The sequence below is a fragment of the Canis lupus genome, chromosome 38 (assembly GCF_003254725.2).
Source record: "Canis lupus dingo isolate Sandy chromosome 38, ASM325472v2, whole genome shotgun sequence".
In the NCBI taxonomy this organism is placed as follows: domain Eukaryota; kingdom Metazoa; phylum Chordata; class Mammalia; order Carnivora; family Canidae; genus Canis; species Canis lupus.
Window position 1 is genome coordinate 20163303 of NC_064280.1, and position 72089 is coordinate 20235391.

A 72089-nucleotide genomic window follows, 5' to 3' on the forward strand; every position below is an offset into this window, starting at 1 on the left:
CAATAATTCTTTACATTACTCAGTGCTCATCACGATGAGAGTTCTCTTCATCCCCATTGCCTGTTCCCTCCATCCCCCCATCCTCCCCCCCTCTGGCAACCACCAGTTTGTCCTCTATTTAAGAGTCCATTTTTTCCCTCAAATTCTGCGTGAGTGTAATCCTATATCTAATTTCACTTAGCATTACATCCTCTAGGTCCATCCATCCATGTTGATGAAAATGGCAAGATTTCATTTTTTTTTTTGTGGCTGAATAATATTCTATTGTGTATATACGTACACCTCATCTTTATCCATTTATCTACCGAAGGATACTTGGGATGCTTACGTATCTCGACTAGTCCGAATAATTCTGCAATAAACATAGGGGTGAATTAGTCTTTTCATTTTCTTTGGGTAAATACCCGGTAATGGAATTACTGGATCATATGGTAATTCTATTTTTAATTTTTTCAAGAACCTCCATATTGTTTTCCACAGTGATGGCACCAATTTGCATTTCTCCTTTTTCTCCACATCCTCACCAACACTTCTTATTGTCTTTTTTATTTTAGCCTTTCTGACAGGAGTAAAGTGATTATCTAAGTTGTCAAAAAAAAAAAAAAATAGCAATAGCCGAAAGTGGAGATAGGTCTGGCGGGGGGGGGGGGGTGTCACAGTTTTAGATTTAAAAAGAGACAGACATGGTCATGTTTACACCTCTTACGTGGTCTCATCAACAGACTGTTTAAAGGCTTAAAATCCTAATAATTTAAAAAGAAGCAAGGAAGGGACAGGCCAGTAGCTCAATCTTGTACCCCAATTCTTCCTCCTTGGACACTTGTATTTTTCTACTCCTCCCATTGCAGGGCTTTTCCTCTCACTGAAAAGCTGTTCTCTACCTACACTAGTATTTTATAATCTCTGACAAAGAGACGAGTACTTGGACTTCCCATGACTCTAAATACTAATATTTAGTATCTACTGAGGTCTACCATGGCTCTGGTCTAAGCCCGAGGCACATTTTACCTCATTTTCCTCATAAAAATGCCATGGCATTGTGAATATTAATAAAGGCCAACCTGGCCACAGTAGAGTCTGGAGCTAGAAGCGGGGGCCCTTCCACTCAACAACAATTACTGGAAGAACTGCCAATTACAGATCCTTCTGTTAGGGTCATTACAGGCCAGCAGGGAGAGAGGAACATTGCATCTCCGACAAGAAACAGACCACGCCAGCAACTCCACCAATAAGAAACCATCCTCACCTTCAACTCTTGCTTCTCTCCAATGGACTTTCGTTCCAGCAACCCCTCCCAACTTCCTCGGTCTTCTCCATAAACTAATGTTCCTCTCCTTTGTTGGACTTGCCTCTGGTTTTCCCACAGCCCGCATGTCCTGAATTGCCATCTTCTGCTATTACTGAATAAACTCATTTTTGCTGGTAAAATCATGGACCATCTTAAGTTTACGAGCATCAGTGAAAAATGAGACCACTGCACTCAAACTTTCTCTTTCAAGTGATTACACTAGAAAGTGTGGTACAGGGGCGCCTGGGTGGCCCAGTGGTTGAGCGCCTGCCTTTGGCTCAGTGCGTGATCCCAGTCTGGAGATCGAGTTCCACATCGGGCTCCCTGCAGGGAGCCTGCTTCTCCCTCTGTCTGTATCTCTGCCTCTCTTTGTGTCTCTCAGGAATAAATAAATAAAATCTTAAAAAAAAAAAAATCAAGTGTGATACACCGCCAACATTATTAACAGCACACCACTCAAGTTCTGGCTCAGCTGTTTAATCTCAGGACCCTCGTGGTCACTTCACCCAGAAAGCAGTAATAAAAATATGCAGCCAGAGTTGCCCAAGTGAGGATCAAACGATATCTCAACCTCAATGTTCCTGATGTCCACAAAGCAAGCACCAACGGCCAGGATAACAATAGAAAAACTGCATCTTTCAAATCCATGTATTTTGGTTTTATTCCAACTACTTACAAGGGGCAAGGACATGAATAGCTACACAAGTTATTTTAATTATAAGTTAATAAAAGCCTACATCAAATGCATTATCTTACAAAATACCAAGCTATGAGAGTATATAGAGTAATGTGCTGCTTCTGATACTTCGTTGACTTCAATTTCACTACTCCTTCCAAAGGTGAGATGAAGGCAGTGAGCTATTTGCAGAAAGAAGTGACTGTGTCCATCAGGCTGACATTCTGAACATCCTCTTCCTCAGTTCAGCCATCTTCTGCTCCAGCTGAGCACCACAGTCCTCTGTGGCCTTTTCAATGCCTTCATGGTATTTCTCCAAAGCAGTTTTCAAACTTAGAAATATTTCCTAAGAGGAAAATGAAATGGACTAAGAATTATCCCATGTGTCAGCCTAAACTGATGAGTTACAAGAATTCTAATCATCTCATTAATATTTATTAATAACACTGTAAAGCCTAAATGATCTTCTGTGCGGGCACACACACGCACACACACACACGCGTGTGCTTACTCATTTTAAGAATCCTTCTGCAGGCTCAACAGACACACCGAAAAAGTCCACTGCTTAGAAAGAACAGAGCAGAGACCTGTGACAATGATTTGGATTCTAAGATGTGAAGAATGTATTTTTAATTGTCAAGGAAAAGCTTTTACTTTGGAGCTTTTCATCTCTACCAGGCAGGTGCCTGGGTTACTGCAGACAACTAGACCCTCTGCATCTGGCCCCAATCACCACTGAAAAGACAGGTCAACAGATTTAATAAGTAATCTGTAAGACTGAAAAATACACATTACAGACATTTTACTAAGCTCATCAGATAATTCTATAAGCTACGAGTTTTCATATAAACCTTATGTGGATGTGTTAAGAATTAAGAAAAAAAACAAGAACAATTTTTATAGATGGAATAAAAATAATGAAAGAAGCCAGTTGGCCTTTAAACACTTTCTTGTATCTCATACTCATCCAGTGCAATTTCAATCCTTGTAAGTTATTCATTTTTCTGGAAAAAAATAACTCTCAAATCTTGATACAAGGAGTGGTATTCTAACTTTACAGGTGTTTCATCACTGAAATAAAATAGCAGTCCTCTTCCAGTGGGAGAAGCAGGAATAAATAGGTATCACGTCCTCAATTTTAATCATCCCTCTCATTACATTTTTCTTAAACCTAGAGTTTGGCTGCTACTTACCTTAGTTTAAATTTTAGTGTAGATACTATCTGATTTCGAACAAATTATATAGATTATAATTTAATATAGTGCAATTCATAACGTTTCAAAAAAGAACAAAACTATTTCCAGACTCTGACATTTATGCAAGTTTGAGAACTATTGCTCAAGATTCAGCGAATATAAATAGATGCTTAAGGCTAAACACTTTCCCAAAATCCAAACACAGATAGTTATTAAATCCTAATACAAAAATAGAAGAGTCTATTTAGATTTCTAAGATCTAATTGGGCATCAAATTACTACTACTATGATGGAATGTGAATCATTAAGAAAATAAGTCAAACATTTTTGAAAGCTTTATTTCTTAAATCTTAAAGGAAAAACAAGGTGAATTAGTTGCTAGCTTGCGTAAACACTATTTAAAAAAAAATACTCAGCACATTCAGCAGCTATAGATCAATCTAACTTCCTAGTTCCATAGGAGTGTCTATTTATTCTTACTAAAAAGGAAGCTGAATAAATTTGGTAGAACGATAGTACTCGTAAGAAACTATTAAGACCAAGTATGGTTAAAGAAAGATACACAATCTAAACATCTGAACCAACCACCTTGACATGTCTAAGGAAACCATTTCCTACCAAGGACAAAGACACCCTCATGGAGGAACCAAACCCTGAAGGTAGAGCCCCATTAAATGAATGACATGTTAAAAGCCCATTCCAGGGGTGCTTGGGTGGCTCAGGGGGTTGAGCATCCAACTCTTGATCTCAGCTCAGGTCTTGATCTCAGAGTTCAAGCCCAATGTTGGGCTCCATGCTGGACATGGAGCCTACTTTAAAAAAAAAAAAAAGCCCATTCCAGGGCTTCTTTCAGCAGAAAGAAGCAAGAAGCAAGCACACGGTAGAAGTTACGAGGCAAACCTCACAGAATGTTAATGACACAAGCACAACCCTCTCAAATGCTATTTTAGCTTCCAACTGAATTCTGTATCCAAGTGGAACTTTATATTATTAATTCACATATAATTCACAAAATAAGTATATCTTACTATGATGACATCACTAAAGTTAAATATTTTTAAATTCAAAGTCTGGTTCTGTGGTGTGTGTGTGTGGTAACCACTAGGTGCCTGAGGCTAGAAAACTGACATTTAAATACCTACAGGCCCCTGAGCTGCCCTTTCCACACTTCAGCTGCTCAGCAGCCACAGCTACCTAGTGGCTACTGTACTGAAAAGGACAGAAGAGCATCCCCATCACTGCAGAAAGTTCTACTGAATGGCACTGGTCTAGGTAACTTTCTCACTTGCAAATTAGGTAAGTTTAAGATGACAGTTGACCCTTGAGCAACGTGGATTTGAACGGCGCAGGTCCACTTACACACGGATTTTTTCGTGGTATAGGATTATAAATGTATTTTCTCTCTCTCGTGATTTTCTTCATGACATCTTCTTTTCTCTGGTCTACATAATGTAAGAATATGGTACAAAATACATACAGCATACAAAATATGTGTTAATTGGCTGTTTATGTTATCAGTAGGCTAGTAGTCACAGCAGGCTATCTTTTCCTTTTTGTGGAAGGTAATTATGAAGGAAGCTAAAAGGAGCTCTTTGGCAAAATGCATCATGCACCACAGGGTTCAGACTCTCCCACACTGTTTAGGACACACTGATAGCACAGCGCAGACTGGGTAAAGTTATAACTTAACAACTTCAACAACTGCAGGAACTGTCCGGATCAGTGGCTCTGTGCCACTCGGAAGAAAAGAAAGATTTAATGTAGCAAAGGGCCCAATTCTACTTAGCATTTTTATTTTGGAGAAAAAGGCATGTTGATCAAGTGTGCAGGTGACGCTAAGCCATGAAAAAATCGTTAATGTGAATGATACAAAGAGTTGATATGACCTTGATACTTGGAAATTCACACTGAAGGAAGCAGATGAAGCCTTAAAGAAATAATAGTAAAATTCTGAATTAAAAGTCCCAAGAAATGGCTGCACTCAAGCATGGTGAAACATTTTAACTAGACAGAGCTACATGCGGAACCGACAGGGGTCATTTAATTGATCACCAGCTCAATATGAGCCAAGGCGAGAAGCTGCTGCTAAAAATCCAAGCCAGTAGTACACTTCATTAACAGAAGCACTGTGCTTTGGGACTGGCCATGGTATTATCTGGGAGGCTATGTTTAGTACTGGGTTCTACATTTTAAACAGAATAATGACAAGCAGGAAACAGAGGGGAGAAGACAGTAAACAGGATAGTAATGAATCTGAAAATTAAGCTATATAAAGAATGGCTGGAAAACTGGGGCTCATTAACCCAGATGAGATGGCTGGAGGAACCCATGATCATTATCCTCAGATGTCTGAAGTGATATTAGGCACACGACGATATAGATTTGTTCCAGAGAGATCTTGGTTCACTTGAGTACAGAAATTTTAAATTCGAAATAAGAAATAACATTTTAACCACTAAAGCTGTCCTAGTAGAAGAGCTTGGATGGTTATGAGCTCAATGATATTGAAAACAATGAAGCAGAACCTATCAATGGTTCTCAAAAGCCACAGGAAAAAAATGCCAATCATGAACCCTAAAGAAGCTGACGATTCCAATTCAGGACATTTGGGTGGGGTTGGTTTGTTCATTTTTTAGTTCCTCTTTGAATTCTAATGCACAGCCAGTTGTAAAAGAAACACCGTACTGGATGACCTTCCAAGTTTACAAATATTGATGAAAAACATCCTACATCTAAGGCACCATTCCAGGCACAGTTTGACAGGACATACTAAGGTAAGAAATACATGATCGCTATTGTCAAGAAACTTAGAATGTTACTGGTGAGACCTGGAGGCACCGACCCCAGTTACACAAGGCCGTAAGGCCCGCAGGGACTGCCAGCCAAGTGCTGACTTACCTAGTCACTGGTCCACTCATTGCGCCTGACCATGTAGTAACAAAGAAATATTAACTAACTGATTGCTTTAAGAAGTAGGACTGGGTTTCTCCTAAGATACTCACATTTGTAACCCACATTCTAAAGACAAAAAAGGGCTGGGCCTTGGTGAATATCCAGTTATGGGGCAGGAGAAGAGAAGTAGTTGAAATGTGTAAAGAAAGTCAGGATAGCAGGCCGGATGGACCGCGGCAGAGAAGACAGCCATTCTCTTTTCCTTTCCTTCGTTCCATCCTTCCCTCCTTCCTCCCTTTCCCGGCAGCCTGGAGACGACCCTCAGTGTATGTATGTGCACAGTTAGCGATGTTGTCTCTGGAGGGGTTAAAGTTCCTGAGAACCCATGCGGGACTGTCTGTGGCATCTCAGTACTAGGACCCCTTGCAAATTGGATGTGGGTGGTGGAGGGGAGAGACAGCAAGTATTTAAATATTTCTCAGGCATCAGGGTTTTAGGAAACCTGGATCCAATATGTCAATAGAGGCAAGGCGAAAAAGAATGAGGGGAGGGGGGCGGAAAGAGAGGCCATGGGCTTTCATAGGATAAAGGGCTGTTTTTAGTGATTTCTAGTACAGGTGTTCAGGGCAATCTGGAAGATATAGGTCAAACTTCAAAACTTAAGCGAAAATGAGCACTAGGACATGTATCAGGAAAAGACTATTTCTTTGAGACCCTGGCAGTTAAGAAAAGGACAGAAACAGGTAAATACTTGATGTGTGGCATATGACATTTCGGAAGGACAAAAATGTAGAAGATATGTGTCCTCATTAAACAGAACTGTTTATGAAATGCTAAAATAAATACTCTGAAACAAGCACGAATAAGAGCAGAAGTAACTTTAGGCAACTATGATAAGGATATCATTAAGTCTCATCACACAAGGGGCCACCCTCAGCTATTCTGTTTCAGCTAACAACTCAAGCACATTTAACACTGATGTTGAGAAGATAAAATATATTTTTTTAAGATTTTATTTATTTATTTATTTGAGAGAGAGAAACAGAGAGACAGAACATTAGCAGAGGGAGGGGCAGAGGGAGAAGCAAACTGCCTGTAGAGCAGGGAGCCTGATGTGGGGCTCAATCCCAGGACTCTGGGATCATGACCTGAGCCGAAGGCAGACGCCTCACCAACTGAGCCACCTAGATGCCCCAAGAAATACTTTTGAGATCCTTTTATCAGGACCAAAAAAAAAAAAAAAAAAAAAAAAAGGCAGCAACTTTTTAGAGGATATTACTTAACGTCACTATCCAACTTCACTTACCAAAAAAGTTCAGGACGTATATGGAGCACCACCCACTCCTACTGCAGAGCACGGTGCTTGGCTGGGTCAGGGGGAAAGGACAAGGGGAAAAAAAAGTATGAAGGAGGCATACCTCCAAACACGAGTAATAGAGAAGGGTCTGTAGATGGAATCAGAACCAGGGAACTGGGAGGTCAATCTCTATTTCAGAGAGCCAACAGAATCTTGAACGTGAGGGCAGCAGAACCGCCTCTGTGAGCTGGTGAGACCGCCAGAAAGGCACCTGTGGGCACCCACTCACCTGAGACTTCAGCTTCTCCCTCTCAGTGGCATCCTTCAGTTGCTGAATTCCAAATTTAATTTTCTGGATTTCTTGATTCATTGTGGTTACTCGCTCATAGACAGCTCCTCTTTTTTCTTGAACTTTATTGCAATCTCTAGAGGAAAACAGACAGCTAAATTTTAACTCTGCGCAAGCATCTGAAAAGGTAAACATTAACTTCTTCCTTTTGATTCCAAAGAGATCGTGTATATTTGTTTGACAAACCTAACCCCCTTCTCAGGACATAAAAGCAGAGAGCTGCAAACCCCCCCCCCCGGGGGGGGGGGGCTGCACCCAAGGGCTATAATTTACAATGGAGACTTTAAAGTGTGCACCCCCATGTGTCCCCCACTGGGGGGGATGTGGCTCAGGACTTTTCTGCAAGGCAGTTTGGCAGCAAATACAAAATCCGCCGGTTCCGCTTCATCTTCATCTGCATGACCCAGAACAAAGGAAATCTTTACCATGTGCAGGCTGAAACGCAGACATCTCAGAGATGGGGGGGGGGGGGGAGGCGGCGGGGGCATATTCTAATAATACATTCTCAGAACCAACGGGAAGAAGGCTCTCCCCAAGCAACACCCCAGCATCCTAACGACAGCCATAAACACTTAGGCAAGTATTCATTCTTACCTGGATAAGGTAGACAAGACTTTTTCTCAAAATGTGGATGCTATGATGCCACAGCCCGCCCGGACTATCACATGGCCAGTTGATTCATGTAAGGCAGCCCTGGCCCAGTCCTTTAAGTACACTGAGACAAGCTGTGGCACCAGAGCCCTTCACAGAGACAAGCTGTGGCACAGAGAGCCCTTAAGGGAACTGGAAGCAGGACATCCGGAATGGGAAAAATCTAGGACCTAAAACATCTCTAGATCTAGACACAGCATTATCCAATTCAAAACGAATTCATCCTTTTTTAGTCACCCACAGGTGGAATAACTTTTAGAAATCATAGGAGTTTGGGGATCTTGGGGAAAAAATAGACCAGCTTCTCCCAATTATTTTCCAACATGTCAAACAAAACAAGTTCTTACTCGATCACGGTGCGTTTGTACTGCTTGACATCCTCGTGCTTCTTATTTATTTTGAATTGTGCTGTGGCGAGTTTTTCCTTCTTGACGATCATCAGTCTTTTGAAGGAATTTTCTTCTGTCTTCAACTTCTTCAGCTCTGACTCGTCACTCTCAATTCGGTCCTCCAAGCTCAGGCTCTGTAGGTCACAGAAGGTATGTAAAGTTGACATATCCAATTAGGATTTATAAACACGAACACCTATTTCCTGGGGTGAGCTATGAGATGAGACAATCTGAAGGTGAAATAAAACTGCCTGAGCCTGGAAAGCCGAGCAGAAGAATGCAGAGTCAGGAGGAGGCCGCAGCAAGGTGCTGGGGATGTGAGGAAAGAACAGGACCCCAGTCCAGGCTGCACAGAGGGGTTTGGGTCTCAACTAAGGTAGGAGGAATGGAGAGAAAAAGGGGAAACCCTCGGGTAAAAGCAGCAACCTCAATCTTTTTTGTTAACTCCGGATGACAGATAAGGGAGTGCAGGACACCTCAGGCCACCTCGCCTTCCAACCCCTACTTCCCTCAAAAAAAAAAAAAAAAAAAAAAAAAAATCCTTTATCAAATGCAATGTTAGTGATCCTGGGGACGGTGTGGGTTACTGTGATAAAGTTAAGAAGTAAAAAAGGATTTTCAAGCTTCCAGCCTGAGAAACTTAAATAACATTGGCATTAGCTCTCTCCATCTTCAGGGCAGGTACATAAACTACAATCCCAGGTACAATGTGAGGCCGTCCATCGAGACTTTAGGCTTACTGGTGAGAGGATCATTTCCAACTGTTAGAATAAGTTTAAAATTCCATTACTTTCTCCCAAAATATACATGGCAATCTGCCATGTTAATTAATCATTCATTTCATCTGAAGGTTACCATAGGTCTTACCGCGGCTGTGTTTAAGAAGAAAAATGTTTTATTGCTCAGTGTACACTGCCACATTTATTATACTCTAGAATGATCCTGCCTTTCTTTAGGAAAATAGTAACAAAAAGTAAAAGCAAGTCCGAGGAACTATAGTAAATGATTGCATAATAAAAACATTAAAATTCCACACTATACAAACCTCTTTTAAGATGCTGGTTAATTTTTCCCTATTATCTGCAAGGTCCTGTATTTTCTTCTGATATAACTGTAATTCCATTTGACATGAAGGCAAGCAATCAACGGAGTCTCTATAGATTTCATACTTTTCCATCACTTCTTGCTTTGAAAAAAAGAAACACAAAAACCAGTTTGATCGTCTCCTTTATGAAACTGCAGTACTGTCAATTTGTTTGCTCTTAAATAATTTCTGCACTTAATACTGAAAGCTTAAGAGCAGAGAACAATTAAGTTTCTAGGTCAGTAAGAATGTGCTATTACTGACATGTGTCTAAGTACATATAATTACGCTTCTTAATTGCCAAATATCCTTACACAAAGGAAAACTGCCACAATTTTACTAAATCACTCACTGAAGTACCTTCCAAAAGTTATTCATGATGATTTTAAAAGAGTTCGTGTCTGCTAATATTCAAACTGCTCCTAATTACTCCTGGGCAATTGTATTACCAATTATAATCTTCCTATTCATCTGTATAATAACTATCACTACAGCTGATTCTTTTTAAAAGATTAATTCCTCTTCTAAAATTAGAAAATGAACATGTTCACTCCAACCACCGTAACAATACAGACCGACTTTTCTTCTCCCCACTAGCCTACCCCTCCACCCACCTTATCAACCAATTGGACTTTGTCATCAGTGAAATGCTTAATCATATTATTGCTCATTTTTGTTGTCTTTTTCTTACCAATCTGTAAACACTCTTTGCATGTCATGGATGTAATTCCTTTACCTCTCATAGGCACTATAAACATGTTCCATAGGTTTTTTTCTATAGCCTTTGGGTTTCCAATCTCAATTAAAAAAAAAAAAAAAATTCATCCCATTTTAAGATTATACAAATGTTCTCCTAAAATTTCTAAAATTGTTAAAGTTTTAATCCACAATTTGTTTTTGTAAATGGTGCAAGGTATAGACACAGTTCCCTTTTCTTCTAACTGAACAGCTAACTGAACCTTAATTAATTTTATTAAGTAAACTACACTTTTCTCCTAAATACTCAGACCTATTTTTGGCTCTCATTTCTGTTCTGGTGATCTTTGTCTATTCCTGTGTGATAATTCTTAATTATCAGGAATCACTAGAATAGGAAATTCAGAGATAAACCAGAAATGTTCTTTCAATTGATAATATAAAATCTCTGTCTCAAAAAAAAAAATTTAAAAAAAAAATCCCTGTCTCACAAAGGATGCTAACTTGTCTACCTGCTGCTACTTCTATCCCACTGTGTCTCCAGCCATCTCTCACAGTAATTCATCTTTTTAAACATAAATTATATCATGTTCCAATATCTGCCTTTTAAAGTAACCAGTGGTGTGCCCTTGTTCCTAAAGTAAAATCCAGTATCCTGAATAATCTGCCTATTGTTTATTTTTCTGTGGTCGCCTCATGCCACTCCCCCTCCTGTGCATTAGGCTGTGTTCCTTGAATATACCTTGCTTCCTTCTACCTCAAAGAATTTACACATGTTGCTCCCTCTGCCTCCAATGGTCTTCCATGTACAAATTTAGTAGAATAACCACTGTCTATTCTTCAGATGTCAGCATCAATTCCTACTTCCTTCCCCCCACTACCCCAGGTTTCCAAAACATTATATCAGGCTACCCTCATTATTTCAAAGAACCCTATACTATTTTTTGTTTCTCTTTTTGATGCTTTTTAAAAAATATTTTCAGAGCAGTTTTAGGTTCACAGCAAAACTAAGCAGAAGGTATAGGGACTTGCCATGTACTTCCATTATATAATTGATTATAAACTTAATACTTTTCTCTATCAGAAAAAATAACTAAATAAGTCTCCTGAGGACAGAATTTCTATTTTGATCACCCAGGACAAAAATCTCAAAAATGTGTTGCATAATTGAACAAATGTCTTAAAACTATACTTCTTTTCCCTACACCTACTTTAGAAGAGAATTACATATCAGGGACAAGAGCAAAAAGTTTAAGAGGAAAAGAAGTGTAGATAAACTTGGAAATCATAAAATTAACATACAACTAAACAAGAGTTGCTAAAAAGAAAAAAAAAATATATGGAAAAGTGTTAAAATTATAAAAGGAAATTCACCCTGGAATTTTTAAGTTTCTGGACTGTGTCTTTCATTTTTTCTTTATAATTCTTTAGCTTCTCTGGAGAATCCACAATTTTTGTTTTCAAACTCTCTTGAACTTCTTTCAAAGAAACTACTGACAATTTCAGCTCATTCTGTTGAGAAAACATATTTACATATTAGACAGAGTAATAAAATTGTTAGCTTACCATATAATGGAAAATAACAAAGAAATTGGGTCCATGCTTGTTGTTGTGGGGGTAAAATTAAATTATGATCACCTGCTTATTTGCTCCCATTTGTCTATGGGCTAAAGACTAAGCCTCTCAGCAAGACATTCGAGGTCCTTTACTGTACTCCTCCTGTCCTTGCCAATGTCCTCTTCGGCCAGTTCCAGTACATCAACAACCTGCTAATACCAGTCCTAGGTTTACAGATGCAAGTGATCTCTCTTTGAGCAGTACAGTCCTTCTGAATACCATCATCCCACTCCTGTAGAGCCTCTTGAGTTTCATTCAGCCTTGGAAATCCTGCTCCCACTTCCTCTACCTTCTTTCTATGAAAAGTACAATCACTGTACACACAATGGTTTAATTATGGACTTAATCTGTGTTACTGAATTTGACTGAATGATTTGGGGTTGTGAAGAGTTATCTTTGTTCTCCCAGAACACAGACAAAGCAACAGCACTGAGGAGGTGGTCAATACAGGCCTGTTGAATTATAACAAATTTCCTTGCTCTCCTGAATTTCAAACCATTTGGGGAACTGAAGTGAAGGGCATTGGAGAATTCTGTGAAAACTCTCTGCAAGTCTCAAATTATATAAAAAGATAAAAATATTCATATAAACTTCCTCCCCAAGAATTAGTTGATAAATTACGTTTACATTGTGAGAGACTCTATGTATCGATATGGAAAGATTTTCATGAATATTAAGTAAAAGAATCAATTATAGAGGGATCCCTGGGTGGCTCAGCAGTTTAGCGCCTGCATTCAGCCCAAGGCATGATCCTGGAGTCCCGGGATTGAGTCCTACATCAGGCTCCCTGCCTGGAGCCTGCTTCTCCCTCTGCCTGTGTCTCTGCCTCTCTCTCTCTCTGTCTTTGTCTCTCATGAATAAATAAATAAAATCTTAAAAAAAAAATCAATTATAGGTCAACGTATAACATAAACCCATTTCTAGGAACACAATAAGAAAGTAGCAACAGATAACTATACGCATCTATATAAAAAAATGCATGCAATGTCACTGGAAAAGGACAGGAGGGGAAGGAGGCCAGAGAAGAGGGCCTTCTGGTCTGACTCTCTGTCCCTCTCACTATACATATGTATGCATTGGAGTATTTTGTAACAGGAATATATTCCCCTACAGCTTGTGTAAATTGTCTACAAATTATTTTTTAACTAACAAATACCACAAATGATTTTACATTTTGACCAACTAACTCAGAGGCTAAAATTCAATGTTTGAAACAATATGTTATTTTAGCAACAGCCCCACTATGTTTGCTACTTTCACAAGCTTTACAAAACTAGAGGCCACCCTCCTTACAACTGACATTGACTTTTTTTTTTTTTTTTAAGATTTTATTTATTTATTCATGACAGACACAGGGAGACAGAGAGGCAGAGACACAGGCAGAGGGAGAAGCAGGCTCCACGCAGGGGGACTTGATCCCAGGTCTCCAGGATCACACCCTGGGCTGAAGGTGGCGCTAAACTGCTGAGCCACCCGGGGTGCCCTGACATTGACTTTCATCACATTTCTTCCCTTTATAAGAAGACTAAACTGGATATTCTAATTACAAAATGATGTTGTTTTAATGTAGATTTTAATGGGACAGAAAGAACTGCATAATAAAACTGAACCACAGTCAATACTACTCAGATCAAACCATTTGCTAATAAAAAAAAGTGAGAGAAAAATGAGGAATATTTTATACCAAAGTAAATTTCAGGTAGTTCTATAATATGTGTTAATAGGGAAGCCATAAAAGTACAATGAGACAATGTGGGATTAAAAACATGAGAAATGGGACAGGGTTTTTTATGTATAGAATTAAATCCACAAACCATAAAGGCCGTGTCTATAAATTTTACAGTAAAAACATAAGCCTTCTAATGGAAAAAAATCATGAATTTTAAAGATAGTTAATATCCCTAATTCATAGTTTAAGAAAAAAAAACAAAAAAACACCAAATAAGCCAAGAACCACAGGTAGTTTACAAAATAAGAAATAACAACAAACCATTGAATAGATGTCAAAATCACTAAGAATGAAAAAAGAAAATCAAAATTAAAATGAGGTGTTTTTTTTCCTATATAAGTGACAAAGCAAACTAAAAGCATCACATTTTGGCAACAATAGAAAAAAAGAACACTCTCAGATTCTCTTGGTAGGAATGTAAATTGATATCCTTTTAGAAGTCAGTTTGGCAAGGTGGGATAGTTTTAAACGTGTATTTCCTTGAACCCAGAAATCTTCCATGTAGGAAGATGAAAAGCAGCCCAGTACACAGACACCTGTGTGTGTATGCGGGTGGGTGTGCAGCACACACACGCAGCTGTCCAGCAGAAGAAACATTAGAAGCCAGCAAATGTCTGTCACTAGGGCACCAGAAGGACCTACATTAGTGCAATCACAGCCACATGCAGCTGTTAAGGTAATGAGGATCTACAGTGGAGTGCAAAGCATTTCTGCTCTTTTGTTCAGTGAAAAAAAAAAAAAAAAAAAGGCAGGTTTGAGGCATATAGAGTCTAATAGCTGATGTAAAATTACACATGCCTCTCTGCACAGAGAGGTGTCATATATGACACAAATCAGACTGTGTGCTGAGCTTTCAGGTGATTTTCACTCTCCTCATACATTTCTGCGTTTCCATTTAAAAAAAAAAACAGTAGTCAGCTATTATATTTAAATTGAAAACAGTTGAATTAGTTTCATTTTAAGGAAAAATGGAGAAACATTAGGCTATAATAACAGTTAAAATACTCCACACAAAACATTCAAACCTTAAATGCTGGTTATATGAAAAGACACTTACCAAACGCTTGGTTTTCTCTGAAATATCAGACTTCTTTTGGGAATTTCCATCCTGAAGCACCATCTAAGGAAAAAAGAAAACTGTTTTCTGTAATGATTCAAAATAGATTTAAATTTCGCCACTCCATGCTTTCTCATAAAATAAAAGGTAAGAAAGGAAAGGAGTTAAATGGATTAGATCAAATATTCTCAAATTTCTCTGTTCACAATGCCCCCAGGCCAGAAGAAATACCTAAGGGTTCCTTTAGTAAGTAGTGGAGGCCACATCACTGCATAAGTACTTATGTCCTAACAACTTAGTAGCCCTTTGAAAAAGTCATGCATACAAATCCAAAGAAAAAACAATGTTTCTTTCATTCTTAAATAACCACAACTACTCCCATTGGATGCATGACCTATTGGATGCCCTGTACAAATTCACACGCGTTGGAATCTGAGTGGACACACATTCTCATTTCCTGCTCTATGAGTTTTTTCTTGGAATACTGGTTTCTCACCACAGCAAATGCCAAAACCCAGGTTTGCAAAGATACAAAAGGAGGCAATGTCAGTTACTGGAACCCGGAGCCAGCGGTTCAAGCACAGCAAAACAGATGCTGAGCATCTCTGTTTCCCCTGAAATTTTAAAACACCCTGAAGCAGCCCCGCAGGTTTGTGTCAAGTCCAGGGTGCTCCCACACATCATGGGAACAGCAAGATTAGAACGCGGAAAATCCTAAAAAATTCTAGTCAACAAGACAGTGTAGAACTTTGACCACACAAATGAATAATCACGGTGGACAGAAGTACATTTCCATCACAAGGAGCACAAACGGGCACAGCAATAGACCCTATATCTTTAGTAACTGAAAGTAACGTGCCCTTACCCCCTCCACATCCGTTAATTTTTTTTTTTTTTTAATTTTAAGCTAACAATGGTGGAAATAAAATGAAACCTCATTCACTTGGGGCTGAGAGGCCAGGAGGGGGAGCTCTCACTCCGCACCACCAGCGTCAACCACAGGAAGCCTCATCAACAACCTCATCAACTGGGGGACCCAACAGGGCAAGACACCCACCCCATCTCCACGGGAAAGGCACTACCCCTGCCGCTCCACCAGTGAGGAACCATCACCACCCTCGACTCCTGCCTTTCCTCCCAGGACTTCCATTCACAACAACCCCTCCCAACGTCCCCCTTTCTCCATAAAATAACATTTCTCTCGTTTGTTTGTTGGGCTAGCCTATGGTTTTTGCCGCAGCCTACTTGTGCCAAACTGCAATTCTCTGCTATTCCCAAATAAGCTTATTTTTGCTGATAAGATAACTGTTTAATTTTTAAGGTCAACATAGCTGATACCGTTTTTTGACGAAATTCTTGATTCAGTGATTGCTGCAGCTCCTGAATATCATCGGAAAGCTGCTTGAACTCTGCTTGTTCTTCAACTGGAACAGAACTAAACATAGCAAAAGAGATGAAAACAATATGTATCAAGTTCTTAACTTTGCAAGGCCAAAACAGTCCCTGTCCTCAAATGACTCAAGTGAAAGCAACAACAAAAAACTATCTGCTTTCATGTTTCTGAGTTCTCATCCCTCCATGTGACAGAGATTTAAAATAGATGACCTGGCCTCTACAACACAGAAAATAAAGATCAGATGGGCTCCTTTGGCCTTCCACCACCGAATCTATGAATTCACCTATGGACTAGCCTGCATGCGGACCTGTCTTTTCTAATGCGGCTCCTAATTCGAGGAGTGAGATACTCCCTTTCCTGTCAGTGATGGCTCCTGCCGGACTCCTCTCCTCCCCTCTCTCCCAGATCAGCCATTCCCTTTGCTCGGTCCATCCTTCTTAACAGCACTTGCCCGTGTAAAAGTTTCTGCCATGGGCATGGTTCACAACTTCTGTTTTGAGACATGGTACAGAATTGTGGTTTTAATTATTATTTCCCCGACCACTGGTGAGTTTAATAATCTTTACATATTTTTAATTAGCTATTTGCATTTCTTCCTCTGTAAATCCCCTGTTCTTAGCCTCTGCCCATTTTTCTATTTTCCTTCTGCCCTTAGTTGGTAGGAACTTCATACATTAGGAATATTACACAGGCTTTCTTATGAGGGACAGTGCTCCTCTGCTGCATAGGCTGCAAATACCTGCTCCCAGTCTGTCACTTATCTCTTGACTTGGTTTATGCTAAACTTACCTGTGAAATTTTAGTATCTGCCTCCTATTCCCAGTCTCTGCAGTGTACTGCAGTCTCTAAAGACAATCTATATCAGGCCAGTTTAGGAAAGCTCCCCCGTGAAACAAAGAAACTCATAGCCATCAAGAAATTACAAGGGATGGGAAATCCTTCTGCTCAAAATCTATCTATCTACCTGACCAAGAAATCCTAATTCCTGAATGACTCTCCTAAGTGACTGGTGAGGCAAAACAAAACAAAGCTCTGTTGAAGGAGTAAAACTTTTAACAGAATTAACTGACCTTAAGGAAGAAGGAGAGGCCAGTTACTGCTCACCAACACACAATAAATACTTCCAGACAGAATTTAGGAGTTAAGTGAATCGCTTTAAAACAACTCAGGCTAATTCACTAACTATAAGAATATATTACATACTAAGAGAAAGAAGAAAGAGTTTTTCCTTTTTTGGGGACAGGTAAACTTAAATAGTCTGCTTTACTTGAAGTAGCCTACATGGTTGTAATATGCTACTCATGATTCATTTTACATCTTGAAATTATATTTATTTGTTAATCTACTTACTCAAGTCTCTCTAATTTCATTAACGCTTCCTGGTGTGCAGTATTTAACTGGTGCATTTTGTCCAGAGAAGATTTCTGTTAAAGCAACTTTCATATTAGTGCCTTTCAACACAAACAGTGATGTGCTTAAACAAAACAAAACAAAACAAAAAAACTCCCGGTACACACTGCAAAATGTTTACTCACCTCTCAGCTTTCACCATCAGAAATAAGACTTTAAGAGAGGACAGGAATTCGTGATGAGTGAATTAAGAATTCCTTATTCACACATAAATGCTGAGTTCTTACCATAGGCACTGTGCTAAGTGCCAAGAATAATACTCAAGAAGACAGAGTTACAGTTGGGATTTAAGTAGCTCATTTCCCTTGAAGGGTCAGATACATGCATGTTAGTCTACAAACCAGCTTGCTATGGGACTACATAGAACGACATCCAGCCAACCTGGGTAATGGCTGGGGAGGAACAGCAAAGAGTGCTTCATAAAAACAACAGATGTTTGAGCTGTGTCTTTAAAAATGAGGAGAAATTAGCCAAGCAAAGTTGTATGTTTCTGTGAGTGTGTTAGCAAATACACATGAGGCTTTGGGGAGTCTGTGATGTTTAAAAAGTATCAGCTTAACATGATTTGTGCAAGGAAGCATTTATCTATATACTCAATGTAGCTGGAGCTGAAGTTCTAATTGTCTGGTATAACTCTGGCACTTTTCTAAGAATATGGTAACCCAAAACTAAGGACAGATGGAAACAGATCACACGGGTGACCCATAATCTTTCCAAAGTCTCTAAATCGTTGATGAAATGAGTTTCCATCTGTTAAAGTGATTTACTTGGACTAATCTTACAATGCAACATTGGGCAAGCGTGATAGACAAAACATCATTTGAGGCCATTCTTTAGAAAGCAAACATAAATCTCAAATACCTCGATTAAATAAAGCACACTACTATTAAACTTCAAAGGAAAATAATGTGAATTTGTCACTTTTCCTCTTCCTTTATATTTCCTAATATAGGAAAAGGAGCCTCAACTATAGTTAAGATTAGAACAAAAAACCCAGCCTTTCCCTAATGTTATCCAATAGCAAAGAGAACCTCATTCTGATATACATTTTCCAGTAATGGAGATCTGCTACTTACATAAATATTAAAATAAAATTGATCCTAATAGCTATATGACAATTAGATATCTGTGACAATCATTTCAAAACAGATTAGTAGTTCATAAGTGATGCTACTGATCTGGTTATGTGACCCAAAAATATATTTACATCTTACATATTGCCAAAGAAATTCCATATACGTCTCACGGCATGCTTCTCTGAAGTGAATAAAGTTGATAATGCCACTTAAAAACCGACTTGTCCGTTTTGTCTCTAAAATAGAAAGCAAGACTCCTTAAGTAAATCTTTGAGATAATGTAAAAATAAAATTCATCCTCTCCCACCATATACTCTGCTTGTAGCATGTAAAATAAAACTGCGTGCATGCTATAATTAATCAAAGTGCAAAAACTGTGCTCTAATATAAGATCAGAATTATCTTTGCATTAATAACTTTTAAAAAAAAGTAAATCATTTTTGGCTGAGAGTAAATAATAGGAAATAAATTTACTCTCCTATCTTAAACAACTTGAAAACCAGATAAAATATAAAAAGCAACAATTTTAGACACCAGATAACAAGTCCCTGAGAGAAACAAATGAGGTGAACCCTATTATATGCGTCAGCCTACTTGGGGGTTTTCAGGCTCTACTGCAAGGAGAGAACACAAACAACTATCAGGATTTGCTGAGTCACAAAGATAAGTTTGGTGTTTGGAGAGGCCAAGGCAACTAGAATTTATGAGTTCTAGAGGCCTTGGCCTTTCTCAACTAAACTCTATCTTCCTGACAGCCTTTATAAATATATTCTATAAATATATTCTGTTTGTTAAGGAAGAAAGAGAAATGCATCAGCATTATAAGAAAAGAGGAAGATTTTAAGTCCCAAATCAAACTTTTATACTTAAAAAATGTCTGAAATAAAAAACACACCAGATGGGATTAATAGCAGATTGACCCGACAGATGAATGCATTAGTGACAATGAAGACACAACAATAAAAGCTATCTGAAAGGCCAGAGAGAAAATAATGAATATAGCACCTATGAGCTGAAGGACATCAAATAGCATAACAAATGTGTAATTGGATCCCACAGAAAGGACTGGCAGAAAAAAACCTTGTATAAAATGTCCAAATATTTTCCAAATTTGATAGACACTACAGACATAGCCAAGGAAGTGAGTAAATCTAAGTGGGAGTTGGAGAACAGTGGGGAGTGGGGGAGAGGAACATGACAACAAATAGAAAATCCCCCAAAAGCACATTATAATGCTAAAAACTTGTGATAAGGAGAAAGTCTTATAAGCAACTAGACAGGGGGAGGATGAAAAGAAAATAAGTCCCAGCTAAGTAAGCAAGTAAATAATTACTTTCATGTAGGAACGGTTGCTGATGCCTCGGGACTCGGTGCTGAGGTCCCTAGAAGATGTGGGACTCTAGGAAGACTACATCCTTAGTGAAAAGGTAGATAAGGAAAACAAAAATCTCACACCAGTGAAGGAAATGACAAAGCTACTACTGTCTCTTAGCCTTGTCTCTGGTGAGAAAATAATCTCAGAATTCTAAAGCTTGAACCCACCACCATAAGGATTTTGTTCGAGTTAAACTCTGTATGTGATCCGAGAACTACCACAATCAGGAATTAAAAAGTGATCATTAGCCGACATTAACCATGGAACAACTGCCAGAAGCAAAAAGCATCTCAGGAGGGATGTGGCCTCAACTCCAGGAGCAGAAGGCCACAGGACTATTCTGCTGAAGACAAGCTTAAATTTATAATCCAAAGGCTTATGTGCACATGTACGCACACACAGAAGAAACAATCTGTCATCGAGTTATGGGATATGGCTAAAGCGGGACAAAAGGGAAATGTATGGTACTAACACCTGTGTTAGGAAAGAAGACAGGTCTCAAATTCATGTCCTCAGCTTCTACCTTAAAAAAAAATAGGAGAAAAAAAACCAGCAAATCCAAACTACACATGAAAAAAAGAGGGAACAACAGTAAGTACAGAGACCAATAACATAGAAAACATGAATTCAGAAAAATCAATGAAACCAAAAGCTAATTCTTTGAAAAGATAAACAAAATTGATTAGCCTCTGGCCACACTGGTCTGGGAAAACTATAAGGGTGAAGAAATAAATTACCAGTGTCAGAATGAGAGAGGGACATCACTATGGACCCCAAAGACTGAAAAATGATAAAGGAAAGTTACCAACAACTTTATGTTAATAAATTTGCCAACTTATATGAAGTGGATAAGTTCCCTGAAAAGGGAAAACACCAAAGCTCACTCAGGAGCACTGGCAATAAACCATCAGCATTTGATATTATCAGTGTTCTGGACTTTTGCTATTCTAATAGGTGTGTGGTAGTTGGTCAGTTGATTGTTGACAAAAACTGCCAAGGTAATTCAATGGAAAAAGAACAAATCTTTTCAACAAGTAGTGCTGAAATAATTGGTGACTATATCCAAAAAAAGAAAAAAACATGAACTTTGGCCCTGACCTTACATCATATATAAAAATCCAAGCATTAAATAATAAAAGCTAAAACTATAATATGCTTGGGGTGTCTGGGTGCCTTAGTTGGTTAAGCATCCAACATTTGATTTTGGCTCAGGTCATGATCTCAGGGATCAGGGGATCAAGCCCAGCACCTGGCTCTGTACTGGGTGTGGGGCCTGCTTGAGATTCTCTCTCCCTCACCTGCTGCCCCATCCCCCACTCATGCACACTCTAGCACATTCTCTCTCCCTAAAATAAATAGATGATAGATAGATAGAACTATGATATACTTAGAATACACAAATAAAATCTTACATCTCTGAGGCCAAGATTTCTTACTACTACACACACAAAAAATGGTTTTATGAATCATTTTTATGAAAAAAGAAAAAACTGATCAATTAGAATCTTCAAATTGAAGTATATTTTGCTTTCAAAAGATATTGTTATATTAAAAAAGCAAGTAATAGACGGGGAGAAAATATTTGAGTAATATTTATCTGATAAACTATGTGTTTTTATAGTATCTGAAGAAGCCGTACAATAATAGACAAACAAACAAACAAAAGACAGGGGCATGTGGCTTGCACAGTTGGTAAAGCATGTGATTTTTTTTTTTTAAGATTTTATTTATTTATTCATGAGAGACACAGAGAGAGGCAGAGACACAGGCAGAGGGAGAAGCAGGCTCCATGCAGGGAGCCCAAAGTGGGACTCGATTCCGGGACTCCAGGATCATGCCCTGGGCCAAAGGTGGTGCTAAACCGCTGAGCCACCCAGGGATCCCCGCATCTGACTCTTGATCCGAGGTTGTGAGCTTAAGCCCCACATTGGGTACAAAGATTATTTAAAAAAATAAAATCTTAAAAGAATGATTCAAAAAGACACTTCGCCTAAGAAGATATATGGATGGCAAATAAGCATATGAACATATGATATGCTCTTAGTCCAGTGAAATGAAAATAAAAACCACTAAAAATCTCCAATATCAAGTCCAGGGAGGACATGGAGCAATTGAAAACTACCAGATATTGCTGATGGTATGATGCCACCACTTTGGAAAACAGTTCAGCAGTTTCTTAAAACACTGAGTATGCACCTAACACATGAGCCAGCATTTCTACTGCTAGGCATTTACCCAAAGAAATAAAAACACAGGTCCTTACGAAGACTCATAGCCTAGGTTCAGAGCAGCCTTGTTCATAATGGCCAAAAATGGAAACAATATACATGTGTATCAACTACAAAAATTGTAGTTTATATTTACAATAGAATACTATTCCAAAATAAAAAGAAACAAAGTACTAATAAATGCAACTAATCTCAAAAGCATTCTGCTAAGTTAAAGAAGCCAGACACAAAAGACTACAGACTATTATCTCATTTATATCAAATATTAGACAAGAAACTACAGTGTCAGAAAGTAGATCAGAGGTTGTCAGGGAAAAGGGGTGGTGGGAAGTGATCAACTGTAAGGGGACCCCAGGGAACTGTTGTAGGCTCAATTTCCATGCATGATTGTGGCAGCGGCAAGACAACTATATATCTTTGTTAAAATTAATTTAGTTATGTTTAAAATTGGTTAATTTTTATTTTGTGTAAATTATAGATCAATAAACAAAAAGGTAGATCAGGAAGAGGAAAAAACATTCTTTTGAAGATTATTTATTTATTCATGAGAGACACAGTAAGAGGCAGATACAGGCAGAGGGAGAAGCAGGCTCCTTGTGGAGAGCCTGATGCAGGCCTCGATCCCAGGACCCCAGGATCACCACCTGAGCAAAAGGCAGATGCTCAATCACTGAGACACCCAGGTGCCTGAAAAAAATTTTTTGAATAGCACACTGAATCTCTTGCAACATAGAACAGCTTGATGTACAAATATCAAGGAGTCAAAGGAATTAAGGACATTTAAATAAAGAGAAAGAGAAATTGACATTTTTTTTAAATTTTTTTTTTATTTTTATTTATGATAGTCACAGAGAGAGAGAGAGAGAGGCAGAGACACAGGCAGAGGGAGAAGCAGGCTCCATGCACCAGGAGCCCGACGTGGGATTCGATCCCAGGGCTCCAGGATCGCGCCCTGGCCAAAGGCAGGCGCTAAACCGCTGCACCACCCAGGGATCCCAAAATCGACATTTGAATAAATATCAAAACTATTCTTATCCAAGGTAAAATATATTTTCTTCAAGGTAAGAAGTAATTGTTCTACTTGAGAAAATTAGTATGATGAATCCACTATGCAATATCACAGCTTGCATATTCATGTTTTCAAATTCACAGAATAAATTTTAAGTGTAAGGAGTTAAGAAAAACGGATCAGAAAAACAGCCTTCCTATGGATCTACAAAGGAAAACAATTCCAGTAATACGATTAAAAATTTCATCTTAGGAATGGGATATATTTTCTAAAGCCAATTACCTGTAGTTGTTTTGTTTTGTTTTGTTTTGTCTTTTACATTTATTGATGGGGAAGTAAAATACTAAATTGAAGTCAGATATTAAAAATTATTTTAAATTCTCACTTACTTGGATATAGAATATCAGCAATCTCAAAGTCATTCACCCGACAGATGGGCATAAATGAGTCCCTTGAAGAATAAGTGGAGAAAGAATACTATGAGTTATATTTAAACTACAGGATATAAACATTTTATTTTCCAAGAGATTTCTGGATATGTTTCTCAATGTCAAAAGACCAAGCAGAAGTCTACTACCATGCATAATCCAGAAAATCTACATTTTCCGTACACTACACAAGTATTCAAACAATACCAAGGCATAAATCCTAATAAACAGCACACACTTTTGGAGGTACTAGGACTCTTTAAAAACCTCCAGACCATTTTAGATTCACAACCTTAAAACCTCCTTTGAAAGCAGAATTTTAAATGCCACAGAAGGAAGCAGTTAGTTCTATTTGAAGAAAGTCTACAATTTTGAATGTGCTGAAAGAGTGGAGGGGGAGATGATAGAAATTCTTTCTCCAAGAAAATCCTGTCATTAAGAGAGCTTAAAGTAATGAAAATATGAATGCATGTAGTCTAAGAAAATAAAATGACTTTACTCACAGATGAATAAATAAATTGCTGACTGGCAAGAAGCCTTCCATGATATGTGGATACAGGACTTCTGAGTTCACTGGCATCTAAATGTAAGATATCACAAAATCTAAGTTATACATTGATAGACAAAATGAGTAAAATTTTCAACCTCAAGATACTTTTTTGTTTTTTTAAGTAGGCTCCACACCCAATGTGGGGCTTGAACTCATGACCCTCAGCTTAAGAGTCACATGCTCTACTGAGCCAGCCTGGCACCCCTCCTTGATCATAAATTAATATCAAAATAATCTTATCATTACATTTTTAAAACTTAGCAAACAAAACTAGAATTGTTGCTAATAATGCTAGGTTCACAGCAGGTGCTCAGTAAAGATTTTTTAAATGAATGAAAGAATGAAGGGGTAAAGTCAGCATTTACCAAATATCAAGTACTATGCTAAGCATTTCATATGCATTCTTTCTTAATTTTCACAACAGTGTGCTATCCCTTTTTTGTACACAAAGAAACTAGGCCTTAGCAAGGTTCCATAGCAAATACGTGGCAAAGCCTTTGGTTTTTAAGCAATATGTAATCATATTGATGAGATTCTAACAATAGTACATTTTTAGTAAAACTTCAGATCATGCCCTGAGGGTTCAAAAACAAAATTAAGAAAAATGACTTTTCCTACTAGCAATACCTAATTTGCTAAAGCTCAGTTGCCTTATTTCAATTGTTTTAAACATTAATATACATCTTTCACTGTAATTTGGGAGTCCTTCCTCAGAAAAGAGAGTATGTGGGAAGGCTCTGCTGCTGCTCATTAGGCTCTGAAGACAAACCTGTAAATCTGTGAATAACTGCACAGTTATTTGTGTCATTTAAGTCTTTTACTACTGTTGTCTTACTAAAGCTATCAATATAAGCTATTATTATAAGATTCTTCTGCAAGGGACATTAATTTTATATAAGCCTTTAATTCTGTTAAAATTAAAGTCAAGAACTTCCTATCCTGAAGCCAGTATGCCATCTGAACAAGGGAAATGCAGCGAAAGAATGTAATTTTGCCTCATCTTAAACCCACCATGTAAAAATGCTCCAGTCGAATTCCATATACTATTTGTAAGGCTCTCATGTAGATCATGTGCAAGACTTCAGGCTACAAAAGAAAAACAACTTTTAATACTCTGATGCACGACTCTACAGCTGAATTGCTGTCATCATTACCATTGAAAATTGTAGTCAATGGATGCTAAGAGTAACAAAATTACTCTATTCCCCTTGAAATATTCAATTTTTTCCAAACTTTAAAACACCTATATACTTATCAGTTTGCTCAGATGTTATAAGTGGTCAATGAGATCAGCTGTTTTAAGCTTATAAACAGAATGAGAACAAGTATATGTAAATCCAATCCATCCACATTAGGGAAGACAGGTTAGTCTTTTAAAACAGATTGCAGGCATGTGGCAAACATAATGGCATACTGAGAGTGTATTAAAAAAAAAAAAAAAAAAAAAGACCATGGGTAAACTTATTTCATGCTTTAGATGTTAAGGTTTCCTGAGATATTAAAGTTTAAGTGAACACTATGATCCTAGAGGTATAAATTTATTAGAGTAGCATGGAATTTTAAAAAGTTTTGTCTTTTAATTCAGCAGCTGCCAAGTACTGGCCTGTAGAACCAGTTTTGTTCCATATATAAATTCATTTATTCTGAGATTATTCCTTCCATTTTAAAGATTAAAAAGGGACTGAGATCAAAAAGTTTGAGTTCTATATCATTAAACCAGGTTTTCTTCAAGACCAACACAGAAAGATGGACGGAGACTTTGGGATTTTCTGTGACACATAAGTAGTTCATTTTTGCATTTAATAACTAAAGAAATAAGAACGAAGCCTGTCAAAACAAGTCAATCCCCCCCTTGGGGCACAATGCAAGAAAATTAATCTGTAAGCTTCCAAAGAGAATTGTTTCTAGGCACTTTTTATTGTTGGAAACCACTTAGAAAAGGTTCCTCCAAGTCCTACCAATAAATGATATGCTCAGACCACTACAATAATAATAAAAAATTTAATATACTTTAATATGTCTATGATTTAGAAGTGGGTTTTTTTTCTTTCTTTTTTTTTTTTTTTTTTAAAGAAAACAACCATATTAAAGAACTGAATTCCTAATGGGAATGTAGATGTCACCTGACATATAAACTTAACAGTATTTTGAAATTACACTAGGTGAGAGACTGCTTCTGGATTAAAATGACTGGCCCACATCAAGTAATAGGGCACATCCTCTTCTGCAAACACTACAGAGGCAGAGTAGTTTCACTTGTTTTTTAAATGCCACCATCCACATGCAAACACAATCACACTGTACCTTTGGATTTGGATAAAGATCACTCTTGGAGAGGTTTTTACCATCAGTTCCTGTTAAGATTTTGTTGCGAATATGAATCACAATCTCGGCTACGTTATATCTGGGGAAAGACAAAGTTTCCATCTTGGGAATCTCCCGCTAGTCTGAAGGAAGAAAAGGCAAAGATCAGAAACATGGCACAACCTGCTGTTCTCTTTATCTGGAAGCTGATAAGTATAAGCAAATTTAACAAGCCATCATTGAACTATTCATAGAAGTGCTAACTACCATCAAACACCCTAGTAAGATAACACAATTACATACATATGGATATCCTAAATAATAAATGTGTGCATATATGTGTGTGTCCTAAAATACATTTTATTCTGAAATGGCTCAGTCATTCTCTAAATTTCCTAATGCTGTTGAAAGAGGACTTTGCTTGAATATACTTGAAAAACCATGTGTTTTCTTTGTTAAATCTGGGGGGACTTAGGGTTTAACAAGATTGGTCCTGAGAATCCTCAAAGCAAGATATGTAGGCGACACTCTCAGCAGAAGTTCGATATAAACAGTATCAATATAGGGAGATAATAAAATTGTACGGCGATCTTACATACTATTAAATGTACACATAATGAGATGGATCATAAGATTTAAGAAGCACACAGGAAGAGAGAGCTAAAACAAAAAATACAGTCAAAATAGAATGCTGTGATTGGTAGGAATTCCAATCACCAGAGAGATAACCTAAAAAAAAACAACAATAAAAATCACTCTCCCCTAATGTCCTTGGATGTGAGATATTCCCACCTGTGTCCCCGTGGAGCAGTCGTTCTGGCAATTAAGCACCCCCAACCCCAGGGGAGGGGGGACCTCCCGGTACGTGTGGAGACATCTTTGGCTGTCAGGACTGGAATGGGGGTGCCATGGAAACCTGGTGCGGAGAGGCCCAGCATGCTGCTAAAGAACCTACCATGCACAGGTCAGCCCCCCCGCAGCAAGTAATTATTCAGTCCAAGTGTCAGTGATGTTGAGGTTAAGAAATCATGTCCTAGAGCTCTGCATTTAACTGTTATGATGCCTGCCACAGTGCATTGTGGTTATGTTCCTAGAACTCCGACACTACACTTGGAGCCCCTGTAAGCTGACATCTTTTCATTTTCTTCTTATTTCCAGCTGTGCCCAACAGAGCAGCAGTAGTGACAGCAGGAGAAGCACGAGCCATAGCAGCCACTGCCTCTGCCTTGTTCACAACATTGGATTTATTACATTCAGATCCCCTACTCTGTGAGGAAGTAGCATACTTCAAGAGACCCAGTGTGAATAAACCCAGTTTTGCAAAAAAAAAATGGAAATGACCCATGATTCTGAAAAATCCGTTTCTTTGGGTGCCTAATGTTTCTTAGAATTCTATAGCTAAAAAGAAGCTTCTCCAACTTGCCTATAACCTCTGATAAATGTAGAAAGCCATTCTGAAAGATGGCTGGAAACATCTTTGCACTTCTATGTGAACACGTGCAAACATCACAAAATTCACTAATTCTCAAGGCAACTCTTTTCCACTTCAGTACGGCTCAGTAATTAGATTAGAAATCTGCTCATTGTGACCTTTACCCACTGGTCCTATTTCTAGTCAGTGCAACCACAAAGAATGCATTAATTTCTGTTTCCATGACATCACTTTTAAAAATGTGAAGAAAAAGAAATAAAAATGTGAAGAAAGCTATCCTATCTCTGCCTTGCTATCTCTTCTCCAAGGTTAAGTAAATATGATCTAAGTAGAGCCACTGCTTATATGACATCATTTTAGAAACTTTACCATTTTACTTACTCTCCTCTAAACCAATCTGGTCAATGTCTTCTCAAAATGCAATGCTCAAACTGAGCACAATACTCCAGATATGGTTTGCCTGGGGCAGAGTATCCATACAGTAGATATTGGCCACAGCTGGTCTAGTCGACAACTGTAGCCCTTACTGACTCTGTCTCTCTCTCTCTCTCTCACACACACACACACACACACACAAATCAACTAAAGCTCCGAGAACTTCTTCAGTGTGACCCATCGATAGCAAGCCAGGTCTTCTCCATGTTTTTCTTACATAATTATTTGAACCTTAAGCAGGGATCCTCACTTCCCATCACTGAATTTTATGACTTCACACTTTCATTCCACAGCCAGCGTCTTTCTGATTCCAGATCCTGACACCTCACATATTAAATGTCCTTTTCAGCATAAACACACATTCCACATTTTCATCTAAGTCACAGATTTAAAAACCATTGATAAAGACTTGGCTGGAGGATTGCAGAAAAAGTCAATTTTCGGAAACAAGCTACATCTGGATCAAAGAAATTCATGAGAGGGGGTCAGTGAAGAGTCGGACTCTTGCTTTTGGCTCTGGTGGTGACTTCTGGGTCATGGGATGGAGCCGCAGGTGGGGCTCTGAGCTCAGCATGGAGTCTCCTGGGGACTCTCTCCCTCTGCCCCTCCTGCTTGTGCTTGCTCCTGCTCTCTCTCTCAAATAAATAAACCTTTAAAGAAAAAAAGATTATCGGGACACCTGGGTGGCCCAGTGGTTGAGCGTCTGCCTTCAGCCCAGGGCATGACCCCGGGGTCCTGGGATCGAGTCCCACACTGGGCTCCCCGCAGGGAGCCTGCTTCTCCCTCTGCCTGTGTCTCTGCCTCTCTCTGTATCTCTCATGAATAAATAAATAAAATCTTTAAAAAAAAAAAAAAAGATCATTGTAAGAGAGAAAGAGTAGGTGTAAAATACCTTCATCATCATCATCATCATCACACATCCTTTTCTAACATGTCTTGCACACTATCAGAGCAGTCCTTACAAACACGAATGCATCATGTAACATCTTCACGAAAAAAATACTTCAATCACCCGACCCGCCACCTCGGTTTCAAATGTTTCTGTTGTTTTTTTTCTTTTTTCTTTTTTTTAAAGCATCCCAATATTTAATAAATCCATGAGTTTCCTGTGTCAAGTTAGTCTCCTCCCAGGCGTTCCCAATAACTCCCAGTGCTTCTTTCTTGAAATCATCCCCCATACCCAATTTCTACCTTTCTTTGATGGTAAACCTCAGTTCCAAGCACAGTACGAGCTCTCTAGGATATAAATGACCTGGTCACGTATGCACCGCGACCCCAGGACCGCCCAGCAAGTCAGCAGGTATCAACTGCTAAATCCTCCCTCCGGTTCCTCATTTATCTGCGACACCGAGAAGCTGAGCAGAGTGGACGCTGCCAGAACACCTGTTAGGATCGTACACGCTTCGCTTTGCTAAAACAAGCTGGTTTAGGAAATCCAAATTCCGGGAGGCAAAGGCTAAACAACAACAACAAAAAACCAAAAACCAAAAAACGTCCCCCCGTGCCCGCCCCCGCTCACTCACCGCGCCCGCCAGCCGCCCGCAGGACGCCGAGGAGCTGCGGGGCTGCCGGCACGCGAAGCCACAAGTCAAAAGTCAACAGACGCCAACCACCAACCGCTCGTCCCTTTTCAAACTTGCCGCCTCCCATCGGAAGCCCCGCCCACTTCCGCCCCGCCCACTTCCTGCGCGGCCGCCGCGCCGGGGGCCGAGGAGGCTCAAGAGACGCGACGCGGGAGGGGCTTGCGCTGCGAGAGAGGGCGCTGGGATGCGAGCGGAACCGTTTCTCGTGGCGTTGGCGTCCGGGCGGAACTGGATTCCGGGGGACGAGGGGGCGCTGAGGTCCGCCGGAAGCTCTGGGCTCTTCCTCCGTAACACCCCCCCCTCCCCCAGGAGCCGGACCGGCAGATGCTCCTGACCCCGCTGCTCCTCCAGCGCGGGGCTCTTCCTCCGTGACCCCCCGCCCCGGAGCTGGCCCGCAGGTGCTCCCGACCCCGCTGCTCCTCCAGCTCTGGGCTCTTCCTCCGTGACCCCCTCCCCCCCCCCCGGAGCTGGGCCCGCAGGTGCTCCTGACCCCGCTGCTCCTCCAGCTCTGGGCTCTTCCTCCGTGACCCCCTCCCCCCCCCCCGGAGCTGGGCCCGCAGGTGCTCCTGACCCCGCTGCTCCTCCAGCTCTGGGCTCTTCCTCCGTGACCCCCCCCCCCGGAGCTGGGCCCGCAGGTGCTCCTGACCCCGCTGCTCCTCCAGCTCTGGGCTCTTCCTCCGTGACCCCCTCCCCCCCCCGGAGCTGGGCCCGCAGGTGCTCCTGACCCCGCTGCTCCTCCAGCTCTGGGCTCTTCCTCCGTGACCCCCCCCCCCGGAGCTGGGCCTGCAGGTGCTCCTGACCCCGCTGCTCCTCCAGCTCTGGGCTCTTCCTCCGTGACCCCCCCACCCCCCCCGGAGCTGGGCCCGCAGGTGCTCCTGACCCCGCTGCTCCTCCAGCTCTGGGCTCTTCCTCCGTGACCCCCCCCCCCCCGGAGCTGGGCCCGCAGGTGCTCCCGACCCCGTTGCTCCTCCAGCTCTGGGCTCTTCCTCCGTGACCCCCCCACCCCCCCCGAGCTGGGCCTGCAGGTGCTCCTGACCCCGCTGCTCCTCCAGCTCTGGGCTCTTCCTCCGTGACCCCCCCACCCCCCCCGGAGCTGGGCCCGCAGGTGCTCCTGACCCCGCTGCTCCTCCAGCGCGGGGCTCTTACTCCGTGACCCCCCCCCCCCCGGAGCTGGACCTGCAGGTGCTCCCGACCCCGCTGCTCCTCCAGCTCTGGGCTCTTCCTCCGTGACCCCCCCCCCCGGAGCTGGGCCCGCAGGTGCTCCCGACCCCGCTGCTCCTCCAGCTCTGGGCTCTTCCTCCGTGACCCCCCCCCCGGAGCTGGGCCTGCAGGTTCTCCCGACCCCGCTGCTCCTCCAGCTCTGGGCTCTTCCTCCGTGACCCCCCCCCCCCCGGAGCTGGGCCTGCAGGTGCTCTCTACCCCGCTGCTCCTCCAGCTCTGGGCTCTTACTCCGTGCCCCCCCGCCCCCCCCAGGTAGCAGGTCCCTGCAGGTGCTCCCGACCCCGCTGGGCTCTCCGTACATGAGCGCAAGTCGGTCTCTTGCAGCGCAAGACCTGAGCGCGCTGGAGCCGGGGCGGAGCCATGAGGTCTGCAGGTTTGGGGCCCTGGAGCCCCCGCGGGCCTGCGCCTGGCAGCGGGGGAGCCGGAGCCGGACTGCGCGGAACACGGGGAGGACGTGATGCTAGAAAGGCTGTGTTGGAATCGACAGATTCTGGTGCTTTTCTGTGCCTATGGATATACAAGTCCGAACCCGCTTTTTTTTTTTTTTTCTTTGTTCCCTGATTCCATGTACTTAGGCAAAGCTCAAAGTCAGAACCTGGTAAAACTCAAAAGTAGGTCAGGAAAATAGAATCGTAAAAGATGTCAGAGAGTCAAGTGAAGAAAGGAGAGAGAGGGAAAAAAAGACCTTTCGTTGGTGCTTAAGCCAGGTGAACTACTTGCACAGGCTTCTCCTCCACTGGAGCACTTGTCCTTAGGGCCTGGAGGGGGATACCTGAGGGTGGAAGGCACAGCTCTGGGCTCAGCAGCTGGGCTCAGTCTCCCGCCTCCTGCCCATGTGGACCCCCCAAGCTGTGTGACCCCCTGACCTGCCTTCCAGCTCTTCCAGGGGGAGAGGCCGTCCTGAAGAGTGCACGAGCTTGTTCCCGCCGGCACCTGGCAGCCTTGAGCAGGCAGCACCAGCCGTTCTTTTGATTCTTATTACTTATTTTTGGTCCCTAGTAAAACCTCTTGGTGACTTCCTCCGCACCAGTGCCCAACAAATGTCTGAACTGTTGAGCGTCCAAGACAAGGAAAGCGTGACCTGTATGTGGCCCGAGAACTGAATGGACCCAACGTGGAGAAGAACAAGACAGCTCCGCGGTATAATGGTTGAACTGGGGGAATAAGGCAACTTGATAGTTGTGTTAGACTTAAAAGTATGAAAAAAAAAAAAAAAAAGCTAATGGGTATTTATTGAAATTATCTAAGTGCGAGTTTTTTTTTTTTTTTTTTAGATTTTATTTATTCATGAGAGACCCACAGAGAGAGAGAGAGGCAGAGACACAGGCCGAGGGAGAAGCAGGTTCCCTGCGCGATGTGGGGCTCGACCCCAGGACCCCGGGATCACAACCTGAGCCAAAGGCTGATGCTCAGCCATTGAGCCATCCAAGGGCCTCTCAACCTAGACTTTCTGGAGTTTTAATCATGCATAAAGACACTAACTACAGCAGAAAATTGAACCTAGGATCCTTCATGGCTGTGGCGTCGTGTCTTCCTGCACCTGTGTACCCTCACATGCTGAATACCTGCCCTTCTCTTTCATTTTCCCCATTAGTCCTCAGGCCATTGCCTCCCTTCCCAGCCTAGACTGCAGGGTTTATCAGCATCCACACTCCCTGCGTCCGATGCCTCTGACCCAGGAGCCTGTCAGAACTGTAACCCTGAATGCATCCCATAAATCCCCAGCTCGGTGCCCTGGAGGAAGCACTACACAAGGGCGTATGGTCTCCAGTGTCAGCTCACCAGATTCTTGACAATCCTTTAATTGGTCGTTCATCAGTTTCCGGTCTTACGGTGTTCAGTGCTTTCTTACAAACCACCCCTTCCCAGCCTCAACTCCTGTCTTTGTTAGAAGGTGCCCAATGTAGTCTGAAAGGTGTTTTTCAGACACATGCATCTGCAGTGTTTATGTCGGTTCCTGCTCATTTTAATTTCATGTTCCCTTTCTAGATTGTACTTTAGAGAAGGATGACAGACCTTTGAGTGGCATGATGGGGATGCTCAGGGAGACAAGCCTGCAGTTGGAACTTTACCTTTAATGCACGTGGTGCGCTGTGGCAGCTCATGCTTTGGGTTAAAATAAGCAAATGTCTTTTTAAAGTGAAGGGAAGGAAAAATAAGAGGAAATCAGCAAGGGAAACAACCACAGAAGACTCTAATTGTAGAAAACAAACAGGATCACTGGAGGGAAGGTGGGTTGGGGATGGGGGTAACTGGGTGATGGGCATGATGGAGGGCACGTGATGGAATGAGCCCTGGGTGTTCCATGCAACTGATGAGCCACCAAACTCTACCTCTGAAACTAAAAACATAAAATGCTAGATTCTGGATTGTTTCTGCTTTGTTTTTTGCAGATCAGTAAGGCCGAAAAGTTGATTCACTTGATCTGGGGTAATAGAAATAGGTGAAAATACTAAGATGGATTCTCCTCCCTACCTGCCATCAGTCACCCATTCACTGCAACAAAGATTCCCTACGGGCCACACATATTTCCAGCAGCCTTGTTTCCAGTTACCAGAAAATGCAAGCCATCCTACAACATGCATCTTAATGTCCTGCCTCCCCATTTCCCTCCCTGCCCCATGTACCTCCCTCTTACTTATCCCAGGAGATGGAATATACCCCCACTACGCTGTGGATCAGTACTTCTCCTTCTAGACCCCTCAGCTGCATTTGGTACCACTGATCAGATCCTCCTTGAAACCTAACTCCCTTTGCGTTGCTTCTTTTTTTTCTGCCTACTTCATACTTCTTAGCTGGCTCTTTCTCTCCCTGCCCTTTAAACAGTGTAGGTTCCAACATTTTATTATTATTATTATTATTATTATTATTATTATTATTTTATTATTATTTTATCTGTATTTTCTCCTTGGGAGTATCACCCACTCATTGTTTTAATCTATTTGCTCATGGAGCCTAAAACTGCTGTTCCAGACTTCTTTGAGGTTCAGACTTTTATTTCTATTGGTTCACAGTCTCCTTGAACCTTCCTGGGTGTAATCGGAAACCAGGCCCATAGTTGGAGGGCAGGGAGAGGTGGAAGAAAGAGGCCACTCCAGAGGGGTAGGTAGCAGGTTGACGAAGCAAAGGAACTTACGTACAAGGCTTGTTCTGCCTGCCAAACCTCGAAAGTTTACGCAGAATCCTGAATGGGGTCCAGTCACGTATGCAATCCAGATGGGTCTCAGCAGCACATCACTATCTCAAGGCTGTGTCCTTGGAGCAGCCTCTGGACCCAGGGGAGGTAAGCTGGACACACATTTCAAGGACAGGGGAGGGCATGATGAGCCTCCAGTTGCCGGTGTCCAGCTCACAGGTCAACCAGTGGTCATGTCCCTTTGGTGACTCCTACAATGATTTCCTGGCCTTCTAGATGGATCCACTTGGGAGGGCTCATGAGCCATTCCAACTTTAATTTGTCCCTTTCACTTCCACTATCTCAGTGCTGTCCCTAGCCTTACCACCGCTGCCCACACGCCCAAATTCATCTTGTAAGTAGCAGCCAGAGGGATCAGTCCCAAATGTAAACCCAAAAGTTTCACTTGTCTGCTTAGATTTCTTCAATCCATCTTTCTTATCACCTCCAAGATAAAGTCTAACTCCATAGCCTGGCGTGCTAGGAGGACCTCCATGGTCTTGTCACTGTTTATGCTTCCAAACTTATCTCCCATCACACCCACTCCCCGTTCATGAGGCAGTTTGAGATCTTATTTTTATTGACTATTTGGGCTATCCTGATTTCTTTGCCTGACTCTTACTTATCCTGGTTTTTCAGAGAGTCAAGAAGTTTTTACCTATTCCATAATCTGAATGAGTTGACTTTCCTCCTGGCTTTCTTGGCGATCATCTTTTCATTCAAAAAACTTTATTGAGCCTCTAATTTTGTGCCAGACACTGAACTAGATACTAGAAACATAATAGTGAACAAATGTATAAACCAATCTAACAATTGACCTGACATCTTATATTCTCATGGGGAAGGGAGGCAGGTCATAAAAATATTTTTTTTTTTTTTTTAGAAAATGCAGTTCAACCCAATTGGCTCCATACTTGAGAATATCTAGGAATTGGCCGGGTTAAAAGGGGAGGAGGAGAAGTGCTCAGATAGAGGTAACAACTCGTGGGAAGACCCACACATGAGAGTAGAGCACAGTCTAAGAACACAGATTCTAGACAGGGGGCTGAGGAGGTAAACAGGGACCAGATCATGAAGAATATTCTAGTCCTGTTAAGGAGTTCTTCCTAAAGGTAATAGAAAGCTTGAGGGGTTTTGACATGATAAGGTTTATATTTTAGATGATGGTTCTGGCTACCGTGAGAAAAATAGAATTCAAGAGTGGCAAGGAAACCAGTTCAAGAGGGAGGGAAACCAATTGGGACAACATTGTAATACAGAGAAAGGAAGATGGTGTCCTGCTCTGGGGTATTGACAATGTAATGGAAATAGATCCCTGAGGAATTTAGGATGTAGAAGTGATGGAACTTGATGAACTAGGACGGCAGAAGTAAGAGAAAGTAAGGATAGAGTCTCATAAACAGGTTTTTTTTTTAATTATAAATTTATTTTTTATTGGTGTTCAATTTGCCAACATACAGAATAACACCCAATGCTCATCCCGTCAAGTGTCCCCCTCAGTGCCTATCACCCACTCACCCCCACCCCCTGCCCTCCTCCCCTTCCACCAGCCCTAGTTCGTTTCCCAGAGTTAGGAGTCTTCATGTTCTGTCTCCTTTTCTGGTATTTCCTACCCATCTCTTCTCCCTTCCCTTCTATTCCCTTTCACTATTATTTATATTCCCCAAATAAAAGAGACCATAAGATGTTTGTCCTTCTCTGATTGACTTACTTCACTCAGCATAATACCCTCCAGTTCCATCCACATCAAAGCACATGGTGGGTATTCATCCTTTCTAATGGCTGAGGAATATTCCATTGTATACATAGACCACATCTTCTTCATCCATTCATCTTTCGATGGACACCGAGGCTCCTTCCACAGTTTGGCTATCGTGGCCATTGCTGCTATAAACATCGGGGTGCAGGTGTCCCGGCGTTTCATTGCATCTGTATCTTTGGGGTAAATCCCCAGCAGTGCAATTGCTGGGTCGTAGGGCAGGTCTATTTTTAACTCTTTGAGGAACCTCCACACAGTTTTCCAGAGGGGCTGCACCAGTTCACATTGCCACCAACAGTGTAAGAGGGTTCCCTTTTCTCCGCATCCTCTCCAACATTTAGGGTTTCCTGCCTTGTTAATTTTCCCCATCCTCACTGGTATGAAGTGGTATATCATTGTGGTTTTGATTTGTATTTCCCTGATGGCAAGTGATGCAGAGCATTTTCTCATGTGCGTGTTGGCCATGTCTATGTCTTCCTCTGTGAGATTTCTGTTTTTAGTGAAAATAGGAACTACCGTGTTTGCTTTCATCTATTCATAGCCGGGCACACGTCCTTAGATGTAGATGCTTGACGAATGTCTGTTTCATGAGAGTTTTCTGACTCAAGTGCCCAGATAAATGGGGTGTCATTCTCTGATTTATAGAGGGAAACTCATTTTGGGTGGTGAGCGATGGGTGAGTTTCAGACCCGTCAACCTCAAGATGCCTGCGGGAGATACACATGAAAATGTCCAGATACACGGCACTTGGAAGAGATCAGTGGGTTCTTTGCATACTTAAAAAAATTAAAGTTTATGTTATATTGAAATGACCTGTTTTATGTCTGTCGCAACTACTACACAGGGCTGGTTCTTAATGACTTGATTCCCGAGCACCTAACTCTGTGCCTGGCACAAACTGTGCACGCAGTTAATGTTTGTTGTTGTGATGAACTACTCCTTTTCAAACATGGTCCATCTAACAGAAATTAGTAATAGTAGTAGCCTCTGAGGAGGAAAGCAGGGGGTCAAAGTGAAAGATTTTCCTGGCATATACTTTGGTTCTTTATGCTTCCCCCTCCACGTGCTTCTATTTCTCAAGAAAAATAGGATGACCAAAAAAAGTGTTCCATTCAACTCTTTGAGCCTTAAACTGAGAACAGCACTGGGACTCTGGTCTGATCGGTATAAGGCAGGAGAGTAATGCTGCCTGAAATCATGACAGCATTTCTGACCACATCACATTGACTGACTCACAAATTTATTGGTTGTATCCTTGATGCCATTATTCCACACACTTAATATTATTAATAATATTCATTCATTTCTTAAAAATGATGGCTAACCATGAATAGCAAGGGGAGGTGAAATTATGAACACACGTTGTACATGAAGGGCATCAGACAAAAGCTTTGAAAAGCTTGTGCAAAAGGAGAGTCATAGTTTTATGCCTGCCTGACATTTCATAAGAGAAAACAAGGTGCCATCTAACAGCTATCGCTCGGCAGTATTACAGGTTACATCTGTGTGCAAAACCCCTTATCACAAGTTGGAATATCCTTTGCACATTTTAACGATGGTTAATTATGAATGAAAGGGTAAAAATGTATGGTGCCTTTATAGATTTTTGAATTACTATTTTAGTGTATAATTTTACGTAAAGGTTCAGGGCTATAGATCTACTGAAAATGCACTAATATCTAAAGAAAGCAGTAAGTTCTGGTAACATTTTTGTGTGCACGGCACGTTCACTGGGTGGCGTGGTTGCATTAACGTTAACCTTATGCCCTTTGAAAGTCAACAGAAATAGAGTGATAAACATCAAACACAATGTTCTAGGTGGAAAAAATTATATTCTAAGTTTATTAGCCCTAAAATACATGTTTAGAGTCCAGGCTTAAGAAGAAAAACAGCAGTGAAGTCAAAGTAGCCGCTGTCTACTTTGGTTACCTTTTAATCATTCCAGACCTATTGATCTACTTCATTCCTCAGCTGTTTACATCTTTGTGAGTAGATTTGGGATCTGAGCTATGCATTTGCAACAGCTTAAACATTATTTTTGTTCTGGACTTGCATGGAATTTTTAGTTTGAAACCATAAAATACATGTCCTTTGCTGATTTTTGATCACTTCTAAACCAGATCCAGGGGAGCAAACACATGATGTGTTATTTTTTTTTTTTTTAAGATTTAAAAAAAATGTCTTTATTCATGAGAGACACAGAATGAGAGGCAGAGGCACAGGCAGAGGGAGAAGCAGGCAGCAGCCCGATGTGGGACTCGATCCTGGGAATCCAGGATCACGCCCTGAGCTAAAGACAGACGCTCAACCACTGAGGCACCCAGGCACCCCCACATGGTGTGTTATACTCAAAGCTGTCTAGTAGCCTCTCCCCAACCTTTCACACCAACATCTTGTTTTAACATAGTTAATATAGAGCACCTTATGGATTTACAGCCCAAACTAATTGAACATTGTTAAAAATATTTGTCCAATGTGACTTTTTTTCCTAATGCAATTTTCATACCCTGGGTATTTCCAATGTTGGTATTTTAATATCCTATAATGTTTCCAGTTATTTCAAGGAAGTTCATGAGAGTCACAAGGAAAGACTGTTTCTCCTCTCAACAGTCTATTGCACTTCCCGTCACCAAATGGGTGGGTTTTTTCCCCACACTGACCAATTCTCCAAAGCCAGCTGGGTGTCCTACAATTCAGGTCAGTTCTGATACCCTCTACCAGGGGTTAGCATCAGATCCCACAAGTTAGGAACTCCGTGCACAAGACTGCGCAACTCCAGATACCAATCACCAGTCTAAGGTTGACATCTGTGCTTCTGACCTACAGCTATATGTTGGAGTTTCCATGACCCCTTGGTCAGGTTCAATAGTTTGCTAAAATGGCTCAAAGAATTTAGGAAAATATATTTACCAGTTTATTATATAATAAACGATATGAGAAGAGACACAGATGAACAGTCAGATGAGGAGACACACAGTGTGAGGTCTGGGAGGGTCCTGAGTTCAGGGGTGCCACCTCCTGAAATATAAATGTGTTCACCAGTCAGAAGCTCTCTGAACCCCGTCGTATTAGAATTAGGCTTCATCCCATAGGCATGATTGGTCATTAACTCCATCTCCATCCCCTCTCCCTGCCTTGAGAATGGGGGAGGGCCTGAAAAGTTCTAAGCTTCTAATCACAGCCTGGGTTTGGTTTTTTGTTTTGTTTTGTTTTGTTTTGTTTGTTTGTTTTTTGATGACCAGAGCCATCCTAAAGCCGTCCAGAGCCCACACAGAATCACCTCATTAGAACAAAACATACTCCTGTCACCCAAGAAATTCCAAGGAGTTCAGGAGTCCTGTGTCAGGAACTAGGGTCAAAACCCAAATATTAGAACAAAAGATGCCCCTAGGGTTCTTATCACTTAAGATATTACAAGGGCTTTAGAAGTTCTGTGCCAGGAACAGGGTGGGGCAGAGGATGCGGTGGAGAAGATATGGAGAAGAGGACAGAGACTATATATTTTGTTTATTATTTCAGTTTCCTTCTTCGTGAAATAGAGGCTTTTTCTAGATAGGTACTTTTTGCTCAAAAAAAAAAAAAGACAACAATTCTCATTTTTATTTCACAAATAATATTGTGAAGACTTTAGTAAGTTCCCCAACCATTTACCACTTTGCCAGTGTAGAATTCTAGATTTTATGTTGGAGAAAACAATTTCATTTCAGGGAAAGGAAGAAAGGATATACTAGAATTAATTTTTCCAGGATGAGGACATCTCTTTGGCTCAGGAAGGGGATGAGGTAAAGAGAGGTAGCAGGGACCGGGGAGGTGAGGGTGGGAAGACCACACCACAGGCAGTCTGGCCACAGAATCCAGTAGCTCTGCCCTGTTTTAGCCTTGACTCCTATAGGTGTTGCTCCCAAATGGGAGGTTGAGTGCTCTGGGTATATGAGTTTAGAAATTAAGAGATTAAGAAAAAAGGCGTTATGCTGCCGTAGCTAGTACCACAAACAGGGTGGCTTCAACAACAGAAATATGTTGTCTCACCCTATCTGGAGATCAGAAGCCCAAGATCAAGGTACTGGCCAGGTTGGTTCCTTCTGAGGCTATAAAGAAGAGTCTGGTCTGTGCCTCTGCCCAGCTCCTGGTGGGTTTGCTGGCAGTCTTGGGTTTTCCTTGGCTTGTAGATATACCACCCCGATGTCTGCCTTTATCTTCACATGACTTTTTTTTTTTTTTTTTTTTGCATGTGCCTCTGTGTCCAAATTTCCTGTTTTTTTTAGGGACACCAGTAATATAGGAATAAGGGCCACTTTAAGGACCTCATTGAACTTGTTGATGCCCCTAAAGACCCCATTTCCAAATAAGGTCACATTCTGAAGTCTTGTGGTTGTGGACTTCAAAATCCCTCTTTTGGAGAACACAATTTAACCCATAAAATATAGCACACAACATCAGGAACCCAAAGCTTTCCTGCGTAGCCTCTATAAATAGCCTGAGGGCTCCATCCAGGACAAATCTGCCAGCTCCCCTCCAAGCAGAATACAGTTAATACTTTTTAAAATTGAGTTCTAATTTCTTGTTATTTTTATGCTGCTAATGCCCTTTGAGTGCAACGTGTTCAAAACATGTGATTCATTTTATTTTTCTTAGAAACCGCGCTCTTAAAAAGCCCTGTCTGGATAACTTCAGAACAAACAAACAGAAAATTAATTGAACTGGTGACACTTTGCATCTCTTCTGTGGAGCAAAATCAGGTTTTATGCAACAGAACATGGAGGTTTGTCTTAATTTTCCCACGACTGCCAGTGACTGTGAATTCTAAACTCAGCACTTGGTGACCACATGGAGATAACATTGAAGGAAGCATAACCAAGTATCGGTTTAGAAACAACTTTAAAAGTTGTACCCAAGCTCCAAACTGCTGATGACATGCTGGTTTGCTAACAGTGGAAAAGTTTGCTTTTAGTTGTGTGGCCAGCTTTCCATGAGCCATGTTACAGAGCCCACATCAGTTCTGCAGGTGGTCCTAGACCAGCATCGGGGGGTGCTGCTTTGGTAACACAGCTTCAGAGCATCCCTCAGAGCTGACCAGCTGGGGACCAGTGACCCTACTTAAAAAAAGCTGCCTAAGAGGATGGTCGGTGGGGAGGGGGGGTATGCTGCAAGAGAATCCTGGGTAGAGATGGAGATGCCAGTGGGACAGCCTGTCTTCTCCTTGATCTGTAGAACCCACAGCCCACCATAGAGCTCCCCCTGGAAAACAGTATAGTGTTGCGGGGTGAGAATCCTTAGGAAAACTTGTCAAGGAATCCAGACGAAAAGCATGGTGGAAAGTGCCTATTTCTAGATATTATGAATACAGAAAGTACATCGGGGTAGACTGTTCCTGCAGGACTCAAGGACATCAAAGTGAATACTTGGGAAGAGAACCCACGATATGATAACTGAGGCTCCAAATGAAAGGATGCAGGGGTTGGGTCGGGGGCAGGATCTCTAGAGCAGCTCTGACAGCCACAGGACCAAGGGAGGGAGCCCTCACCCAAAAAAACATAGTGGTAGGGCTGAGGACAGTAGAAAACCTCTCCAAGAGACCAAGCGCTCCTTCCTTGTAGAGATCACCCCAGCAACAGGAGCCACCAGCAAAGGACAGAGCCCTTCCAAGCCAGGGGGATTCCAGAAATGCCAGATACCTTGGTCCAGGATGGGGATGGTTTTATAAGACGAACTCTGATTCTCTTGTCCCTTCTCCTTTCCTTTAACTTCAAAGAAAATGGGTCCAAGAAAGAAGGGAGAGGAATAGGGGTAGAGCTTCACCTTCTCCCCTCCTGTTTTGAACTGGCAAATCTTTGTTTGAATGATTCAAAGTGGCCGGAACGTTATGGAATCTGCCCAAGATCCCATTAAAGAAACAAAAGAGAGAGATTCAAAATAACGTAGTTGGAGGCAATACTTAGAAACAAAACAGTTTAAGATTTATATTGCTCAGCGGCGTAAACACTCCTGAACCAGTAATGATCCTATTCTTAGAAGGAATCTCCAGGCCTGACCGCTAGATGTAAATGAAGACAGCTTGTTAGAACATGAGACAAAAATAAGTCTTTTATGGCCGTTTTTAGTGTTGGAGCCTCAAATCATTAGAGTCACTCCTCTGGCTGCTATAGACCGAGGAATCCCGTTTCAATAAATCTATCAAAATATTTATTTAACAAATATATATTGACTGCCTATTATTAGATGGACATTGTGTTAGCTGTAGGCAGTACAAGTGCAAAGAAGGTATTGTCCCTGTCCTTGAAGAGGTCATTGTGTGTGTATATGTGTGCATACGTGTGTGTGCGGGCACACATGCGTTTATGAACAGCTAATTATACCTCAACCAGAGAAGAAGGATGGCAGAGGGTTGATAGAAATGTGGTGATAATCCCCAGGAGGAAGCAGTTAATCTCCAGGGGAAATCAATAGTCTTCACACAAAGTATGACATTTGAGCTGGTTCTTGGAGGAGGAGCGTATTCGGCCCACTAAATCCATGTCAGCATTTAACAGGGTGCTCAGATTAGCTTGTCAGGTTGTTTTTCCATCTGGCAGTTAGAGGTGAGCAGGGAGGCTCAGCAGGGAGGCGGAGGCCCATCAAGGATAGAAGCCTGGTGGGCAGGGATGAGACAGGGAGGAGATGCTGCCAGAGTGGGAGGCGGGGAGCCAAAACTGGGGCCTCCATCACTTTACTGAGGTCCATCCCAGGGCTATTAGGGGTCTTTTTTATAACTGTATTCCATTTAGTAGGCAAGTTTGGGCCAGTGACCAAATACGCAGGATGGTCCCTGATTCTTAAGACTTGACAATTTGAAATAACGTGTGAATGTGTAGAGAGACATGAAGATCAGTAAAACAGGGGCCAAAACAGTTGCAAAGGGAAGCCACCAAATGAGCCCCTGAGCACATACAGAAATGAGGTTCAAGTTCTCTCCATCCTTCCAGCTCTCTGAAGCTTTGGTAATCTATTTTATATTTTTAAATTTTCCGGTTTCCGTGACGTGTACACTAGAACAGCAGCTACTTGCGTGATTTGGAGCAAGTCTCGGAGAGATCCCATTTTTAAAAATAATCCTAAAACTAGAAGGTCGAGCTAAATTACCATCGTGATCCTTTCCAAAGCTGTCCATAATTTATGAGTACTTGAGGTTAGTTCAATAAATGCTAAGGATACCACAGTCAGACTCCGAGCACTTGGATGAAATCCATTCATTTAAAAACGATGTGGGGAGTATCTAGTAGAAAGATTGCCAGGTAAAATTGCAGGATACCTACATAAATATGAATTTCAGAGAAGAAAAGAGGACTTTTTAAAAATATGAGTATGTTCCACGTAATATTTTACATATTCAAATATTATACTTACAAAGTATACTTGATTTGAAATTTAAATTTAACTAGATGTCCTATTTAAATATATAGTTTTTCTAAATCTAACATCCTTACCATGAAAAGCTCGGCTCGGTGGAAAACGGTGAATCGGGTATAGATCTTGCCCCGGCGCTAAAGATTGAAATAAGACTCAAATATAAATAATCATATTACAATGTGACAAGTGATAAGCATATGCAAAATATACAGAGAGAAGGCTACGAAGGTTCACAAAAGGGAGAAATTGGTTCCAGAAGCAATTTCCAGAAGTAAGAGAAGCCACTGAGGAGGGCTATGCAAAATGGCAGGGGTGAAGCTTGTGAATGTGGAAGAAGGGCCTTCCTGGGAGAGTTGGTGGCTCTAGAAAAGTCTTAGAGGTGGGAAAGCACAGAATAAGAGAAGATGATAGTCACATGGTGCATCTGTGTCCTGCATGCTTGCAGAGAAATCATGGCAGAAGGGACTGGAAAGGTTGGCTTGGGCCATACCACAGGAGCCTGGCCAGAGGTAGGAAGAAATCTGGAAATCTGGAAATCTGAAGAGGCTAAGGGGTTGTACTTGGTGCTTGTGGTTTTCGATCTAGGGCAACACCAGACACCAAGAGAAGGGAGAGTATGAAGGATCATCCCCAACCCATTACCTCCAAGAAAACATGGCCCCTTGGTGTCATCTCTGTTCACAAAAGAAAAAATCTTTTTTTTTTAATAAATTTATTTTTATTGGTGTTCAATCTGCCAACATACAGAATAACACCCAGTGCTCATCCCATCAAGTGCCCCTCTCAGTGCCCGTCACCCATTCACCCCCACCCCCCGCCCTCCTCCCCTTCTACCACCCCTAGTTCGTTTCCCAGAGTTAGGAGTCTTCAACGCGGATGGAACTGGAGAGTATTATGCTGAGTGAAATAAGTCAATCGGAGAAGGACAAACATTATATGGTCTCATTCATTTGGGGAATATAAATAATAGTGAAAGGGAATAGAACGGAAGGGAGAGGAAATGGGTAGGAAATATCAGAAAGGGAGACAGAACATGAAAAAAATCTATCTTAACAAATGTAAGTGGAGAAGAAATGTGGTAAAATGGGAAAAAACACAATCTTTGGTGTGAAAACATTGGGAGTTCAAATTCACATTTCCCCTCTGTATGATTTCCTGTCTCCGAAGCATGGTTTCCTTTTCTATAAATGGGACTAACAAGGCTCTTAATATGCCTGCAGGTTATGAGTAGGTACCAACAGATACCTGGAACCCAGGAGGAGCCCACTAAACACTAACTGCTGAGCGAGCTAGGATTTCACTTACTACTTACTCCCCTCTGCCCTTAAGTGTCTTTAGTTTAATAGGTGAAGATGCTACCAGCAAATAGGAAGCTTCCTTTCAAAATATTCATTTTTTTCTCTTTACAAAGAAATATATTTTAAAAAATAAAAACAACATATCCACTTGAACTGAAACAAAGGAAAAGAAAAAAAGAAAAAAAACAAGAGGCCAATATTTGAATATCTGGAGCAGATATTTGCTCTGAATGCTCTCAACACCAAAGGAAAGCTAGATTTCTGTCCCAAGTGAACTATCATATAGTTTGGACAGGTGTCCTGGGAAGAGCTTGAGGGTCTTTAGGTAGTTGTTAAATGAAAGCAAGCATTTCTATTTAATTATCGAAGGCCTGGCCAGACGGTGTGAAAAGTTATAGCTCTGCTGGTGAACCAGGGAGTCTCAGGGATGCTCTGTGCTCAGTGGGATAACAGACCCTAGCGCTCATGGCCTGTGAAAGCCAGAGAGAAGGGGGAATGGGGCAGGAATGGCAGAGTTTATCCCTCATAAAGACTCATTTTGGATAATTCTTGTTTCCTTTTGTCCCCTAGATGCCTATCTCAGTTGTTTACATAAGATGGACCACAGAGATGGATGGATTAATTTATATTAATTAATTTTAATTAATTAATTTCATTAATTCTGAGAAAAGCACCTAGAGCAGCAAAGTTGAAATAGCCACCATAGCTGAAACTGCATTTACAGATAATGCATCCCCATTTCAGTATTTTTCTTTTAAGAATGAATTGTCGCTGGTAGCTACCTTTATTCATATCTTTTCTCCTCAACCTCATTCCTATCCCCGTTGCTGAGCAAATCCAGAATAGATTTGCAGCGGAAGAAAAACTACCCATTCCTTTGTCTTTCCCGCCAGGCCCACAGTTGGCTTCAAGCTCATGGAGCTCATCCCTATGCACAGCGCAGCGTGAGCTGCATCTTAGGTTTATTCTCATCCTTGGTATTTGGGGTCAATAAACTCGGTTAGTGCACAGCTGTGACACAGGAGGATTCCTACGGGCTTTAAGCAAATGTACGTGATTTTATCAGTCCCAGAAGACTGGCCCTTGAGTGATTTGCTTGGGTAACATTCTTGGCAGTGCTTCTTTTTTTGTTTTTAATAATGTTCAGGGTTCATGTTTGTGAGACTCTCAAATTTATTTCCAATTAGATCAAGGTGACCTTCCCCTCCTCTGAGCTGTGTCTCCCATGAGACTCATGAATCCTGCTGAGGTCTCTCATAGCTGCCATTGGTTACTGTGAGAGCACCTAAGGCTTAAAATAACTGACGTTTATAGGACCACACACTAAGGCAGGACAGAAAGGCCACTTATCTCACACAACGTTTGTATCAAATTATTTGGGTTAGTGCTTAAAACCCGGGTAGGGCTTGAGCATTGAGAGACATTTTTTAATTCAAGGTGGAGGAGCTGAAGGGAGCTAAATCACAGAGCATAGAATTAGGGTCAACCACATTCAGGATGAAGAATCTTGGGTTCAATATCTGGGGACATTGAGAATAGGCGGCTTCAGAACTTAGCTCTCATTTGTCTGGATGACTACCACATATAAGCCATCATTCTCTGATTCAGGCAAGGGCGAGGTGGGGGTGACAAGACCATTGGCCTCCATCCCTTCTGTTTGCCAAGCCTGGATCCCCACAGGCCTCATTAATGTCAGTCACGTTTTGGGAATGAGCTATGGGAGTGATCCCTTCCTTCCTACTCATCTTTCTGCCTCTTGAGAAGAGGGACAGTTCTACTGCTTACTTTGAAAAATGTGAAATCTAAACACGATAAATGTAAACGTTGGATGACACCAGTATTGGATGCTATCAAGTTGAAAGGGTGATGTAAGGGGCACCTGGATGTCTCAGTTGGTTAAGTGTCTGCCTTTAGCTCAGGTCATGATCCCAGGGTCCTGGGATCGAGCCCTATATCCGACTCCCTGCTCTCCCTCTCCCTCTGCCCCTCCCCCTGCTCTCTCTCTCTCTCTCCCTCTCATAAATAAATAAATAAATAAATAAATAAATAAATAAAATCTTTTAAAAAATGATTTTGTGAAACGCAGTGCTTGAATTTCAGAACTGACATAAGGGAAACACACAACAGGCCATCCTGTCAATTTTATGTTTCTATTCCAGAAATGTGAGTGTTTTTTTTACAGGGAAGTATGATTTTTCTTCCCCTGCTAGAAGCCACAAGGCAAGTAATGATCTACTTAACCTGCATAATAGAAATCATACGAGTAATTTGAAATTTAACCAGTTGTTAAATACATATTTGTATGTATATACTTGTCCTATCACTCCAAATGAAGCAATATGTGTGTACAACATACAGTTCATATTTTTATGTCCTGTTTCCCCTTCATTCCTTGCATTGGGATATTATTAGTGCTCAATAAATATTTGTCAAATTAATCATAAATGAGATGAAAGAAATAAAAAGTCTCATCTACAAATCTTTTTTAAAGATTTTATTTATTTCAGAAAGAGAAAGAGAGCACAAGTGGGTGAGGGGCAGGGGGATAACCCAGGGAGAAGTGGACTCCCAGCAGAGCACAGGGCCTGACATGGGGCTTGTTTGAACCCAGGACCCTGAAATCATGACCTGAGCCAAAGGCAAACTGCACTTAACCGATTGAGCCACCCAGGTGCCCCAGCCCATCTATAAATCTGTAATGGTAAGCAACAGTGGCAGTGTTCTTCTTTCAGAAAAATAAAACACCAGCTCTAAGCAAAATCAATCTTGGAGATGCTCCTTAATGACTTGGCAATCAATAGCTCCCAGCTCAAAAACTAAATTAAGATAAAATAAAGCATTACCTTTATTGTTACAAATGCCATCAGAATCATTCATTCATCATAAATTCAGTTATGATGAAATTGTTTTTTTTTTACAAAACTATTGGGAACTATTTCCTTTTGCTCCTTGTTCTCAAGTATACATGTAGAAAGATGGAGTTCTTCTTTCTCCTTCATTCCTTTGTTCTGCTCTGCCCATTTCTGCGGAAAGGGAGAACAGATTAAAAAGAAAAAGATTGAGAGTTGGTGGGTATAATATCAAGTACAGTCAATTATTGTCAAGAGAAAGACCTTTCATTTTGTCTTGGGTAACTACTATGTTCTGAGGAATTTAAGAACCCAAAAGTCTGCTCTTGGATTCACAGTCTCAATGTGATGTCATTCACCAAGAATGGAGACAAGATATTTGCATTAAACCTTGATGCCTTGAGAGTTTCTAAAATGGGTTCAGGCATGTGGAGGTGGGCAGGAAAGGAAGAAAAAAAAAAAAAAAGGGTAGGAAGACCAGAGGGAGCGAGAAAGCAACTTGGCTGTTTCCATCTGGAAAGAAAAGAAGTATAGTCTGGTCATGAATGTTGAGATTCTCTGGAATCAAATGGCTGAAGTTGAATCTGTCACCTGGTTAAATGAGGAAGACAATAGCCCTGACTTCACAGACTTCTTTTAAGAATGAGAGGAGTTAGTCCATGTAAATTGCTTAGACCAGTGGCTGACAAGTAATCGTTTCATAAATGTTAGCCATCAATATCTGAGTTTGTCTCTGCTGAAATTGGTGGGGGCTTTGAGGGGGAAAATATGCAAGTGTTTTGGCCTCTTCTCGGACGACATACGTCTGTTGAATCAGCTCACAAAAATTTTGGTTATAGGATCCTGAGTGACAATCCATTTCATTTGGGTTCCAAATTCCCTACATAGCACAGTAATGCCTTTGGTTTTCCAGCTACCAGAAGACCATCACTATCTCTGCTGATTCTCTAATTCTTGAGGAAAGAGCTCAGGCTCCCCACTTTTTTTTTTTCCAAACCTACATGATTTGTTTCTGGAGCTAAGGGAACAGATTATTTTCTTATTTTTAGTTTTCAGTCATATTTTTGGCATAAAATTGTGTGCTTTCTTTTTTTATTCGAAGCACTATGAAAGGAAATGCTCACAATATGCTATTAAATCTTGTTTAAAGGCTGGACAAAACTCTATGTGCACAGGTTAACCCCGATAGTTTGCTGTAGTTGCCTCCAGAGGTAAGCTGATGGATGACTTTTGTGTACCTTCTTTATGATTCTTGCATATTTTCTAAATTACTTTAATATGCTGGGATTCCTTTGAATAATGATAACATTATTTAAAATGTTTGTGTTCTCTCCAAAATATTATGTGAAACAAAGGAAAATTATCCAGACTAGATTTAAATGGAGAAACAAAGCCAAGAAGTACCCATATTCTCCCAGTTTATAACCAGGTTTTTTTGCTGCTGACCCAAGATAAAATGGTAAAAATAAATGATACCAATATGTTTCAAAGGTTGCTTCATCAGAATAATGTGGCTGATAGAACCCAAACCCAAATGGTATTTTCTCTGTCCTTAATACTACTTAGTCCATATTACAATCTATATATCAGTCCCACAAATAATATGGTTACTCTACATTAGCTTTATTGACAATTCCAGGTTTTTTAGGACAAAAAAGGAAGGAGGAAGTAGAAAAGATTTTGTCCAACCCTCAGTGCTGTATAACATCAAAATCATTTCTATTTGGGTTTAAAAAGTAATTGTGTTGGCATATCTATGCCTTGTATCTTGGAAATTCACAGCCCATTAAAATAAATAATGAAGCTACACTAGAGACTTGACATGAGGTAGGAGTTTTTTTGGTTCAAATGAGGACCCTATTTTTTTTTTTAATGGCCTGATTTATCTTTCTCAAAATGCATGCCCTGGTGGTATCTGCAGCACTGGGATCTGTATGCTTTCAAAAGAAATCTTTTGATTCATTTGGTTAAGTCAGTAAAATCCATGGAGTGAGAGAACAACAGAGTTTGACTCAACTCTAATATTATTTGATTTACTAAATTCCTGTGGTTGCCACCTGAAACATAATTTAGTACTAAGCCCAAAGAATTCTATTCAAGTGATACATCTTATTATAACAGCCGTGTTTAGGACTGCGTTTAACTGTAGGTAAAAAATTTCAAACTGAAAAATAAATAAATAAAAATTTTAAAAAATTAAAAAATTTCAAACTGGACCAATCTCACATAATATCCTTTATTTAATGAAGATGTAAAAGAAAAATTGAGAGGTATGCTTTTTCTGATATTTAAAGGGCTTATCTTTTTCTCTTCTAGCTACAGAAGCCAAGAAGTCTGAGGTCTTTAAGAGCTTTATGTATTTCTCTCTGTAAGACCTGCAAGTGTGTCTTCTGCCCAAGATACTTAAATATGGATTTTTTTTTTGCCATGAGAGAGATGAATATAATACGACTATGGTATTTATTACAGAAGAATCGATACACCTCCACTGGTAACAAATAAAGGCAACATTAGATTATCCTAAAGAGACATCTTTATAAATACATTGAGATGGCTTAGTAAACAATGAAGAAATTTTGCACAATAGCTCTGGCAAGAACTATACAGGAGGATATAACAGTCAAATGTGGTTTGTGAGATTAAATATGAAATGGGGTACAGTTGCACTGAGCCAGAAGGTAATAGAATTATATAATCAGAATTTTAGATCAGAAAAGGACCTAAGACAACAACTAACCCAACCCTAGTAGTTGAAAGTATGAAAAACAATGTTCAGAAAGATGGACTTTTCTAAGGTCAGGGTCAATATCACAATTAAGTTTAATGCAACATAATTATATTAAGCACATACTATGTATGCATAAGGCATGTAGAAGCCCAGAGCACAAAGGTTTTTCTGAAAGATTTTTAAAAATACGACAAAGCCTCCCTTTGATCTGATTATCCACTATCTGATTTGGAGAGCCATGCATTTCCTAGATTTAAAAATTGATCGTGGTGTCGTAAGTACCATAGTAGATGTATACAGATTGCATGGCTTGGAGTTTCTGAAAAGCCTTTTTGAACAAGATAACACCTGATTTAGCCAAGCCAAGAATGGTAGGAAGGGCAATCCAGGGAAATGCAACTATAGGAAGAAAGGCATGGAGGTATCTTGCCCAGAACTAATGAGAAGAACAATGTGGGGGCAGAAGGCTGGTGAGAGCTTTTTGAGGTAGGGATGCGTCTTGCAGGGAGACCTTGACCGACACTGGGGCTTTTTCCTCTTAAATAAAAATATGGAGCATTCGAAGGGTTTTAAGCCTGGGAATAGTATGAATTCGAATTTACTCCATCTTCTAGCTCTAGTGTGGAGGAAAGGTGACCCATTAGGAAGGGATTAGAGCAGCCCAGGCCAGATGGGACTGAGCCACTACCTAGAGCAGTGACCAAACTGGAATATACAACATAAAAATGCCGGAGAGGGGCATGTCCAAAAAATATAAGGAGGTAGGAATTCATTCCTTTTTAGTTATTTAATTGTTTCCAGATTTATTGAGGAGAAATGACAAAGTTGTATATATTGAAAGTGTGTGACATGACAGTCTGACTACAAATGTTTCTCAAAATGATTACCACAATCAAGGTCATTACCACATCCATCAGCTCACATAGTTTTTTATTGTTGTGGTAAAAAGGCCTAGATCTACTCTCAGCGAATATCAAGTATACAACACTGTATTATTAGCTGTAGTCACCATGTTGCACATTAGACTTTTAAACTTATCTATCTTACAACTGAAAATTTGTCCCCCTTGACCTACATCCACCCATTTCCCCGTCCCCCACCCCAAGTCCCTGGCACTCACATCCTGCTCTCTGTTTCTATAAAGTTCTGTGATATGCTACAGTATGGATGGGTCTTGAAAATTCTATGCTAAGAAAGAAGACATAAGACATAAAAGGCCACATATTATATGATTGTGTTTATATCAAATGTCCAGAATAGGGAAATCCATGGAAAGTAGACTCCATTGTTGAAAGACGCTGAGGGGAGGGGGAAGTAGGAAATGACTGCCAATGGGTACGGAAGGTTTTCTTTTTTTTTTTTTTTTTTTTTTTTTGTGTGTGTGTGTGTGTGATGTAAATGTTCTGGAATTTGATCATGGTGACTGATATGCAACTTTGTCAATAGACCAAAACCTGCCACACTATGCAGTTTAAAATGGTGAACTTTGTGGAAAGTTAGTTACATTTAAATAAAGCTATTATTAAGAAGAAAACCTTTTTTTTTTTTTTTTTTTTTTTTTTGCTAGGCATCTGGGTGGCTCAGTCAATTGAACATCTGACTCTTGATTTCAGCTCAGGTCATGATCTTGTGATCATGGGATCAAGCCTGGCATTGGACACTGCACTGGGCTCCTCACTGAGTGTGGAACCTGCTTAAGATTCTCTCTCTCCCCCTCTGCCTCTTCTCCTCGTCCCCTTTGCTCTAGTGCACACTCTCTCTCTCTTAAAAAAAAAGAAAAAGAAAAAGAAAAAGAAGAAAATCATTTAAAAATAAAATATGAGGTAGAATTGCCAGGGATAAGATTATGTTTGCTTTCAGATTTCTGATTGGTGTGACTGCATAGATGGGATGATGCCCAAGTACGGGCACAGAAGACATTTGTGTTTGAAATAAAAAATGAATTAAGTTTTGAGCACGGTGAGTTGGAGATGCCTGTGGGACACCCAAGTTGATATGTCCGAAAAGATGTGAGTCCACAGTTCAGCATTGAGTCACACTGGGGTAGTTAATGTGAGAGTCGTCACCCTATTGGTCTTAGTCAAAATGACGCATGTGGGTGAGAAAACTAAAGAGTAAATAACCAAGACTATTGATTGAAAACCTAGAAAACACATATAAACACAGCTGTCAAGAAATGCATGGAGAAGAAAAAAGGAGAGTCAAGAGAGTGTTGTCATAGATGCTAAATGAGAGAGCTGAAACTCAAGAAGAATGTGGTGACACAATGTCAACTGCAGCAGGCAGTGAGGTCTAGAAAAATAAGGCTTGAAAAGCAGTAAGGGATTTGGGTCATGTCTGGTAATCTTTGCCAACCATGGTGTTGGATGTATTGCACAACATCACAACCAAACAGCTAATGTGACTCCCAGTTCAGGGCTTTTCCCCCTCTAGAACTCCAAGACACAACTTTAAACTCTCAATCTCTCTCATCTCCACTTTCTCCCAAGCACTCAAAATCCACGTGCAGGTTACTATAATGTGTGTTTTGTTTAAATGCAGTAGAGAACTGTGGACTGTAACTTCAGGGCTTTTGGTTTGGTCAGTCCTTTATTAGATCTAAATTTATAGGCTCTACTGCGTCTGATACTAGAAAAAAAAGTGAAAATGTATTAGTTAGGGTCAGAGACGGGCTTCTGGAAACAGTGGGCTTTTAAATTTATCTAGTTTCTAAAGGAAACATTTCATCCAGTTTTTGGCTTTATGGTTTAGAAGACGCTCAATTATCAGGATGATCAGAAAGGATTAAAAGTAGGTACAGGTTTGGCACCTCAAGTTACAATGATAGGCTAGAAGTTTCTCTTCAAGAAATCCATTGGGAATCCATTGGGTAAGTTTTTAGAATAAAACTTATACCTCAATAAAGCTATTTTTAAGAAAAGTCTTAAAAAATCCGAAGGAAGGGCAAAGAGCAAGGTCTCTGGTCAGGTCTGGTTTTGTATATTTAGACAAAGACCGAGTTGCACAATGATTATTTTTTTTTCTCATCGTCTGACTTGATTAACTCTGCTTTCGGTAGTAAAAGTTTGTGGGAAATTTAAATGCTTAATTCCCTGGAGGACTTTTGACTTTTCTGTTATCCTCAGAGGAAAAACATCCAAATAACAGATGCATGAATTTCATTAATGATGAAAACGGTAGAATTTTTAAATGTTGTGGTTTTGGTTTTTTTTTTTTTTTTTTCTGAGAAAGATTGCCACTAGTTCTGTTTCTTTGCCCAAGAATCTCTTTTCTCAACAAATAAATTCACTTTCTGAAGTCCATGCAGATAAAATTAACTATAAGGCTATGTCTCAGTTCCGGCTGCTATCACGAATTCCTTAGACTGGATGACTTAAACAACAAACATTTATCTATCACTGTTCTGGAAGCTGGGAAATCCAGATCAAGGCACTCACCAATTCGGTTCCTGGTAAGAACACTCTCTCTGGTTTGCAGATGGCTGCCTTCTTGCTATAGCCTCACGTGATAGACAGATTATCTCTCTGGTGTCTCTTCTTTTAAGGGCACTAACATCATTCATGGGGGATCCTTCATGATCTAACTCCCAAAGGCCCCATCTCCAAATACTCTCCCACTGGGAGTTGGGGCTTCAGCATATGAATTTGGGAAAGACACCAGCATTCAATTTATAGCAGACTGTAATGTCCTTGTGAACTCTATAGGCAAAAACAAAACAAAACAAAAAAAACCTTCAAATATCTCTGAGCAATTAGGAGGTGTGACCCCAAGTATATACATGCTAACTTTATGCGTTCATGAAATTGTAAGTACTCTTAACCCTTGAACAACATGGGTTTGACCTGTGCTGGTCCACTTACATGTAGATTTTTTACAGTACAGTGCTGTAAATGTATTTTCTCTTTCTTACGATTTTCTCTTTCTTTCTTTCTTTCTTTCTTTCTTTCTTTCTTTCTTTCTTTCTTTCTTCCTTCCTTCCTTTCTTTCTTTCTTTCTTTCTTTCTTTCTTTCTTTCTTTCTTTCTCTCCTTCTTTCTTTCTTTTGAAGTATGCTCCATGCTCAGCATGGAGTCCACGCAGGGTACAAACTCACGACACTGGGATCAAGACCTGAGCTGAAATTAAGAGTCGGACTCTCAACTTAACTGAGCCACCAAGGTACCCCTTCCTTATGATTTTCTTAATATTTTTTTCTTTTCTCTAGCCCACTTTATCATTAGAATATAATGATTATAATATACAAAATGTGTGTTAATTGACTATGTTATAAGTAAGGCTTCTGGTCAACAATAGGCTATTAGTAGTTGAGTTTTGGGGAGTCAAGTTATATGTGGGTTTGACTGTACAGTTATGACTGTACATATAACAACTGTAGTTATATACTAGTAAATAGTTACTCTTTCAAGTTCAATAATATAGATCTCCTATTTATTTACTATATTTAAAATTTTCCATCTTTTCCAGTTAGACTTGACAATTGACATAATGTCAAAATAATGGGTCATTCATTCAATTCACTGAGAGGGGAAAAAGATCATTCTAGGGAAATAAGAAAGGCAAGTTAGTTTTGTGTACATGCAGATTGGCAATTAAATGACCTTTTTATCTCCCAAACAATACTGCAAAAATGACATGAAACATATGACATAATACATTTTAGGTTCATCCTTGTTGTTGCAGATGGCAAGATCTCATTCTTTTTTATGGCTGAGTAATATTCCATGAGAGATAAATGTGGCACATCTTCTTTATCCATTCATCTGTTGTTGAATACTTGGGTTGCTTCCATATCTTGACTATTCTAAATAACACTTCTGTAATCATAAGTCATGGAGATGAAAAGTACAATGTAGGGAAGATAGTCAATAATATTGTAATAATGTATGGTGACAGATGAAGGCTATATTTATCATGGTGAACACTGAGTAATATACAAAATCAATATATTGTACACTGGAAACTAAAATTAATAACATTGTATGTCTATTACACTTCAATAAGTTTTCTAAAAAAGGCACTTTGATAAACAAGAGCAACAATGTGAAACCGAGGCCAATGGTAGACCAGAAAACTGAGGCTATTTTCTCTTTCTTACTAATAACTGTGACTATAGGCATTTTAAATCTTCAATTTTCTTTTTTCTCATATACCATAGTAATTGCATGCTGCTGTAATGATAAATAAGAAAATTAATAGGGAAACTTAACCAGCATAGCTCTAGGCCCTAGGGTGTACAAATGAGGTGATATTAATAATTCAAATCTGCCTACCTTGAAGTCCCAAACTGACCCAGGACCATAAAGCTCCAACCCTGTCAAAGAATCTCTATCTTATGAATGATCAGGAATGAGTTCCTGCACCTTTTTATGTTCTCACATCATTCTTGTCAGTCACTTGAGAGGGACTGCTCATTACTACCTTGATTATTAGTCTCTTGTACTGTCAATATTGTAAGACCTTCATGTGTTTGAAAGGTCTGTTCCCTTTAGTTTCCTTGGTATTCCTAGTAAAATGGGCTTTTTCAGAGCAATGGGGGAAAGTTCTTTTTCCTGCATCTCTGCATCACTTTGCTACATGGGCCATGAGGCTCATGGGTCTCGATTTTCACTGTGTGATTTTTGTATAGAGTTTTTCAGTACTTGTATTAATCTTTTGTCTCTAAGGGGGTCAAATCTTCTCCCTGAGCCTGGTTAGGAATGAGCCACCATCTCTTAATTTCCTCAAACTTCACTTCAGGCTTCTCTTATCCCATGCATATCAACACATGCAGGTAGATATTTGGATATCTTCATTCCCATATGTATATAAAACAACCTAATTTCTAGTGTAAGTTCAGGGAAGACTCTGCCCCATGATACACACAATATTTATTTGAAATATGTTAAATTATTGCTTGGATGTAGAACCTTCCTTGATTATCCTGGCCAGAATTGATTCCTCTTCCATCTCTTTGGTCCTGGTATATTGGAGACATGTGTAGGTCTGTAAACAGACTGTAAACAGCTGGAGGCAAGAATTGGACCCATTGATATTCTAATCTGCTGCCCTGCTTACTTTGCACAGTGCCTTACACAGATACCATTTAGCTAAGGGGTAAACACATATACGCAAACTTAGGTACGCTTTTCTAGCACCAGCCAATTTCTTAATAACCCTTTTGACAAGTAAGCACAAGTATGCAGTATAGAAGCTTCTCCCAGATGTCTTCAGATATTCCCAGAAACCGTAGTAGCAGTACATTTGTTTAGAACTTTTAAAAATGTTTTCATTTTCTAAGAGAAATTTATCTTTGTGATGTCTTCTGGTCCTCTCCAGAGATACATGTCTGGTCTTCATCCCTTTCAGAAGTGCAGAAGATGCTCCCGTGTTAGTACAAAACGCAAGGCTCTGGAGACTCAGGTCCTATTCATGAGTTGTTTAATACTAATATATGTAACCTTGTTCTAAAAATGTATGCGGGATTTGTTTGAATCAGGTATGACAAGATAGCAAACACAGAAATGATTATCAGGAAGGGAAAAAGTTTATATGCACAGATCCCTAGAAATAGAAGGCACAGCGTACCATGGAGGCCACGTGCAGAATCATCCAGATTATTCAGGAGGCAGAAAGGAGGGGAAAGCACAGCTCAGAGACTTTATTGGAATTCTCTCAGGAAGGAATGGGAGAGACAGCATAGGCACTAGGATTGGGTAGTTTGACTAATTTCAGAGGCTTTGGATTTGAGTTGTCCAGTATCGTGGGATGATTTAGGGCAGGGGGAGTATTGGCTTTCTGTGTGAAAGTTTGAGAAAAGTGACAGTTACGGTTGGGGGCTCTGGTTTGGTAGGTTTGCATTTCAAAGGCAGACACATAAGGGAGTTTGCTATCCCTAGGAATTAGCTAGCTTAGGAGAGGCTGTCTTTTTAGGAACAGGACCTCATTTTTCAGAATTTCAAGAATAGAGCAAAAAAAAAATGTCCATCAACAGATGATAGGGTAAAGAAAACGTGACCACACACACACACACACACACACACACACACACACACACACTGGAATAATATTCAGAATGAAAAAGAAGAAAATCCTGCCACTTGTGACAACACGGATGGACCCTAAGGGCATTGTACTAAGTGAGATAGGTCAGACAGAGAAAGAAGTATACTGCAGGATCTCACTTATGTGTGAAATCTAAAACCCAAACAAAAATAAACTTCTAGAAAAGAGAGATGAGATTTGTGGTTTCCACAGGTGAAGGGTAGAAGGCAGAGGAATTGGAGGAAGGTGATCTAAACGGACAAATGTCCGGTTATTAGATAAGTAAGTCCTGAGGAAGTCATGCGCAGCCTGGCGACTGTAGTTAACACTGTTGTACGGTACATAGGAAAGTTACTGAGAGGGTAGATCCTAAGAATTCTCATCAAAAGGGAAAATACAGTTTTTTTCTTCTTTTCCTTGTATCTGTAGGAAATGACACATGCTATCTAAACTTGTTGTGGTAATCATTTTACAACATATGTAAACCAAGTCATTGTACTGACTGTACATCTTAAGTTTATACAGCATTGTATATCAATTATATCTTGCTAACACTGAAATAAGCAAAAGAAAGGAAGTATATAGTCAATACAGACCTTAGTTGAGTCACTTCGACTCTTGGGACCTCGGTTTCCTTGTCTGCAAAATGAAAGTATTGAATGAAGTGACTGATGTCTTTCCCTGATTATATGGGACAATCCCTAGGCTCCCTGAGTTTCGTGTTTCAAGCTTCTCCTTAAGCCAGTGAATAATAGCTATAGTTAAAAGTGTGGCTCTATCTCACATAAAAGATTGTTTAGGGATGCCTAGGAGGCTCAGTGGTTGAGTGTCTGCCTTTGGCTCAGAGTGTGATCTCAGAGTCCCAGGATCGAGTCCCACATCGGGCTCCCCGCAGGGAGTATGCTTCTCCCTCTGCTTATGTCTCTGCCTCCCTCTCTCTCTCTCTCTCTCTCTCTGTGTCTCTTATGAGTAAATAAATAAAAAGAAATATCTTTAAAAATATATATTGTTTATGTTTGAATAAGTATATTTTTTAGAAGGAGAGGTCTAATAAATCTAGCACATTTAGTGTCTCTCTAACCCTTATTTTTCCCTTAATAGAAACTGAATTAGTAAAAAAAAAAAAAAAAAAATTGAGTTAAAACCACAGAAACCTTAGGAAATGGGGGAAAAGTGTGAACAAATCTCATTCATATATACTGGAAGAATGAGAACCAGTCAAAACAGAGAAGGTATAATTATTTATATATAAATCACGCAGGAGCAAACTAATCTTTAAGTTGGGAAAAATTTAATATTTAACTCATTCATTAATTTGCCAAATATGGTCACAGGTGTATCTGTAAACAAATGAGATTGATAGAGGCTAGTCGCCCATTAGGAAATTTAAGAAGCATTCTTTTCAGAATATCATCCATAATACACATAAAAATTTCAGAAGTTCAGAAAATACAATTTTCATTTCCTGATTTTTGTTGATAATTCATGCTCTACAACTTTTATTTTGCCCCCACCCCAGCCCGTATAAAACTCAAATGACATCCCATTGACGCTGACCTAGCTGCATATAACTTTTGAGCAGGCTTAGAATAGGAGAACCATGGTGGTTGTGCAGGTAGCAGGCTGTACAACATTGGCGGGGGGAGGAGGGGAGGGCACGATTCACAATCAGACTCAATCTTGTCCTTCCAGATGCTTTCGTTTTAAATAAGACATGCATCTTGCATTATATACAGTATATACATGCAAGAGCGCAAGGGGAAAGGTGCTCCAGGGTTTCAGAGGACAGATAGCTAACTTCTGGTTGGGGCCACCCTAGAAGCTCTAGGTTCTAACAACCACCACCACATGTCTTAGTCTGCCCAGGCTGCCATAACAAAGTACCACAGGCTGGGGGAAGGAGGCCATAGAAATTTACCTCTACAATTCTGGAGGCTGGAAAGTCGAAGTTCAAGGTTCCTGGTACAAGATTTCGTCCTGGCTTGTAGACAGCCATCTTCTTTCTAAGACCTCATATGGGAGGCAAAGAGAGAGGAACAGAGACAGAGAAAGAGAGAAGAAAGAAGCTCCTTGGTGTCTCTTCCTATAAGGGTACTAATCTCCTCACAAGATTTCCATCCTTCTGACCTCATCTAACCTTAATTTTCTCCCAAAGGCCCCACCTCCTGATATCGTCACATGAGGGGTTAGGGCTTCAGCATGTGCATTTTGTGCAAGTGCAAACATTCATTCCATAAGAGCATGAGAATGATACTTCCTAGAATTATTAAAAAGAGCACCATGGTCATAATATTGTGTCTCTAAAGCATCCTTCAACTCTGTTTGTTACTACATCATTTTATTCCTCTTCCAAGACCCACATAGGGTCCTAACTGCCTCCCTTATTTCTTGAAACACACTTATAAGAGTGTGTTTTCTGGCAGTGTGGGGCAGGTTTTAGGAAAAGTATCCATGAATAAGATATGTCCCTCCTTTCTCTTGCCTTGCAATCTGGAGGAGGAGATAAATGAGACATGCGAATACCAAAGATGCAGAGTATTAAGTTGAGACAAAGCAATCAGTGGTATGAAAGAGAAAATGACTCATTCCATGGAAGAAGCTGCCAGAGCCTGGGGGCAGAGGAAATGGAGTAAGAATTCACAGAAAGAGGGAAATCTTGGAGAAAGGACAAACACTTGATAGAGAGGTCTGAGTGTTGTGGACATTAAGACATTGGGGCGAGACCCAGAGGTAGGTCATTCGAAGCCCTTTCCGACCTTACAAAGAATTTGCACTTTATCCCATAAAAAAGTACAAGAAAACACTATGATTTAGAAACATCCTGCTTTAGAAACATGATTTGAGAGATGCAAGCCCAGAGACACAGAAACGAGTCAGAGGAGAATTGCAAGAATGGGAAGATGATGTGAGACACAACATGGATGCGAGGATAAACACAGGAAACATTCAGTAGGAACTACCTACACGATGGATTTAACAGATGACTGAATGTGAGGGTCGGGGGAAGGAGGGAGAAAGGTTCTGATGTGGATGACAGGGTCTTTCCAGAAGCTCAGAAGGAAGGAGAGCTACAGTGTGCAGTTCGAGAAGGACACCAGGCTGAAGAAGAACATTTTTCAACTATTTTTTTAAAAGATTCTATTTATTTATTTTGCCAGAGGAGAGTATGTGTGTGTGCACAAGCAGGGGTGGGGTGAGCCAGAGGGAGAAGAAAAAGCAGACCCCCACTACCACCAGCCCCGCTAGGCAGGGAGCCCAATGACCTGGGGCTCGATCCAGCTAATTTAAATTAGCTTTAAGTTTACAGGGGTAGAGGTAAGATGATAAGGGACTTCATTTCTGGGAGACTTTTTTTTTTTTTTTTTGCCTATAAACTTAAGAACTGTCTGCTGAACTTGTAGGAGAGGTGGAGAAAGGACCTGTGAAGTCTAAAGAAAGTGTGGACCAGCCCCTGTGAGGGACAGAAGAGGGAGCTGAGCAGGGCAGATAGAAGGCTTGTCAAATGGTCCAGAGGGCGTCACCTCTGGACTCAGTGAGAGCCCACCAACTCCCAAGTGTGTCATGTCCTGCAGTGATGCTCAGTGACCCAGGTCGGAATGGAGAAGGCGTAGGTCTACTTGTCAATGGCTATGGACTGACAAGATAGATGCAGAGGGGGAAGGGTCTCTAAGTATGGAAGTGCTTGCTGGTGAGTAATTTAAGAGACTCACCATAGATTTAGACTGAAAAGAAGGGAAGCCATCAGGCAATGATGAATTGAGAGAAAACGGGGGAAAAAATTGAGGAACAAAGTTTCAAGGAGGTTGAGGAATAAGTCGACATGGGTCATAGCCTTATAATGGCTCTAGGGACAAGAGATGCTAGTCAGATCTTAGAATGCTGGAATTTACCATTCCAGAGGTGAAGGTATTCCAAGGTCCAGGTTCAGCCATGTGATTGGGTTATTGAAGTGGGAGAAGCATTTTGGGGTGGAGCTTAAGACCAGCTTGTTAGATGGGCATCCATACGCACAACGCAATCATAGGCGATTCTGCAGGAGTTGGGGCAAAAATGAAGCTTATGAGTCATACCAGAACACTTAATGAGGTAGTTGTAGGAGGGAATATATGGCAAATAATGAACAGATGAGCTTCTATTCAACTCAGAATTTACAAAGTGTTATTCACAGATATTATTGTACTTAATCTTCACAACCTATGACACAGACATGACTCTTAGTCTCATTTTACAGATAAAGAAACAGAGATTTAAGTTGGGACTTGCCAAACAAAAATCACTCAGCCAGTTGGTGACAAAGCTGAAATTCAAGCTCCTATTTTCTGACTGCAGATCTCTTGTTCTTTCCAGGATAATAGGCTGTATTAGCAGAGAGAAAATTTAACCCCTTATGGCACATGTTTCACAAAAGTACTCTAAAGATATAATGCCTTAATTTCAACAAAAGATGCTAAAATATGTCGTTTAAAGCCTGTTAGTAGGTAAGAGGTGCTTTCACAGGAGCTGCTGGGTGGAGAGAAGAAAGCGTTTCTCCCAGTTTGTGACAAAGAAAACCAACAGCTTATGGACATGCATCATCCATAACCTCTCCTCCGCTGCCCTGGGGTAAAGCTGACCTTCTACCACACTGTGGTTGCTGCCTGACATTCAATTTTCACTCAACCCCACCTGTATAAAAATGCCAGCTGATGGGGTCAGGAACTAAGGGATGGAATACCTCCTATGCTCCTTAAAGTTTCTACTTAAAAACAACAACATAAAGAAATGGTCTTAGTGTTCACTCTTCCCTAATAACTCTCATTTCCTCTCAAAGATAAGAGTACTGATAATTCTCTAAACAAAATGTTTCTGAAACTCCAACCTTTCTGACAGCAAGTATCACAACACCTGCTTTTAGACGACACTGTGATCATTCTGTTTGACTCACCATGACTAATAAGGCAGGAAACTAAAAAAGAAAAGGAAAAAAAAAGGAATAAATTCCTCTCTCCCACCTTCCTCTAGTGTTTGCATCCAGGGTTTTTCCAGAAGGAACAAGGTCTTTGGAGTCACTGAGGCTCTTTACCTACCCAACAGTGGTACCCAGAAAATGGGCAGGTGCTCAAGAAATGGTGACTAGGTTACCCTTAGCTTAGTAACTGGCTGAGGGTATATCCATCAGGAGAAAAACAACCTGACAGTGGGAGATACAAATACCCAAACCATGTTTAGAGTGGTCAGATAAGGACAAGAACTAATTTCAAGAATCTGAAGAAGCAGTCTCCTTCATGAATACAGACAGAAGTGAATATTTGGAAGATTCAGGAAGAAGCCCTCCTTTGAGGAAATACCTAATGGGTGGATTGCTGAGAATTTGGATGGTGCGGATATACAGATGGCGAGCCAGGAGAAAATTGGGATTACAGAAATGGGATGATGCAACATGTCAGGCAACCCAATTTCAGTGCAGACCTTAAGCAAAGGGCTTGATCTGCAAAATCCAGATAAGGACATTCCTGGGGTTCTTGAGCACCTCAGGTGTGGGTTTGGGTGGGGGTGGAGGTGAGCTGAGTTGAGAGGTCGCTGCACTCAGATGCTACTTAGACCAATTTGTAGGATTGAGATCTCCCTGCCCGGCAGGGAATTCACCATTACTAAAAGAGACGCAAGGATCTCCCCACCGCTGCCCCCCACAACACGGAGATGCCTAGGGTGAGAAAGAACATGGGTAGCAGTGATGAGAAAAGTCTCAATAATCTGTGTGACTCCAAGAGGGGGCTGGTGGCTGCAGAGGGAGCAATCTCTGCTGTACTGAATAAAGAGGCAAAGGGGGAGCAGTGGGAATGGAGCCCACACAGGTGAGGATGTAGAAAGTGAAGGGGACAGCAGCATACAGTAGAGAGGGGGCCATCAGAGACCATGCCTTGCCAAGCCAGCCCCACGAGGTCTGCAGCACAGAGACAACTGCCTGGAAACAAGGGAGAACCCTAGAATACAGGCCCTATGTGGGGCCATTTGAGCAGATACCATCTCAGACTTTCTAGCAATGTGCCATCTAAGAGCAAGAATGGACATCAATGGGCATGCTGACCCTCCAGAACTCATGTCCTGGTACTAAAATAGTGACACACAGCACGTGCTTGGTAAATACTTGGTGAAGAGAATCGAGTGGACTTGAATAATATCTAAATAACCACAGAGTGCTCAGCTCTTGCCGCAGAACATGAACTGGCTTCTTGACTCTGTTATTCGACACATCAGCCAGTTTTGGCTACTGATTCATAATCTATAGATTGTAAGCACCATTTTACAGACTAAGTGATTTGCTTTTGTGTGGATTGCTTTGATCAATGATATTATTGCCCTGAGGAGTCCTATTTGGACAGGTCAGGTCCTGCCATTTGGGGAGAAAGTAGAGATAAAACAACAGGAGGAAAAAATACCTTTATCTCCCACCCACCCCACCCCCCCCCCGGAATGCAAAGATTTACTAGGAGAAGAATATGGTAAAATAATGTTTTTGGAATATTGACTTTTTTTCCCCTGCTATTTCCCCATTTCCCTTCTAGAGGAAATCCTGCCCCTTTCTTCTCTCATCCTGTCCCGGGAAGGAGGGAGAAAGGGGACTCTGTTTTGTAGACAGAGTCCAAGAAAGGCAACAAGACCTCAGAGGGGATGGATGCATAGAATATCTAGGCAGAATGTTCCAAAGGTGGTCCCTGAGAGATGATGAAAAGCAGCCCAAGAATTCCTGTGCCTTTTTGCATAAGAAGGGGCAGAGAGAGCGGCCAGTCCTGGAGGAGCCCCAGCGGAAGGGCCAAATGTCATCCTAGGAATGACCAGTGTAGACAGATGAAGGAAAAAGACAGCCTCTGCCCCCAGGGGCTTGACCTAGATGAGTTCTCATCAGATCTTAGATGCCTAAAGTTTCTGCCAACAGGGCACAAGAGAGACTTGAAATCTAATGTAGAGAAGCTACATTCCCCTCACATGTGAATTTCGGGCCCTAGATTTATAACCACTAACCTGCTGTTTATGCTACTTGGCAACTTCATGCATTTATCTTGAGTCCCCAAAAAAATGCACATATTGAGACCCAAACTGTCTTGTGCATCCTTATATTGCCTTCAGTACTTAATGGTCACGCAATCATTTCGTGGATACTTGTAGAGCACCTACCAGTGCCCAGAGCTACTTAGCTCCTGAGTGTACATCTTTGAACAAAACTGTGGATGTTCCTGGTCTCATGGAGCTCCCAGGCCAGTGCAGAGAATCACGGGATTCACATGAACAAATATATGGCATGTTACGTGGTGATATTTGGGTGAGAATTATGAGTCAGGGCAAGAGGGATCTCTAGAGCGTCACTAATGTCGAATTCGTGATATTTGCTGGGTGAAAATGTTGAATTGAGCTGACTGGGTTCCATGCTGTCTTTGAAACGCTGGCAACCATTTCAATAAGCTAAGAACATTTTATCAAGAAAGCCAAAATAGGCAAATGAGAGAAGCAAATATTTATATAAGACTCATAAATAAAACAAACCAGCCAGAGACCTCATTAATAGACTGTCAAGAAGGGGAGATTAAAAAGAAAATCACACAAGACAAGAACATGATTTATTTTAATGAATTTAAATCCAAATACATCTGATTCCAGAGCCTATTGTGGCCTGTTATGACATCATGTGAGAAAAAGTGTAGGTTTTGGATCTGAATTCCTGTTTCAGATACTTCTAGTTATGTTACCTCGGGCAAGTGACTTCATCTTTTTTTTTTTTTAAACCCCTTTGAGCTTTAATCTTTTTATATGTAAAAGGGATTAGTAATTCCAAACTCACTGGGTTGTTGTTGGGAAGACATATTTAATAAATGATAATTTAAAAATATTACAATAATGTTATACTAAAAAAAGATAATGTAAGCACCAAATAAATGATTATTAAAACATACTAGCTCCCTTCCATGTGCCCCTCACAGGTATGCATGGATTACACACAGAAGTGGGGATGGAAATGATGGATATTTGGTATATCACTGCTTTATGAGCACAATGGGGCATGGGGATATTTTGAAGCAACCAGAGGCTGCTTTCAGTGTTTTCTTTTGGAATTTACATTTGACCTCCAGATGCATTTATCTGGGCATCTTCCCTTCCTGGCAGGGAAGAGAGCTCCCCGAGCACCGGGTGCTCAGAGATCCTGCCCCTTCCCACTCTGGATTTGCTGATGCCCTGTTCTCTCCCCATTTCCAGCCCTGGTGATTTTTCTTTCCAAAACGTTCCTCTTTCTAATCATGCATGTTGGGCTTCTCAATAGATTCTTCGAAAATGATATGATTCCATGAATGATAAAAACTTCTGCAGCTCCAGGGAACCACTTGATGATAACTTCTACTGGCTCTCAGGAGGCAGATACCACCTGCCCCTTCCCTGTCTGTCTCCAGCTGCACGATATCCTCCCATCCAACTTGGAGTCACCTCTGTTACAATTACTTGCCACACTGTAGTGCAATCATCTGCTTACAGATCGTCTTGGCAGGGCCTGTGAGTTCTTTGAAGGCTGAAACTGTCTTTATCTTTTCACTAAGATGCTAGATGTAAATGGAAGGGGGGGTCAGATATTTGGTTCTCCAAAGGAAGGAATGTACTGTCATCATCATCATATAAACACACGTGGGACACCTTGGCTCCGTGCCTAGCATTATGCCACTGTTCTTACGTGTAGTGAGATGTACATTTTAGTACTCTCCTTCCGAAGGTAAGGCTGCGAGTTTGGGTTAAATAACTCAAGGTGCATGCATCTAAAAGAGAAACTTAGCAGGCTAAACCAGGGAGTGGGTCAGTGGAGAGAGAAACTTCTAGCAGATGAGGCCTTTTAACTTTCCCAAATCCCATATCAATGTGGCCACATTTTTCTGACTCTAAGCAATACAGGCATTGGCTTCAGGATCCTAAATAAGTCACTGCAGACAGATAGAGAGGGGAAAGGGCTTTGCCACCACTCGGCCATTTGTATGCTCCAGATTTATACCTAGCTCACACCCACCACAACTGAATTCTATGAAGGGCATTAATTTGTTGTTGTTGTTGTTTTCTTTTGACACCAGGCATAGCATTATCTTCTTGAAGCTAGAAACTTCCCAGGAGGGTACCCTGAGAAACTAGCTGGGTTTCTTCCCTAGTAACATTCAAACCTATCATTTAATTTTTCTAAGGACAGACTCAAACCACAAAGGTTGTAAATGGCATTGAAAGAAGCCAAACTGGCCTCACACATATTTTCCTCCACATGGATTGCAAGTTGCTTGCATCTTAGCTTTGCAGAGGGGGCCAGGGGCTGGTGGGAATGCAGGAACTGGGGACGAGCAACCCCGAGCCATGCAGCTCCCAGGGGAAGACTGTCTTTTAAGGTGCCACAGGGATCAGTTAATGAGGCCAGCCTAAGGTCCTCGGGTCACGTCTGAAAGAGGAAACAACAAAATCTTCATGGGAAAAGTATGCAAGAATGAAAATAGCCAGAATATACAAGTAGGATCGAGCACCCCAGGGAGGTTGTAAGTATAGCCTGGAAAAGAATAGAAGGGGGTGGGGTGGGGGATAGAGGGATCATGGAAAGAGAACTCAATTTGAAGTATAGTCCCAACTGTGTTAGAATATTCCAGTGTATGTGTTGCTCTTTGTCTGGGCCTCAGTTTCCTCACACAGGAAGTGTCACTTCCAGTCACAATCCGTGAGACATTTTCTAGTGCTGAAATTCTATGGCGCTATTCTCAAGGAGGTTCCCTGGCTAGAAAGCAAAAAAGATACAAAGGAGACCACAAGACAAGATGGATTTAGAATATGTGCCTAGTGATAACGCTGAAACCGAAGAAAGGACTGAGAAAGATTAGGTGTCCACTGCCGGGGGGCGGGGGGTGTTGCGCAGCCCAGGAGTCACTGCAGAGAAGTCTCCTGTGTGTTCTCTCCCTCCCTCTCACAAAAGGAAGAAGAAAGTCTACCTGAAGGTGTTAGTTGGTCAGTGTTCTTGGAGAAAGGCAGTGGCTCATCAGAAAGCTCTCGGCAGCTATGTTCCCATTTACAAAGTCAAGAATTACCAAGGATGCTGGCAGAGGCCAGTACTAGGAGTCTTCAACTTCTTGTAACCCAGACTGCACACCTGGCCTTATAAGAGGTGCCTTTCTGTTTTAAAAAATGAAATCTTCTCAGGGGTGCATGGAGGGCACGGTCGGTAGAGCATTGGACTCTTTATTTTGGCTTGGGTCATGATCTCAGGGTCCTGGGATGGAGCCCAGTGACAGGCTCCTTGCTGGGTGCAGAGTCTACTTGTGATTCTCTCTCCCTTCTCCTCTGCTCCTCCCTGGCTCATGCTCTCATTCTCTCTCTCTCTCTATCTCTCTCTCAAATAAATAAATAAAATCTTTTTTAAAAAGTAGATCTGTCAATATTATTCTTATATTTTGCCACCTGCCTTCATCATTTGCCATGTTATGGCAGGCAGGGAGTCTGAGGGTCCACTATCCTCTGCCCACCTTGGAGAGAACAAAGCTGCTGTTGTTCCATCCCCAAGAAGAGTTGGATTTCTATAGTCCTCTGACCAAGAAGCCTTTTCCAACCTTGCCCTCCTAAACTACAAGCCCCCTCTGGTGGGTTTCCCATCCACCTACCCAAATAGGCATGCTTCCTTTCTCTTTCAACAGCCCCCAGTAGGTATCTCTAAGAAACACATTACATCTACTTGAACCTATTTCTTTCATTGTCCAAATGAGACCAGACTGGACTAGAATGGCAGCTCCTGGGTGAAAGGATTGTATCATAATCCGTTTGGGGTTCTTAGGATCTACGACCGTCCTTGGGCCAGGACAAGGCCTCAAAAAAAAAAAAAAAAAAAAAAAAAAAAAACACTTGCTCAGTAAATGACAGAATGAATGAATGGTTATGTTGAGAAAGAAATTTGAGCACAGGAAAAGGGGAAAGGTGGCTGGTGGTGGAGCTTCCCAAAGCCTTTCAAACTAAGATTGTTAAACATTTATTCATCCAACTAACCAAGTAGTTTCATCAATATCAACATGATGCTGTGATGGTGCTCTTCCCCATCAACCTCATGTTGTTTCCCCAGATTTCCCCTTACCTGTTTCTTGCACTTACACATCTGCCTCCCTCTCCCCCAGCACCAGAATATCCACATTCTTGGGCTGACTATTACTTTCATCCTTCTCTTCCCTCTGTAGGTATACAGTTTTCTTTGTCCACCTGTCCTGGAAGACAGATTGGGAGAAAATCATTTTTTGAAACTAATTTTCAAATTGCTTAAGTGACATAGGGTGTGTGTGTGTGTGTGTGTGTGTGTGAAGTTCCTCTTAAGCAAGGATACCGTTGCAATTAATTATAAATCAGTATTTTTAAAGGTTGTATTTTTTTTTATTTGAAAGGAGGGGGAGGGACAGAGGGAGAGAGAGAATCCCAAGCGGACTCCCCGTTAAGTGTAGACCCTGATACAGAGCTTCATCCCAGGGCCCCGAGATCATGACCTGAGCCAAAATCAGTTGCTTAACCGACTGAGTCACCCAGAAAACCCAATTATAAGTGAATTTTGATGATAATCTCCTTATTGTATGACATATATCTGCCCACTGGCTAATTAATCATTTGCTAGTTTCCTGCTTCCTCGCCACCCCCAAACCCCTATTAGCTTTAGGGAAGATGGTCTTATCGTGTCCTAATTTATCCTTGATCATTTCTTTTCAATGTGGATTTGAATTAGAAAGAAAACACTCAGCGAAATGATGTATAGATTTTAAAGCCTCCTGACACAGGAAACTATAAATATGGAGGATTGTGTAAATACTTCGATCCTAGAAGAAAGGGTGAAAACACCTTGAGTCTTACTAGAAAGGTGTTACAGAAGATTGTCTCACCCCAGAGAGACCTTAGGGGTCATTTAAACATACCCGATGTTCAAATTGTCCCTATCTTTAAGTGCTTCCAATCAAAATTGTGCAGCAATTTCATCATACATTAGATTCACATTTGCAACAGGCTGATGGATTAGTGTGATTTCACAATTAGAGGACATTAAATTTTCTCCAGCCCTTTCATTTCTACATATGAGAAAAAAGTCAGGCCCAGAATGAAGAGGCTGCTCCAAAGTCACATAGACATTTAGCAGCAAATCTGAGGTTAGATTCCACGTCCAAGTACTTCCCTTTTAGCAATACAAAGTCTTTTTCCAACCATCTTCCATGAAGCTTTCAACTCCCACCATTCAAACCACTTCTTGTTTTCAATTTGTCTCTGGAAAGCATGCTGGTATACAACTGAGGAGCATGGAGCATTTTCATAGCACCCTGCTACACATACTGCTGTCAGATTATCTTCTGTCCCCCTAACCCACCCCACGCCTGTAGAAAACAGGATCCTGAGAGAATTGGGGGCAGCAGACAGGCACATTCCGATATTGGAAGTGGAAGTAAGGAAATGGCTGGAGCAGCATGTCCCCGTCTGGGTTCTGTAGAAAATCTATAAACTGGAAGGTGTTCATGATGGGCAAAAAAGGCAATATTGGTCAAGTCAATTGAGAAACACTGGAATAAACACAATCAAGTGGGAGATTTTGCTTTTGCTCTGCAGAAGACTCAGTGTTAGGTTGATGGGATTTTGCAGGATTTTTTTCTTTTTTCATATTGTTCTCATTATTGTTTCTGTACTTTAAAGATAAAAAATGCAAATATGACTTTTTCAATATTTGTAAACTCTGTGAAAACAGCAAATCTTTTGCTTGCTCTGGGATCCTTTTACGTATTCCAGCTTTACTGAGAAACTAATATCCTTCACAAGGAAAGAACTTGTTAGTTCAAGGAATACATTAGCTGGTGTGTTTAATAGGCATGACAGAGGACTGAGTCCATCTGGCATGCATATTGTTGTCTTACATAAATGTAATGAGGGAAAAAGAAAAAAGAAAAAAAATCTAAAGCGTATCACCAGACAACTTTCGAGGTCTTATTTTCTCTCCTCTAGAATCTAAACCTCGAGAGGTGGGAGATATCATCTAACTAGTTCTGAACATAGTGCCAACCACAGACTGAGCTTCCAGAGTATTTGAAACATCTTAGGTCTGTTAAAACCCAGAAACACCCCAAACTTTACATTTATGAAAAATTCCCTTGCTAATGACTAAGCCTTGGGCAGAACTTGTCTATAATTTTTACGTCCAAATTCTTCTGCCTTTTAAGGATGGAGCTTTATAGATCACAAATTCAAATGCTCGGAGAACCTTAGAAACGGTTTATTCTTAGTCTCTGTACTGCTTCTCTTGTGTGGCATTATCAACTCAAGAGAGCTTAGCTGAAATTGGCACTTTTCTAACACTAATAATATTTCCTATGTTCTCAGGGCCTTACTGCCAAGAGTAAAAGTAGTGAGGTGAGCAAGAAAAAGGCATTTCCTCTGAGATCTTGAAAGTTCACCTTGCATCGACCACAGTAAGGCTTTCTGCAATCCCACCACAGCTGACCTAAGCAGGGCGTTTTAAATATTAATTAATTAATTAATTAATTAATTAATTTGGCAAAGTTGTAGGAAACCTGGATTCTCTTGGTAGCTATGTGACTAACCAGCTGAGTGACCTTGGCTAACTCACTTGATCTTGAAGTTACAGTGATTCAGTTACAACATTGCCACCTCAGGTCTGCTGTGGGGATGCTGAGGCAATATTCATGACAGTTCAAGACACACAGTAGAAGCTTAAAGGCCATAGCCCCTTTCTTTTTTCTTTGGAGTCATTTATGATCATTTCATGGCTGCTGTGATTGCTTCCCAAAGATTAAATCTGTGGCTTGCGTCTGGAGTCCCGCCTTTTCTCTAGTGCATCAGTTTTAGATGAGCAACAGTTAGTTCTGCAATACCACAGCCTAAGCCAGGTTTGCAGAGGGATTTTGGACTCAACTGGAAAACCCAGTGGTCATCTTTGGGGCCTGTGTCCCACGCTAGCCAAGATCTATTGGGTGGTGTTAAATTAAAAGAACGAGCTAGATACTTCTAGGCTCAAGCCCTATTACTCTAGGCACTGTGGCGGTGTGGTACCTACCATGAGGATACTCCATACAAAGCCAGCAGTAGGTGAGAGAAGGCAGGGCAGGATAAATAAAATGAGGAAAATAATAGCTAGCATTTATTAGTGTTTTGTGCTATGAAATCATTTAACTTTCATAAAAAAATTTGCACAGCCATTATCATCATATTCCATTGTATAGAAGAGGAAACTGAGGCACAGAAGGAGTGGATGACTGTCTTAAGGAAATATCGAAGGTTTGGTAGACAGTGATGGCTTAATTTAATCTTCTAAAAGGAAGATCGTCCTCCTTGTTGTGAAAAACACAAATGAGAAGAATGACGACAAACACACGACAAGAGGCTTATTGCCATAGTGCAGGTGAGAAATGAAGACCAGCCCTGGAAGCTTCCAGAAGGAGGCACTGATCTTCCTTCCCTTGCATTTCCATAGAAGAGACATTTCTCTCTACTCCCCGTAA

At 40.9% G+C, this 72089-nt stretch overlaps 1 protein-coding gene and 1 long non-coding RNA gene across 14 annotated transcripts; one reads left to right on the top strand and one right to left on the bottom strand.

The window, feature by feature from the left end:
- Positions 1–1924: 1924 nt before the first annotated feature.
- On the bottom strand, positions 1925–30232 carry NUF2 (NUF2 component of NDC80 kinetochore complex). 2 transcript variants are annotated; one of them, XM_025420897.3, is made up of 14 exons: positions 30088–30232; positions 26698–26840; positions 25405–25479; positions 24347–24423; positions 23805–23866; positions 18942–19039; positions 17668–17741; positions 16260–16356; positions 14922–14984; positions 11893–12030; positions 9784–9924; positions 8697–8872; positions 7639–7774; positions 1925–2310 (listed from the first exon to the last, which is right to left on the bottom strand). In XM_025420897.3, exons 2-14 carry the CDS (start codon positions 26818–26820, stop codon positions 2176–2178), a joined length of 1395 nt encoding a protein of 464 aa, XP_025276682.1. In that variant the 5' UTR covers positions 26821–26840; positions 30088–30232; the 3' UTR covers positions 1925–2175. The 2 variants fall into 2 exon arrangements, with proteins under 2 accessions (XP_025276682.1, XP_025276683.1); XM_025420898.3 differs by lacking the exon at positions 30088–30232 and adding an exon at positions 27490–27605.
- Positions 30233–30426: 194 nt separating this feature from the next.
- Positions 30427–36228, top strand: LOC112643065 (uncharacterized). 12 transcript variants are annotated; one of them, XR_007409072.1, is made up of 5 exons: positions 30794–30861; positions 31330–31404; positions 31944–32075; positions 32368–32508; positions 32643–36228. It is a non-coding gene; the product is annotated as an uncharacterized LOC112643065 (long non-coding RNA). The 12 variants fall into 12 exon arrangements; XR_007409069.1 differs by lacking the exon at positions 30794–30861 and adding an exon at positions 31000–31093; XR_003125572.3 differs by lacking the exons at positions 30794–30861; positions 31330–31404 and adding an exon at positions 30427–30545.
- The last annotated feature ends 35861 nt before the right edge of the window (positions 36229–72089 follow it).

Excerpts from the sequence above, each read along its gene's own strand:
- NUF2 (XM_025420897.3), bottom strand. The coding sequence starts at position 26,820 with ATGGAAACTTTGTCTTTCCCCAGATATAACGTAGCCGAGATTGTGATT. Across the intron at positions 16,357-17,667 it reads ATGAAATTAGAGAGACTTGA|TTCTGTTCCAGTTGAAGAAC; the intron begins GTAAGTAGATTA and ends TGCTATGTTTAG. Across the intron at positions 14,985-16,259 it reads AAGAATTTCGTCAAAAAACG|ATGGTGCTTCAGGATGGAAA; the intron begins GTATCAGCTATG and ends TTTTTTCCTTAG.